The sequence below is a fragment of the Folsomia candida genome, unplaced genomic scaffold (assembly GCF_002217175.1).
Source record: "Folsomia candida strain VU population unplaced genomic scaffold, ASM221717v1 Fcan01_Sc013, whole genome shotgun sequence".
In the NCBI taxonomy this organism is placed as follows: domain Eukaryota; kingdom Metazoa; phylum Arthropoda; class Collembola; order Entomobryomorpha; family Isotomidae; genus Folsomia; species Folsomia candida.
This window is the reverse complement of record NW_019091205.1, coordinates 4358857-4421344: the sequence shown is the minus strand read 5'-3', so window position 1 is coordinate 4421344 and position 62488 is coordinate 4358857. Positions and strand designations below refer to the sequence as shown.

At 40.4% G+C, this 62488-nt stretch overlaps 2 protein-coding genes and 1 long non-coding RNA gene across 9 annotated transcripts; 1 reads left to right on the top strand and 2 right to left on the bottom strand.

The window, feature by feature from the left end:
• Nucleotides 1-12898: 12898 nt before the first annotated feature.
• Nucleotides 12899-13773, bottom strand: LOC118437316. Its single transcript, XM_035856258.1, has 3 exons — nucleotides 13480-13773; nucleotides 13250-13412; nucleotides 12899-13171 (listed from the first exon to the last, which is right to left on the bottom strand). Exons 1-3 carry the CDS (start codon nucleotides 13716-13718, stop codon nucleotides 12899-12901), a joined length of 675 nt encoding a protein of 224 aa, XP_035712151.1. The 5' UTR covers nucleotides 13719-13773.
• A 24634-nt stretch (nucleotides 13774-38407) lies between these two features.
• Nucleotides 38408-40453, top strand: LOC110855614 (proline-rich protein 36). Its single transcript, XM_022104023.1, has 3 exons — nucleotides 38408-39085; nucleotides 39168-39411; nucleotides 39495-40453. Exons 1-3 carry the CDS (start codon nucleotides 38408-38410, stop codon nucleotides 40451-40453), a joined length of 1881 nt encoding a protein of 626 aa, XP_021959715.1.
• Nucleotides 40454-50591: 10138 nt separating this feature from the next.
• Nucleotides 50592-52398, bottom strand: LOC110855766. Of its 7 annotated transcripts, none has more exons than XR_002548521.2 (6): nucleotides 51913-52249; nucleotides 51744-51841; nucleotides 51584-51653; nucleotides 51474-51501; nucleotides 51358-51413; nucleotides 50592-51267 (listed from the first exon to the last, which is right to left on the bottom strand). It is a non-coding gene; the product is annotated as an uncharacterized LOC110855766 (long non-coding RNA). The 7 variants fall into 7 exon arrangements; XR_004836137.1 differs by having other exon boundaries at nucleotides 51474-51493; XR_004836135.1 differs by having other exon boundaries at nucleotides 50593-50979; nucleotides 51043-51267; nucleotides 51358-51501.
• Between the last annotated feature and the right edge of the window lie 10090 nt (nucleotides 52399-62488).

Genomic DNA, 62488 nt, shown 5'->3' with positions numbered 1-62488 from the left:
CAGTTTAAAAATGGGAGATATGTAAATGTGCACTCATTATAAATTTATCAGAAATTGAAAAAAAATTGAATTTTGTATAAAATTCTGCATATTTAATGGATTTCTCAATATACCCCGTGTATTAAACCTAGAGTGAAAAATGAACAAGGAATAAAGTTGTTCGCTCATCCTCAGTTTTTATGAAATTGACTGACGAATATTGATGTAAATATTGTCCGTTAATTCATAATTATGAAAAAATACTAACTCAATATTCATGAATGAATAATCAATTCCTTCTCTATTGAATAAATGCGTGTAATCTGGTAAATATGTATGTTTGCATTACCCCATAAAGATCTCAGTTTGTTCGGATACCACCTTATGCTCGGGTTAAACAAGTAATACCAAAAATGTTCCACGTCCAATAAACCTTCTTCATCCGTTGGAAGTTTGATAGTTTGAAATAAAAAATTGAGGTAAAGTCTTTCAAAATTGTAGCTCGTAAGGTGAAACTTGCGCGCAGCAAATGGTTCGAATTCAGACAATACTGTGTAACAGAACCCTCCCAGAAGTTTTAGGGTAGGGTTGCCGATAAACTTGCCAATTTCCCAGTCGGAAGTAAGATTCATAAGTTCAGCCATATCCATTAGATCCACCTTGTCCCCCTCAACTTTAGGTTTGTCTTGGCAAGAAATCTTCTGATATGTGTCGAACTTTTCGCCGGGAAAAGGTGAGTTCAAATTTGTAATGAAGGTACTCAGGTAACAATTACTTAGCACAATTCCGACCAAGAGCCATGGAATACTTAAAGCCTTGAAAGAAAGGTAGCTGCTCAATTTTGCCGGGACTATGCTAACCTCGTCCATCAGAGTGCCGTAAAAGTGCAAGAAAATTTTTATGAGGTAATTTTTTCTTGTCAAAGCGTACACTCCGAGTGATAAGAGGAAAGTGGATAAGAGGAGCATGATAACCGCAGCAATCCACACCAAGGGTTGGAAGGGTTGTAAATACAGGGAAAACGTCAGCCTACCCGAGACCTCGTAACACGAGAAAAAATACATGTCGGGAGAAGTGGTGACAACCTTTTTGATTCCGTCCAGCAAATCGATCATATTTTCGCGCTCAAAGTGAGGGTAGAGACAAGGTTCATTAAGGATGTGAGTTTTACATTCACCGAAAGGTTCGATCCGACTGGTTGCATTCAGTTTATCTAATGCCATTTGGATTAAAATATTTGATAATTGTGTCGGTTCTTTCAGGGTTAAAGGTCGATCTACCCAATTAAATTCTGAATATGACGGGAAGATGGATGGGTTGAATAGCGGCGTGTTTTCAACAGAAGAGATAGAAGTGCAGGTCAATTGTTGTAAAATTGGGAGACTCAAAATACTTTTTTGATGACACAGGAACACTTTGTCTCTGGGGAGGAATAATAACACGGAAAATTTGACAGGTAGCAGTTTTTCGTAGATGTAGGGTTGGCAACCCTATACCCTAATTCATCCGTATACACGCAACCCTGGGTTGCGTGTATACGGATGAATTAGGGTTTAACAATAAAACGTCTGGGTTACTAGGAATTAAGAGGAAGTAAAAATTATCGGGATAAACGTTTAAACTACAGTCGTAATTTACTCTGAAGTAGTATCTGCTCTGTGTTTCGATCCAAAATCCTAACTGTATTTGGTCAGATTTCGTAAAATTTGAGGTGACGAATAGAATGACGATTTCGCAGAGCCATCCTTTATGGCGGAGGATGTCAAGTTGGAATGGATTCGCGGTTTGTACGGGGAACTGGCCCCCAAAAGATTCTGATAAGGTCCGTTTATGCAGTGTCAGGGGGACATTTCGGGTAGTTGGCAGGTCGGAGGAGGAAAGCTTGTTGAACACGAGGTTGTATCGACAAGAGGTGTGCGGTGTTAAAACGGAGGCTAAATTTATAGTCGATTCTGCCAAGGCAAATGTGCAACAAAACACGAGAAAAGTCGATGTATAGATAAATTTCGGCATTTTTCTGATGCACAAAAATTTACGGAGACCCGAGAGATGACTTGTTAATAACAAGTTGTTATGGGAGGCAGGCCCCGTTTTAGGTATAGGCGAGCTAGGCAACTGCCTGGGGCGCCAGATATTCGAGGGGCGCCGGCAGGCGCCCCTACACACTAGATAAAAACGACTATGCGGAATTTTTAAATTTGTTGTGGAAAATAACATAAAAACTGACTTTCACTGAAATTTGTGCTACAATATTTTATTTATTAGTTAATCACAAATTTTAAGTTGCGAAACTGTCAATTTTAGGAAAAAACTGCAATTTCTTCGTAAAACTTTACAATCCAGCAGTGTGAGGTGGTTACCTCAGATTTTCGCCGGACTGATTTTAAATTGTTCAATCGCAGAAATAAGCCAACATATGTATACTTGAATGCGATTTTTTCCCATATATATCGAATAATTTTTTAATAAATTGTCAGCCGCAATCGGGATTTGTGAAAACTTTCATCGCATTTATCAAATTTTAACCCGATCAAGAAAAATATGCACAACGTTTGCTATAAGCATAGCTTCTCGGAAATTATAAAATCCATTTTTGTTAATCTTTTAAATCAAACAAAAATAGAGTGTTATTCGCCTCTAAAGATTCAAAAAAACTTGTAGCATGCACTTGTAGCATCCACTCTTCAAAATTCAAAAAAATAATTACTATATCAGCAAAATTGTACTGAATTCTTAAAATGGTAAAATTGTAACATTTAAAAAAAACGGGTATTGGCTGTAATTTTATTTTGAAATTCTACCACATTCGTAATCCCGCGGATTCAGCAAAACGAAAAAGTATGTGCCCGCTAATTTTCTGAGCATGAGCAACTTGAAATTAGTCGCATCAAACTCGGGGATAACCAGCTTACGCCTCTCCATTGTTGTATGATTTAAATTTTGAATAAGCAAAGCCTCAAAAAGTTAGAAATCATAATGTGGCTTCTGTTCCTTAATAATATTCAATTATGTTTTCAGGAATTAAACATATTTAATCAAACTTATCTAAAATATGCTGATTTATGTAAATTCAATTAGTGTAAAATGCAAGTTTGTGTACGATTATATAGTTAAGTGTAGTACATTAAAGTGTTTTCGAGCGCCGACGGTGCGAGCACGTAGGGGCGCCATTATCGTTTTGCCTAGGGCGCCACATCGCCTAGAACGGGGCCTGATGGGAGGAAGGTTAAACTTAGTTTGGCAGGAAATGTGTTGGAGTGTTTTGTATGTATGTATGTACATAGGATTTTGGTGGGAAGGGGAGGGGCAATAATTTGGGGGGCAATAATTTTCTAGGAGTGGAAAATTTTACTTTCACTTCCACTCCCGACAAACATTCCCAGCTTATAAAAGATCATGACAAAGGTATTGGACCGGCGCAATAAAATGCTCAGAACTTTTTACACAGTTAATGCAATTTCAAAGAAATTGCATATGTTTACTACCAAAGGGTCTGGATTGCCATACAGTTCAAATTTTAACAATTCAATTCCGCTGTCTGCCACAGTTAGCATTTTATTCTTCAGATTTCGCATCAAATTCCGCCCATAGGCTGCACCTACTTTCAAGCTGATTTTCTTCAATCTGTTCTTAAATTTTCGTAAGGTGTCTGGCGTTTCTGAAAGCTTAGAATATTTGGATGTAGTCAGCGCTCAGAATTTCTCAATTGGTCACAGTTGAGGAAAATTTGGTGGGTTTCCATTTTTTGCCACAAATTCAATTTTTTTCAGATGTCGGCACTGAGTGACCTTTTTGGCGTCATGGGACCTTACGAGATCAGGCCAAAGCAAAACTTTATTTTTTTATGATCTTTGGTAATAAACGATTCCAATCCCCCTTTAATGCATGATTTAAGATAAACCCCCTGATTTACAGTACCCTCCAAAATGTCGGGATCGGAAACATGACCAATGCTAGACATGCATTGCCAAATTCTTCATTTTTTTCGGAATTGGTCTTTCTTTTGGACTTTGTCTTCATATTTTACTTCACAGGGGTTGGAACTATGGAAAAAATGCCTTCCTGGAAGATTTGAAGGGTCAGCTGTGACGTAGGGCTCATCGTCCATGATGACCACTTTTCCCCCAATTTTCTTCAATAATTTCTTGCAGAACGCATGAATCCTTTCCTGTTGTGTTGGTTTGTAATTTGGTGCTGGTGTTTTTGCCCTGGCTATAATCCCTAGTTTATGGACTTTGATTTTGCTCAAATAGCTTTTTGAAATCTTGACCTTCCTTGTCGTGCCAGCCGTTGCCGTTGATGAATGATTTTTTTAAATTTTTTTATCCGATTTTTGACTTTTGTCGTCGCTAGCTTTGTAGGTCGACCAGTAGGGACTTTGGATTTGACTTTATTGGATTCCTCGTACTTTTTTTATGTAAGAATTGACATTTGAATGAGGAATACCTTCTTGCTAGAAAAATTGCCAAGTGATTTTAGAATCATAGTTTGTTAGATTTTTATGAAACTCAATCACTCTTTTTCCCAACTCTTGCCTTTCAACCCAAGTTTTTCTAGTCTTAGCCATGACTCAATAATTGGTGACATATATCAATGGCAAGCTTATAACTTGGTCTATTCAAAAATAATTTTTTCGAAATTTAATTTCGCTGTGTTCCCGCCCGGCGCGCGTCTTAAGGGCGGTCCAATACCTTTGTCATGATCTTTTATGTTTGGCGCACCATTGGTATTGAACAAACCGAATCGAATTTTCTAGTAAATAAATAGCACAGTTGATATCTAATAATCGGTAACACAAAATGGTGCGAAATAATTGGGGGATAGGATGCAAAACGCACCAATAGTGCAGAATATCCGGGAGAAATGATCATACAATTTTGACAAAGTTTTCAAAATTATGTATCCCGGATGGTCGCTAATGCTGCACTAATGATGCAATGCCCAGCCGTTTTTGTTGCACCATAAACGGCATATATATAATAAATATATACTAGTTGTGATCTATTTTGTTATGATGGTATAAGTGGCCGAAAATTTGCATGTTTCTCAGGAAGTTTTTCTTTTTTTTTGTTTTTGAGGGAGAAAAATAGGAATTTTCGGCCACTTATACCATCATAACTTTGTTGAAACTGAGCATTATGAAAAATCCCAAAACATGTGTTCAATTATTTACCTAAGGCTACATAATTATCGTAGTTTCATCAAAACCGCTGGCGTCATCGCATTGTTAGTGGTCTGATGGTGGTTATCTAGGAGTGGAAAATTTGCTTTCACTTCCGCTCTCGACAAATATTCCCAGCTAATAATTTTCGGTCGCCCGGCGGGAAACGGGCTTGCACGCTAGTTTTGAATAACTATATTCTTAATTTGAAAAATAGTCTCAATCTATCCGGAATCCTTAGAAGAGTAATCCCCCAAACGGGGCGCCTTGCCTTAGTTTCAATACTGTAGCCCAAATTAATCCAACATTCATCCTCTCATGAATCCAATTGAATTTTAATTGTTCAACAATCGCCACACAAAAACATGCCGCCAAACACGTGACTAACATGATGAAAACTGTTTGAATACTGTCGCCAAGCTGGACCGCCTTAAAGGGCGTTGTATACAGAAATTTCTTATTTTCTCCTCTTCTTTTTGCCTCCCTTTCTCTAGAAAACGTCTCATTTCGTTTAACCTGGTCAGAAACTTGGCGATAAATCCCCGACTCCAAAAACAATTTGATATAGAGAACCATCCTAGATTCCCGCCAAACGTTGAAGGCAAATCCGCTCGGCATAAGAAGACCGGTTTTCTGGACGCGATACCATTTTTTGGCTGGATATTGTCTCCTCAGATATTCGTAGTAGGGATCGATCTCTCTCGAGGCTCAGAGATAGGCGGATCTGTCACACTGCAAAAGTTCCTCTTCGATAAGCGCGTTTACTTCAGGGGTAGTCAAATCCGAATCTGTTCAAAAATATTTCCTCATTAAAACCTCACTAGTTTTAAAAACGGGAGCAAAATGTTCATTCATTATAAATTTATCAGAAATTGAAGAATGAGTAAAATAATATTTATTGTGTTATTAATTTTGTATAAAATTCTTCGTATTCAATGGATTTCTCAATATACCCCTGTATTATATATCGTTAAGTAAGGAATAAAATTGTTCGCTCAGTTTTTATGAATAATATGAAATTGACTGACGAATATTTGTCCATTCATTCATAATTCTGAGAAAATAGTAACTCAATATTCGTGAATTTAACGAATACTGAATGAATAATTAATTCGTTCTCTGTTGAATAAATGAGTGTGATGAGGTAAATATGTTTACGTTACCCCATAAAGATCGCAGTTTGTTCGGATACCACCGTATTCTTGGGTTTAACAAGGCATTCGAAAAACCTTCTTTGCCCACAGGAAATTTGACTGTTTGAAATAAAAAATTGGGGTAAAGTCTTCTATAGTTGTAGCTGTTAAGGTAAAACTTGTCCGCAAGATATAGTTCGAATTCAGATAATACTGTGTAACAGAATCCTCCCAGAAGTTTTAGGGTAGGGCTAGCGGTAAAATTGCCAATGTTCCAGCCGTAAGTTAGGTGGATCAGGTCAAAGGTATCCATTAGGGCCGACTTGTCTAATTCAACTTTAGGTTTGTCTTGGCAAGAAATTTTCTGATATGTATCGAACCGTTCCCCGGGAAAAGGTGAGTTCAAATTTGTAATGAAGGTACTCAGGTAACAATTACTTAGCACCATTCCGATCAAAAGCCATGGAATACTTAAAGCTGTGAAAGAAAGGTATTTGCTCAATTTTGCCGGGACTATGCTAACCTCGTCGATCAGAGTGCCGTAAAAGTGCAAGAAAATTTGGATAAAGTAAATTTTTCTGGTCAAAACGCACACTCCGAGAGATAAGAGGAATGTGGATGATAGGAGCATGATAACCGTAGCAATCCACACCATGGGTTGGAAAGGTTGTAAATACAAGGAAAACGTAAGCCCACCCGGTACCTCGTAACACGAAAAGAAATACATGTCGAGAAAGGTTGTCATAACATTTTGATTCCCGCGCACTACAGCGATCTGACCTCCGTGTTCAAACTGCGGGTAGAGACAAGCTTTGGTAAGGATGAGAGTTCGGCAGTGACCGAAATGTTCGATCCGACTGGTAGCATTCAGTTTGTCCAATGCTATGCGAATTAAAATCTTTGATAATTGTGTCTTTTTTGTAAATTCGGAAGTTTGATCTATCCAATTAAATTCTGAAGATGACGGGAAGATGGATGGGTTGAATAGTGGCATGTCTTCAGCAGAAAAGGTAGAAGTGCAGGACAATCGTAGTAAAATTGGGAGACTCATGATACTTCTTTGATGACACAGGAGCATTTTATCGTTCGGGAGGAATAAGAGCAGAGAAAATTTGAAAGGTTGTAGTTTGTCGAGGGTGAAGTGTTGCCTATAAACGGATGAGGTAAGTTTTACCACGAAAATGACTGGTTTACTAGGAATAAAGAGGAAGTAAAAATTATCGGGATAAATGTTCAAATTTTCATCGTAATTTATTCTGAAATAATATCTGCTCTGCGTCGTGATCCAATATCGTACCTGTGTTTCGTCAGATTTCGTAAAATTTGATGCGACGAAAAGAATGACAATTTCGCAGAGCCACCCTTTATTGTGGAGGATGTCGAGTTGGAATGATTTCACGGATATTGTACCTGCTATGTAGAAGTATTTATCAAAACGTTCAGATAAGGAGCGTTTATGCAGTGTGAGGGGAGTATTGCGGGTAGTTGGGAGGTCGGAGGAGGAAAGATTGTTGAAGACGAGGTTGTATCGACAAGGTGTGTGTGGGGTTAGGACGTAGGCTAAATTTATGGTGGATTCTGCTACGACAAAAGTGCAGTAAAATACGAGGACTGCCAAGGTGTGGATTGGTTTATGCATTTTTCAGGGGCCCAAAAATTTATGGAGGCACAAGAGATGAATTGTAATTGGAGCAAAGTTAAAACTACACAGTCGAACAATGTTTTACAAGCAACTTTCCTACGTACATAGGATTTTGGTTGGGCAATAATTTTTAAACTACTTGGGTAAATAAGTTTACCTAAATAGGTCAAGTGGGTGCGCAAACTTCCATAAGCTCTGCTTGTTTAATTTTAATGGTAAGGTCACAGGCAACTTATTTGGTTGTTTCGTACGTATGTTCAAATGGTTTTATTTTACGAAAAATTAACAATATTAATATTACCGTAGCAGTATTATGAGGAAAGTGTTTTCTGATTGTTTTTAGTTTCGTGTTCGTACAAAGGGAAACAGGTAAATATACGACGATAGCTATCGTTGTTTTAATAGGTGTGCTGCTGTCACGCCTATCGATGGGCGTGAGATGCACGGGATGTTTTCGTAAGTATATTCTGTATTGAGTTTAAACTAATTAATTCAAGTATATACGTATGTATTTTGAATTATGAACAAAGGTGGATTCCGAGTTCTCCTATTTGGGACAAATATCGTGCAAAGGTATATTTATACATACTGCTAAACAGAATACACATGAATCCTTTTGTACATATGTCGTCTCACAAAAGTCAAAACCATCTTGTTTGTCATAATTATTTATTTATATGCGATACTCATGCGTCATTATGTGGATTTAACTTACATTAAAGATATTTATACGCTTTTACAGTTTACCAACGAAATACATAAACAGCTTATGTGCTTACATACCAACTGATTAATTATTCATAGAATGGTTTCCGAAACAAAAACACGCAACAAAGGAATATCATAAGGATAGAGCTTGTCCGAGTCAACACTTTAAAAATAAAGCTGAGAACATTTTCCCTGATACGCAGATTGTGTAAAGGTTACCTCCGTGAAGTAAATTTTACACAAAAATGAGAGGAAATCCTGTAATGTTGGATAAATTTTAACTTTCACCTGGCGGATTTGCATAACTAATTAATCGTGTTATCGCAAACTTTGGTACACGTGAGAAAATTTTAATTAATGTATTAGGGATGAAGCCAATATATCTATGTCATGTGTGTCATATTTGTCTATTTGACCGTACAGTTTTGCACACACAAATAAATATTTATGTATGACGACTAATTGAACATTTAAAAAAATATTTTGCCTTGATGGCCACAATCGGGTTGTTATGCCCTAAATTCGAGGGTGATTCAAAAACGAGTTACATGAAGAAATTTGTCCAACTAATTTAAGAAGTCCCCTAGTTTTTCGACCAGGAAGGGAGCCAATATCTACGTCCATTTTGTTTGGGGTCGTGATTGTCTAATATAGTTTTGTTGTTTCCGTAAACATTAAATAACTATTTTTACACTTATGTAGCTTTACAGAGTTTAGTTTAAAGCCTAGTATCCAAGTTAGAGATTTCACAGAAGTGAAATTCGGGTGAAATTTTTTCATTCATGCGAAATTCCACACGAGTTAAAAGACGGTGAAAGGGAAAATTCCACTGCATTTTCACCTCGGCGTATCTAAGTCAGAATGTGATTAAAATGTCTCAAAGTGGACTTACAGTCCGCGAAAATTATATTTATTATTCCAAAAATCAACAAGAAAAATTATTTAAATATTGATTTTGTTTTGTCTCAAAATCTATAACTTTTTTCAAATTACCAACTTCATCAAATAGTAATTACTATAAGTTCTATTAAACCAAGCGTGTGCAGTGGAATCTGAAATTGAGGAAGAAATTATTGCACTGGCAGCTGCATCAGTACTAATCAAGAGAACGAAACGACGGCGGAAGCGACCTAAATTTCACATAAATCCTTATCTTCAGCTTCGAAACATAAAAGGGCGGTTCGCATCGGATGTAAGTTAAAAATGAATATTCCTCACGCTCCCGTCTAAAATCAGTAATTTTAAAATTCCAGTTTCAAGACTTGAGACAGTACCCACCCAGCTTTCGGGAGAACTTTCACCTCAACCCATCTAACTTTGATTACTTGCTGACTTTAGTTGGTCCACAATTAGAACCCAAGACCCGAGCACGTGGGGATTCGCTATCTGCGGCTGAAAAATTGGCCATTACATTAGAGTGAGTGGACGTTACGAAATTATTTGTCACTTTACAACAGAATTTCGCAGAATTATTGTTCTTGTTTGAAATTGCAGATATTTGGCGTCAGGATCATATCAACGCCACGTCGCGTCGGTTTATCGAGTCAGCAAACAGGCAATTGGCAAAATCATGGACAGGACTTGTGAAGCTTTGTACAAGTCACTCAAACCGTTATACTTCAAGGTGGTACTAAATCATGATTTTAACAAAAATAGAAAATGTATAATGTTTAATAATTAATTTTACAGAATAACACCACAGACGATTGGTTAAATATTTCAAACCGATATCACGAACTTTGGAATTTACCGAATTGCGTAGGCGCAATTGACGGGAAACATGTCCAAATTGTAAATCCACCAAATATTGGAAGTTCTTTCTACAATTACAAGGTACAAACAAAAATAAATTATTCAAAAATGGACATCACAATAAATAAGTCATTTATATATAATTTGATTGATCGGCGTTGGAGGACATATTTTTGAAATTGAGTTTATTGACAAGCTTTCGGCACATACAGATACCTTCATCAGGTCATAAATTGGGGACAAATCATAAATGGCGAAGTACATACATATTTGTTTTTTGGGATTAATGAAGTGCAGTTTTGGTGATTATGGCGATTGATAATTTAAAAAAGTGACGAGTGCTGAGCACCATATAGGGTTGATATGCATTCCTTCAGAGTTATTCATTTTTTCTTCTGTGCTGCGTATGCATAATGCTTCCTTAAACTTCCGGAAATAGCGTCTTTTCTCCTTCATAATTAATTTGACAGAAGTTGTGTCTACTTGATGGTCATTTTCTGCCATGTGTAATGATACAGGAGAAGTTGTTACTGCTCTGCGTATGTCGGATTGATGTTCTGCAAATCTCTTCTCATAATCTCTTTGAGTTTCTCCAAAATATTTAGATGAGCAGTTTTTGCACTTGAAATTGTAGATTCCAGCTTTGGTGTTGGGAGGTTTTTCTTTTGTGTTACATATAAGAGAGCTTAGTTTAGTCCCAGGGTAATATCCAAGTTCTATTTCCAATTTTCTTCTCAAGAATTTAGCTATTTTCGTAGTTACATCTCTAGCATAAGGTAAAATGATTCTTTTTTCAAACTCCGGATCTTTTTTTGGAAAATTTAGTTCTGCTTTTCTTTTTACTATATCCAATCTATTCTTAATTAACTTGTTTGGATAATCGTTTTTTCTTAAAATGTCCATTGTTAATCCCAATTCTTCTTCAATGTGGGTTTCGTCCGACAGTCGATGAGCTCTTGTAAGTAAAGTGTCCACTACACTAATTTTATGAGCCAGTGGGTGGTGTGAATTGTAGTTCAGGTATTTATTGGTGTTGGTAGGTTTCCTGTATACATGATATCCAATTGATCGGTTAGATTTTTCATATAACATCAAGTCTAAGAACGGTAATTTCCCGTGGTCTTCTTCTTCCGTGGTAAACTTAATTGAGTTATGGAAATCGTTGATTTTGGCTAATATTGTTTTCTTCTTTCGATGTTTGATTAATGCGAAGATGTCATCTACATATCTGCGCCAAAAATAAGTCATTTATATTTGAAGGGTTTCTTCAGCATTGTCTTGATGGGTGTATGTGACGCTGACTACAGATTCACATACGTTGACATTGGCGCATACGGGAGCGAGAGCGACAGCAATATTTTCAGAAAATGCGATTTTGGAAAATCATTATCTCGTGATCAATTAAATCTACCACCGGATGCGAAGATTAATGGTCAACCCATTCCTTTCTATTTTGTAGCTGACGACGCCTTTCCCCTTCACCGAAGGATACTTAAGCCATACTCTCCTAGTGTGAAGTTCCGTTTATGGGGGGGGGGGGGGGGGGGTTCACTGCATTGATGGTGGTGGTGAGGCAGATGAGACGATCGTCGTCGTTGTTGTACATGGAAATAAATTGCGTCTTGGAGGCAAGGTGAGATTTGGTGAGACAAAGTCAGGACAGGTTTTATTGCACGTATCAAGATACAGGCAGTCGACTCGCTGTCGATGGTCACTCTTGTTCTTACTTATATACCATACGTATACCTATTTAGTCTACTTATATGTCTAACCGGTTATTGGGTGGTAAGAGTTGTAAGAACTATAAGAGTTGCCTTTTTGACATAGTGATCATTGATCACTAACACAACTACGAAAAGGAGATAGTGAGAGTTGCAGATCTAAAGAACCAGTTTTTCAATAAGGATTTGGCCAAGATCACCTCTTCACACTAGCAGGAATGCACAATTAACAAATAGTGAACGAATATTTAATTACCGGTATACAAATTACAAATCAAGGCATGCATCATCACATCGATATTTAACGAAACTTGTATTGTTATTTTGAAATTAACAGGCTTAGCCGGGCTCGACGGTGCATTGAAAATGCTTTCGGAATTTTATGCTCCCGTTGGCGTGTGCAAAATCTCTACAAATGAAGCCAGAAAGGGTACAGAAAATCGTAGCAGCTTGTTGTTTACTGCACAACTTTCTGATGAATGAAGTCAAATCTACTTATTGTCCGGACGGATACGCGGATCAATTAGATGACAATGGTGATATAATTGAAAGAGGTTGGAGACTAAACCTACCAGCAAATTCTTGCCAAAATTCACAATTTTCGCCCCATGTTGCTGGAAGAACAAGCGAAAACGCGAAACTTATACGAGATTGTGTTAAAGAGTATGTTAATGGTGACCGTGGTGCTTTAGCATGGCAGACAATGCGTGTACTAGGTCTAATTCTTAATGAATAGTCAATTGTTTATTACCGTTCTACATAAATTTTATTTCTTGTTAATTGATTCTGCATTAAAAAAAATTTAAGTGGTGTTAATGATATCGTGATGTTCGTACTTTTTTACTTCTCCATATGCCAGAGAAACAAATTGCATATTCAGATCTTCAACAACATTAGACGGCAATTTTGCCAACATCCGATCTAAATTTGCATACATAGACTCATACTTCAAAGGCTTGACTTGCGTGGTGGAAGCAGTGGCCTGCTTTCGAAGTTGCACCAATTCGGCGATACCAGTGGCGATAACTTTAGTGTCAGTATTATCTGTGTTTTCTTTATTTCTTTTGCAGCTCATCTATAATACATACATACAATAAATATTAACTGAGATTTGTTTAATTTTAATGGAATAATATGTAAAGTTTAATCTCACGTAGTCGTAGTTGCTTGCCGGGCGTTTGAACTTTTGTTCCGGAAGAGCTGGCGTAGTCGGGAGAGCTTCAAATTCTACGTCATCTGAACTTGGCGTATTATTACATACGTTTTCTTGATCCTTAGCGTCATCTTCGTCGTCAACTACTATGCTCGATATAGTTCTGTGGAATAGTGTTAATACTCAAAAATAGTTTGCCTATAAGACTTTTTTAAAGGTAAAAATATTACTTGCGAGTAGGTTTAGTATCAACAAGGAACTTTAATGACTCATAAAAAGTCCAGGCTTCGAGGCTCATTTGGGTATTAGCATCAGGATCATCGTCCTCCTCGTCTCCTTCAGGTCCCCCTTTCCCTGACTTTCCCGGCTTATGCCTCCTTCGATAGTTGATCGCATCTTTGAGCGACTTCCAGGCAGACTTGCACTCAGATACTGTTATAATTAGATGATTGAGTCTTAAGTACGTCATTTTTCAGTATTTATAACATGTAAAAATGTTGTGCTAAATGCTAATACCTGGCAATTCCATTTTTTCCGAAACGATTGTCCGTGTTAAAATTACATCTCGTTTCATGTATCCATCGTCTGTAATGTTCCATAGGGCCGGAAATTGTTGAACCTGCCGAGCTAAACACTTTTTCTGGTCATCTGTCAGATCGACCTTTTTTTTGCGAGGTTTTACCTCCTTATTGGACTTGCCACCCCTTGGCATTACGACTACTTTAATTGGCAGAAAATATGTATAGTAATTTAATAATATGAGCTTTATAATAATTATTATAAAAATTGATTTATAACAAACTCAATCAGCAGTAGAGAATTGGAAAAAATTTGAACCTCGCGGCATGACTTTTCACTGCAATTTCATTCCTGTGGAATAATACCCCTCCGTTTCATTACTTTTTCACTCACAAATCTGTGAAATTTTCACTCGCGTAAAATTCCACCACATTTTCATCGCTGACCTGGATACGTTCGAGTGAAATTTCAGTGGCATTTTCACAGATGTCGATTTCACGCGTGAAAAGCTCACTTGGATACTTAGCTTAAATGTGTATGATCAGGCAAATAAATGTGTATACATTACCCCATAAAGATCTCAGCTTGTCCGGATACCACCGTATCCTTGGGTTCGAGAAGACATACGGCAAAACTTTGTCGCCCACTGGAAATTTGATAGTTTGCAATAAAAAATTCGGGTAAAGGTTTAAAAAGTTGTAGCTCAAAAGTTGAAACTTATCTCCAATAATTGGTATGAATTCAGACAATACTGTGTAACAGAATCCTCCCAGAAGCTTTAGGCTAGGGTTAGCTTTAAAATGTCCAATTTCCCAGTCGTTGATTAGGTCATCCAGGTCAGAATGAACCATTAGGGCGGCCTGCTCTAATTCAACTTTAGGTTTATCTTGACAAGAAATTTTCTCGTAGGTGTCGAACTTTACCCCGGGAAAACGTGAGTTTAAATTCGTAATGAAAATACTCAGGTAACAATTACTTAGCACAATTCCGACCAAAAGCCATGGAATACTTAAAGCTTTGAAAGACAGGTATTTGCTCAATTTCGCCGGGACTATGCTAACCTCGTCGATCAGAGATCCGTAAAAGTGCAGGAAAATTTTTATGAGGTAATTTTTTCTTGTCAAAACGCACACTCCGAGAGATAAGAGGAATGTGGATGATAGGAGCATGATAACCGTACCAATCCACACCATGGGTTGGAAAGGTTGTAAATACAGGGAAAACGTAAGCCCACCCGGTACCTCGTAACACGAGAAGAAATACATGTCGAGAAAAGTTGTGATAACATGATGAATCTCGGTCCCCATTTCCGCACCAGCGGAAATGGGGACCGCTTTCATTTTTCAAATAATTTTGCATGTAAATAGCTTAGGTTAACACTTTAGATAGTTCTTGAGGATAGAAAATTCCTAACACTTTTTCCCCTGAATTATCCATTATGGAATATGTCATAGGTTTGCTGTTATGAGCTTCGCTAATTTTGTAGATCTCGTCTGTAAAAGTAGGGGAATAGCCTTTCCTGAAAAGCGCTTTATTTATTTTAATTCTAACAAAATCTCCTGATTTTAATTTCGGTTTTTGATGCTTCATCATAAGAACATCTTTATTACTCCGAAACCAAACATCCATCTGATTATACTTGTTGACAGACCTAGGCGAACATTCAATAATTCTGTGTTTGCTCTCATTATATGAATCTACTACTTCTTGTAAAATATCATAATACACATTTGTTTTTCTATATGTGAAAACTTTTTGTAATCTCGTCATCAGAGTTCTATTAAACCTTTCGACCATTGCTGCTTTAAGTGGCGAATGGTTATGAAATAATTTTATGTCTTGTTCCTTAAATAAATTATAAAATTGTTTGTTAAAAAATTCTTTTCCTTCGTCTGTTTGTATGAATTTTGGTTTCCGATTTGAGTTTAGGATTAATTCCTTGAAAGACTCTGTTACTGATTTTCCATTTTTTTTTCTTAGAGGTTTAATAAAAGCAAATCTACTTAGAGTATCTATTACCGTTAATAAATATTTTGTTCCCTTGTTTAATCTTGAATATTTTGATATATCTATTAAATCAGCTTGCCAACAATAATCAACTTCGTGGGAAGTCATTTTACGTCTAAAAAATTTATGCTTCACAGATTTGTTTGTTGTATATGTTTCATAATGCTGTAGAAAAGTTACAGCATCCTTCAGGGATACTCCCGTTGCTGCAGATAACCGATGTGGTCCACCAAAACTTCCAATATGTTTTGGATTAAAGTAGATTTCTCTCAAAAGTTTGTCTGTTTTCATGATTGAATTGTTTGAAATATCCGAACGCAATGTCTATTTTTCTGAATACAAATATCGCTGAGACTATTTGCACATTTTCCGCTACATTCGATTCCACATTTAGAACATTTTGGAAAGTAAAGGTTTGTTTTTACTAAGTTTGATACTATTTTATCATTCACAAGAGTATTTTCTGAGTTGAATTTATTTAAAATTTTATCGTAGGACAAGCCACGGTTTCGATTAATTAAAAAGTATAAGCAATACCTTCCACACAGATTGCTGGAATTTGACTGAAATTGAGATGATGACTGTCTAACCTTTTTCTCGTTTCTTAATGCAAAATCTTCAAATTCTTTTCCATAAAAACCTAAAGGCATTCCAAAGCTATCAAAAAATTCTAGAACAGACGATTCAGTTTCTTTGTAGAAAGCTAACCAGTGCATCCCTGCCTCGTTTGAAGATTGGTTATTACTAATAATTGCAAACGTTTTTGAATTAATACTATCTAACTGATCTTTGGCACAAACAGCTATGAAAAGGTTCATAGAGTTGATTAAGGCATATCGAAGTTGTAAAGAATTCATTATTGTACAGAAATTTGTCTAAATCTGTCAATCTCCAAGATTTTAAAATGTTCAGAATAAACTAAACAATTTACCGCTTCAGGCAGTGCCTTAGCAAAATTTAATTCGATTCTTACACATCCGTTTTTTTCCAACTGTAGTGCAGAATCTGACCCAGTAGACTGATTGATGTCAAATCCAAAAAATGTCTGACCACTACAAAATTCTTCTCTGTCAAAAGTCAAACCTTGATCTTGTCCTGCTGTTCCAAGAGAACAATACAGTAAATAATATGGTAATTACTTAATGTCACTGTCAAAATCAAGTTGTAAACCTTTAATAGGATAGGGAACATTGTTCACACTTAATGATATATAATTAAGATTGTAATGGGGGAATACATAAGGATTAACATAGTCCCCAACAAAACCCTTACTCGGAATTAGACAGATGACAATTCTAGTTGGGATTGTACCAAGGAAAACGTTTTCTTCGATAAAGGATTGTGACGATTTTGGAATTGAAAAAAATTTTACTTCTGATTTTTTGAAGGGGTATTGAGCACTATGCCCTCCTTCAAGTAACTTTTGGTGAGACAAGACAATACTAGGATATAAAACATGTTTTCTAACAAATAGACTCGCATCAAGGAATTTTACTTTGGGATTAATCGCGGGACTACCTGAAGCAAGTGCCCCGCACAAAAGGGAAAACGTTTCAACAGCTCTGGCTAGGCTAATGGTAACTGTTGTGTCATTCAAAATATATCAATGTTGATAATCAAGGTCAAATTTTAATTTATCAATTAATTCCACCGGTTTTGAGGCTTGAATCCATTGCTTTCTTTTTTTGTAGCCTGTGTTAGTATCTTTCAGCGATCCATTATCAGTGTCTTTGTAGAATAGTGGACAAGTCGCTTGGGAATTTATGTAATCAGTTCCGTATGTCAAAACTGTTTCTAAATAAGCTTTGTACATGTAACAGTTATTGCTGGTTGAAACAAGTTGATTATTTATACTAACATCACATTGCGAAAACAGGGAATGCATAAATAAGTTAGAAGTACTAACCTCTGCTGCTGCTGGTAAATCTTTTCCATCCGATGCAACAACTTTTACTCTAAGATAACAGAAATGGTCAAACAAGTCAAGATATTGCGATGCATTTCCAGTAATTCGAAAATCAATTTTTGCATCGTTATCTTGTATATTTACAACAGGTTTATATTCTGCGTAGAAACTGGATTCGACCGTTGTGTCTGTAGGTGGAAGACCAAATAACTCTACTTGTCCCCTAATAGACGGTTGAGAGAATTCGTTAATTAATGCCATTATCCAAATATATCCCGTTTACTAAAAATTGATCTTCTTTTCTTAGGTGCAGTTGGTGTTTTTCTCTTGCTGCCCGATTTTACGGATGAAGCTTTAGATTTCTTTGGGTTGGACGAGTGATGTGATTCGTGCAACACCTTTCACTCTTCTGACGTTGCACCTAGTAGAGCTTTTCGTCTTCTAGAACCTAATCCAGCTCCTGCTTGGGGTCTAAGAATAGATTTTCCAACCTTTTTAGCCATTTTAATAGCATTGGATTTTAGGGCTGTTTTAATTGATTGACCATTTGTAATATCAGATACTGTACTCATAATTGCAGGCGCTGCATGAGGTAGAATATATTTGGTAATGAGCGGTAATCCATATGGACCGATAAATCCCAGAATACTTCCTAGACCACCTCCTTTCTGTCTATAACCTCTAAACACGGGTATGCCTTTACCAATTTGATTCTCTAACACGCGGTGATAGTGTTCGTGGTGAAATACATGAACATGCTTCATTTTTTAGACTATTAGTAGTGCCCTGGAAAAAGGGTAAAAACTGTATGAAGCTTCGTACGCTAAGCAGTTGAATAATGGAAGTTATCACGACTACAGAAGTGGGCGTATTTAGTTAATTTATTTAATTAATTACGAAAAGAATTACTATTTTGGAATTTTGGAAATGTTATATTGTCGAACATATACTACTAAATAGTGACATTTGAAATTGTTAAACAACTTTGTTACAAAATATTGGACACGAGACTTATATTTTGGTGAGAAATTTATCCCATGAAAAGCTACGTTGAATATTTTTACATGAATCTTTGTAATTGTAATAGAACGTTATTGTTATAATTGTTGCATTGGGACAAATATTATTGTACGTTGTATTATGTCAATCTTCCCTGGCTGCCGTTCAACCAAACTGCAGTGAATTTTAGGGTGTGGCGGGGATAGGGACGCCTTGCCTTCCACACCTCGACCTAGAGGGGACGCCCAAAGGGTCATCCGTTGGGAACCATCGGGTCTCTGTGGACGCCCGGTCGCACCCATGGAACCTGACATGCATCATTTCTTTCGGTTGCTGGGGGTGGACCATCATCATGATTACTACATTGGGATTCTGACCTCACCATGCTTGGAATGTGAAACATGACACCGTCTGCACTTTTGCTCTTGTGCTCGTATGACGAATTACAAACGGCCGAACTGTTCTCGTATTGTGTATTAAGCACTGTATGTATTTAGCCTGTATTGGGATGCCGAGTGCTACTTGTGGATAATGCCCACAACTGGATACTTACTTTACTTGATTATGTATTTTTGCAAAACTTGATTTGTACTGACATTATGAGCAACTTCACACCACCACAAAACTTCGCTGAGAATATGAATTGCACTTTTGGTATTTTAAAGCACACGTCTCCGGTTACCATGTTAGATATTACGTTGTAATGTTATAACATATTAAGATCTGTAACTGTATGAAACTTGTCATGTAAACTGTAATGGTAATCTTGCTATGTAACTTGAAAAGAATATTGAAAATTGTCAAATTGGTTAGTTATTTTCATGAATCGAAGCTCGTAATATCTGTTGCTTTTGAAAAACTGAAGTATGATATGTAACCCGTTTTTACTGTTAAATGATGTAAAATTTTCTTGTCGTGCTCTATGGGCCGGTTGGCCCGAAAGAGTGGTGAAATAAAGCATACAAATAATGGAAGTTATCAAGAAAAGTCTTTACTTATAAACGAAAAATCATGTCATTTTACCTACACCTACTTTCTAATGTTAGCCCACGGTACTATCCTAATAACAGGATGTCGTTATATAAAACTAAACTACCAAAACGTTTGAATTTAATATCTAACGAATATGAAGTAGCTATTACAGAGTTTACTTACGTAAATTCTTTGAAAACGTTTCAGCAAGATGACGCAAGAAAAATACTATTTCCAAATGATCCAGAAAACAATATTGGTCATCGCATGGTTAAAAATAAACAATACCAAGATGTACAGTCACTTGTTGAAGAAATCAATCTCTGCTTAGTACTTAATGACGAAGTTTATGCAAGTTTTGCATATAACCCTGAAACAAATAGAGTACATTTTTTAAAGGGTTGTGGAACATTCTATATAAATGTGTGTTTAGCTAACATGTTGGGGTTTGACTTATATACCCTTGACGATACGTGTCGATTTGACGTTAGTAGGATAGCAACGAACACCCCAAACCTATTTAGGGGAATATATCATATTTTTATAGTGATATAATTAAAAGACAAATTGTAGGAGACTGTCTTTGTCCCCTACTAAGAATGGTTAGTGTAAGTTCAAAGAAAAATGAAGCCGTGACTCACGAATTTCGTCCTTATTATTTACCACTAAGTCAACCTGAATTTGACACAATTGAAATTCTTCTATGTGACGAATTTGGCGATGAACTTCAGTTTGAAAAAGGACAGTGCATAGTAACGTTGCATTTTCGAAAACAGCAGAATGGAAATTGAAGGTCATTCTCTAAAGCTTTTACATCCCTTCTCGTTAATTATTTCCGGAGTTTCTCAATCAGGAAAGTCAGAGTTTGTTAAAAAATTACTGACTCATGATGCACAACTAATTGAGCCCTGCCCAAGCCGGATAATTGTTTCTTACACAGAAAATCAACCTGCTTATGATGATATGGCTAAACATAACAATCGGATTGAATTTAGACAAGGATTGGATTTTGATATGTCCGAATTTAGTAACAAACACCCAACTTTGCTAATAATTGATGATCAAATGAAGGATGTGCTGACGAATGAAAAAATTCAAACGTTATTCACAAGAGGAATTTATCACAATTCAGTATCAGTAATTCTATTAACACAAAATCCATATCCTCAAGGAAAATTCGGACGCGATATACGACTAAATTGTCATTATATGGTAATTATGAGGTCTCCTACGTTCGCATCTCAAATACAATATTTAGGTAAACAGCTTTTTCCACATAATACGAATTTTCTATCTGATGCCTATAAAAGAGCAACTGAGCAACCATACTCGTACTTATTCCTCAATCTACACCCTTTGTGTAACGACAGAACCAGAGTGCTCCAGGGAATTTTTTCAGACGAGCCAAAATACGTGTACATACCAAAATGAAGTACGTTATTGAATTTGAAGGATTTTTACTTCCAAGAGGATTTGTGTTTAAAGAAATAACAATTTGTAATATTAAGTATACGGAAGACCCCACTTATTTTCAGAAACATTTCTTTATTAAACCCCCTGTCATTTCAACTCTCTTACTGTACATGAAAAGCGTATAGTGAAGTATTGTGAAAATAAACTTCATAAAATTTACTGGTTTGCTGGGCGGGACAAGTTTAATAGTGTTCTGGCGTATTTGTCTACTTTAAATGATGCTACAGTATACACTAAAGGACTACAAAAAACAAACGTTTTGAAGAATTTGGGATTTAACTGGACTGTTATTAACACAGAGGATTTATTGGTTGAAAATACAGAGGACTGTTCTGAAAATCTGCCTATACAAGATTCTATTGAATGTCCGCTCTCATTCCATATTGACAACGCGCAATGCTCACATGCTAAAGCATTAAAAATTCTCAACGATTTATCAAGCTCCATGAGAAGTGAGTCACTGCCTAAATCGGAACCTCTCGTTTCTGAAGAAACTTGTGACATGCAGGGGGTTGAAGAGGAAGAAGATCATTCAGGAAGCATCCCCGGACGAGATACGAGCACTAAGTGAAATTGCTGTAAATATATTAGAAGGTCGTTTTCAAGTAGACGAGGAAACAAGAAAGAAATTACACAAACACAAAGATCAAATCAGGGAATTATCAAAAAAGTCAAAATCACATAAAAGCAAGAAGGAACATTTAGTACAGAAAGGAGGTTTTCTTCCATTCTTAATAACACCCGTGCTTTCAGCTCTTGGTGCAATAGCAGGACGAGCGATTAGTTCACACTTAGGGTTTTAAAAACTAAATATTAAAATGTCGAAAAAAATGAGAGTTGTTAGTGAAGACGAGTATTCCCAGCTTCTAAAAAAGACCAACACAATGGAGCATGCTAAAACTCACTTTTTTACGGACAAGGATCAGGAAGCTACATCAGTTTTGGGATCCTTAATTCCGGAGGATATTAAAGTCCAATTGTACAGTAGTTTAATGAAACGTGTAAATAATGAGTTGAAAGACATTTTAGATAAACCTATTTTCCCGTTAGAATGGTTTCTGGTGAAGATAAATCATCCATAGGAAAAAGTAATACTATCTCCACTCATGAAACTCCTCCACCTGTAACTCCTTCTAGCACAGAGTCTACTCCAGTTGGTTCCCCTGAAAAATTCACGTTATCTGAATCAGATATAAAAATGCTGAAAGAATTTCCTACCACTCAAATGAATAAAGCTCAGAATTTGCTCGGGTTTTTAAAGTGTCATCCTGAAATGATAAAATGGGATAAATCAGGACGAGTAACTTTCTGGGGAAGTGAGTTTGAACCTGACTCTAACATTTCGGATTTAATGAGTTACTCCATTAGAGATTTGAAATGGACCACATCCCCAAACGGAATCAACAGATTCCTGAGAGTGTGTAAAATGTTAAATGTCCCTGCCGCTCTATTTTCAACTGTAGTGAGAAATGCTCTTATGGGTACCTTAGATTCTATTCCTCTAAAACAAACAGCTACGCTCAGTGCTCATAAGCTGTCGAGCTTCAGTGCATGGGAACCGTTAAACCAAAATAATGCTCTGAATAAAACCTTTGACCTATATCGTACTCCAACGGGAATTCCCCAAAGACCTCGCAACACTAAGGACGTTACATCAAGACAGAAGACTTCATATGGTTTCCCACATGATAGAATGGCTTTTGACTGAGGTATTCGTTTTTGAACAACAAGAACAACAAAAAAATTCCTTCTTAACTTTGAGGTCTGGTTTGTATAAAAAATTGTTTTAATAATTTAATAAACTATGCTAAAGTAGTACGACATATTAGTGATATGTTCATTGTAGTGTCAGAGCTCATGCGATTCAGTTCCAATCAGATAAGGTTTTAAGTATTTATTTTAAATACTAAACATGGTTCTCCAAGATGAAACTTTTCCAACTCTGGTCTATAAACCACACGATATTGATAACAAAGATATGTGTCTAAATAGTGATCGTTTAGCAACATTCAAAAACTGGACCGGAAAATGTAAGCAAAATCCCAAAAATTTTAGTGAAGCAGGATTTTACTCTACTGGATATGGAGATCGGCTTTCTTGTTATTATTGTGGAATAATAATCCATAATTGGCTGCCAAGTGATGATCCCTGGATTGAACACTATTCATTCAAGTGACTGTCCATTCCTCTCTTTGCACAAACCTAAATTGCAGACTATTTTATCGAAGGATTTAGACCAAAGTTATACTTACCAAAAATATAATGTAATTTTGTAATGCTTTTATATATTTTCAGTTTTATCAAGATAATTATTTTATTGTTTTATTATTTTTTTATTACAGAGTCTATGCAAACAAATAAATTCGTCAAAGGATGAGAATGGTGAAAATCAAGAAAATGCTACTCTTACACTCCTTCATAGCCTGATGGAAACATTTCTGTGTTCGGTGTGTAAACTCGAAGAAGCTAATTACATGTTCACTCCATGTTGTCACATTTGCTCCTGCTTTCCATGCTCTACTACCCAAGACCTATGTCCTATTTGTAGATGCCAAATTAAGGGAATAACAAAAGTTTTCAAACCTTAAACTGTACATATTTTATTTATTATTTATATATTTGTAATTGTAATCATTTTATTGTTATGTTTAAACTGTACAATAATTCACTAAATAAATAATTGGTACTTGTTAATTTTAAATATTTTACTTGTTGTACGTAGGAATCAAAAAATGATTGTGAGCAAGTGTACTAATTCCATCGGGTAAAATAAAACGTTTCGAATCAAAACTATGCAAACTACTTTTGTATAATTTGCAGTTGTTAGTTTATGATTCTTTGAACGAATCAAATTCATTCTGCACATATACTTTGTTTGCTCAAACAAAGTCTCCATAAAAGCTTTATGAGTTACATGTTTTCGTACTAAAGATTGTTTGACTCCTTTCATAGCAATCTTATGGATATTCTTCCCTGCAAAGGAATACATTTTTGGAGAAACACCCACAAAACTATACATGATTTTTCCGTTACTCTCGTCCTTCATTTTACCAATCACTTTTTTATTTTCTGTAGAATAAAGTGGATGAGTGTGGTCAAAATCACTAAAGTCAAAATCATTTTTCACCAGTCTTAAATCAGCATAAAGATCAGCGGTTTTAATTTGATAGGCTAAGCTGTCCGTATCTGTAAAAAGGAACCTGGCTTTAATTCCATACCATTTTTTTATCTTGTCATAATGCCAAACCTGCCTAAACAACTTGCTGAGATCTAAAACCGAAAACGCTGCATATATTGGCTTATCCAATACAATACTAGGTTTACTCATGAAAACAAGTACCAAGTTTGGAGAAAGAATCTCAAATTTTCTGAAGTTCGAAAGCCTGGAATAATATTTTGCTGTTTCAATACTATTAACTATATATACATTTTGCTGATTCCTAACATTCATCATGCTACGTCCAAAAATTGCGTTAACTATTAGCTTGAAAAAGTCTTGTTCAGATTTGTTTGAGCTTTTCGTCGTAAATCACAACAAAGGTTTACAAAATCTTTAAGCCAGGGCCTTTGAACAAATTTAATTATCTTATGAATCTTTGTTAATACCATTCCCTTCTCCAAATAATATTTGAGATTTCTATAATGCACTGGATACATTTTTCTAGGTCCTAAATGAGGAACTATTTTTTTCTGCTTTTCTGAATATTTAATGTTATAGGAAGTTAAAAGCTCCCGCTGATGCTTTGAGAGTTGATTCATGGAAATTGTAATTTTCTCCGGAGCTAGTGAATATTCGTTGTGTTCGCTCAACAGGTGGAGCTCACAGGGATATTCTAAATTGACAACCAAAATTCTACCGATTTCATCCTCATCACCCCATGCCATAATATCATCTACATTTAAATTATCAATGAACTCTTGACTTTCCCACTGAAAATCAGAAACAGGCAAAGGCTGCTGAAGCGCCTCACCGTACAAGTTGTTTTTATCAATATAAAGAAGAAAAGAGTCTTTCTTGACTCCTTCTTCATAATCTTCCATATACTTGTTGTAAGCTTCAGAATATCTATGAGATATCATAGATACTCCTCCTCTAATGCCAGATTCTATAGTATTGTACATGTCTTGATCAGTAACAAGTTCTAGCTTAACTTTTGTACTCAGAAGAGCAGCATCCCAGCTGAAGCCTGGGAGACTAAAATAGTAACAAGGGTCAAGCTTAAAGTTAGAAATTGCCATATCCCTGTAGCTTTCAAAAACGCATGCCAAGAGAAGTACATCTGTTGTTAAATATATGTCGTGGTACGAACCCAGGTCAGTGCATTCGGTTTCAAACACTGACTTACCAAAATCATAATCCTCTTGTGAAATCCCTTCACAAGTGAGGGTGTTATAAAACTCTGAAATATCGGGAAATTGGGTTTCCTTAAATTTATCCCAAGAACTGAAATAAGAATATGGATAGACACCTTTCCTTGAGAGTTTTACAGCCGGTTCTTTTGAAAAATGTTGTATCATTATACCAAACTTGTCGTCAAAGCCTTCGGGTTTTGCATGAAGGTTTGTTACAAGAGTATCTAAAGATTTGGGCAGATGCATGAAAGAATCTTGAAAAGCGCAGCTTTTAAGAATGCAACCCATCCCTCCTTCCTCTCATTAATCGTGACTGCCTCAGGACATTGATGGATTAATGTCGCGATCATCATCGCGAATCTTCTCTCTCAACCCACTTTCCATTCCTGTCTATCTGACCGACGGACCAATGACGATATAGCATATAGGTATACTCATTAGGTACCAGTTTACTATATAAACTGGCAGCAGCCACAGCACTGGGGTCGTTACTGGTAGAACGAGTCCTGACTGCTGCTGGCCTGATCCAACCTCTTTGCTATTGTGTGTGCAAGAAATAAAGAGAATAAAAGTTGATCTGCTGAATCTCAACCTGTCTCAAGTCGAGCCATTTATTTCCTCATCTCCTCATCTCATCTCATCTCCAAGTGACCCAGCTTCCTAGCCCCAGCGGGGTCATTGAAAGGGGCTAAATCATATTTAGCACATTTCATTGGTACCCACGGCGGCGTCGCCCTGACGGCCGCACCCCCCTGTCTTCCTCATCTTCTCGACTTCAGTGTGACACCGTGTCACAAAAGGTGAGTAAAATTTTCATGACTTCTTAAATTCCCCCACTCTCCCCATCTCCACCATTTGCCGTCCCACCATTGGTCCGCAACCGAATCTTCCACTCTTGCTGACCATACGTCCTTATTCGAACCCCCCTACGACGTACCGACAATTTCCAACAAAACCAGAACATTTGAAAAAGGACGGAGAATAGCACGCAGTAAGAACCAGACAGTAACAGATAGACGAGAAATAGTCTCACTTCACCTAGGGTCGCGCCCTCATTACATTGCTATTTTTGCCCCGACTGTACAGCGGGATGACTTTTAATAGGCCAGAGTAGCCCCCTTTTTTTTTGTCCGCCAGTGCGCCGACTGATTTTACAGAAACATTTTCCGCCGTAGAGCGAGGACATTTGAGCAGTAGTCTCAGTTTTACCCTGCCCTTATTTGGTATAAGTCGTACGCATCTTTTGTTGTCTCAGTTGACCCCACAAACTTTTCAGTGAATTTGTTGCCGAGTGCAACCCGTGCCATTAGTATAGTATTGAGATTCTTGTGAGCCATATGGATGGACCCACGGGATCCCTATGCGCTTAGGTCCTTAGGACCAGTGCCTGATCACATTAGTTTCCACGCCCAACAAGCTGCGGCTCGCGCCGAGCGCAGACTCCCCCCTCCCGCCGACATAATTTCCGCATCAATTTACCACCACCCTTCATCTAGCATCTTAACTGATCCCGCACCCCAATCCTTACCCCCCCTTGACCTCTCTCCGGTCGCAAACCGCCCTTTAGACCGCATAATTGACACCCCGGCGCACCCCGTAGGCCACCAAAATTATCAACGCACAATTCAACCTCGTCGCCTCGATTTCTTAGATTCCCCCGCACTGCCATTTTCCGACCCGGCTCCTCCATCGTCTTCATATCCAATTGCTCTTTGGCAACCCCAGCGTAACATCCCTCAGGCTATTTCATCTATCCGAAAACGTAAAACAGACGAACCTCTCTATCATCCAGGTTACCAGTTTACACGAGCCGAAACTTCACCAAACGGTACATTTGTTGAATCTCCTCCACGTTATTCTTTAGACCAGCTTTCTCACCAGCCGTGATCGCATCGTTGAGGAGGCTTTACCAATTCGTTGCAAATATTACGAGTCTCAGGCCACTGACCCTTGCATTCTTCTCCCAGATCCACGTTCTCCTTCCACTTATCGTCGACCTATCACGACATACGATCCACTTTTCCATCCGGCACGCCCAGTTGACCCTTTTATCTCGGCAGACGCATCAGCTTTTTCATCTCATATTACCCCGGCAGTGGCCCAAAACCCTGTCTCGCATAATTTTGGTCCCACGGCCCTTGAGCAATTTCTTCAACCAGTCATCAACTTTCCACTTTCAACATCGGCACCCCGCCAAAACGAGGTTGTTGCGCCACATCCCCTTCCCCAACCGGTTACCAACTTTCCAATTCCAACCTCTTCCCACCTGAGCGAAATTGTTGCACCACCACCTCAGAAGAACGAGGTCGTTGCTACACCTTCTAACGATATCACGTTGGGCCAAAGACGTTCACCCCAAAAAGAGTCTCCTACCTCATCTAACTCACCTCTCTCTTCTGACTCCGATAGCCCAAATCCGGTTACAGGTACAGTGCCCCCAATTCAAGCTTTCGCACCTCAACCACCTACGGCTCCAATCTCTGCTAATTTTTTTATCAAACCCAGTATTTTGAACCCTGCTCCTTTTCAACCAACGCCCATACCCAACGCGTTTCATCAACCACCATCTTCTGCTCCGCCCCACGTCTCGGCCATCGAGATAGACCAAACCTTTGAGCACCACGAGAACTTGCCTCCCAACCCCTCAACTTGCATCGGGGCCACCACTTCTTTAGCCCCTGCTCCCACTGCCTCGGCAGTGGTTGCACCTGCTCTTCCCCCTTCTATTCCTCCTCCACCCCCGTGGCCTGTACCTCTTGTGCCATTTTCACAACCAGTGTATCGTTCTCAATCTCTAACATCGGTTAAATCCTCTCTTACCTCTAGCATCACCCACAGTTCGTCTGATTGGCCGTTCTCTTCGGCCTATAATCCACTTTTTTCTACATACGACACGGATGATCCCAATTTTTACGTCATTCAGGCATCCCACCCCGCTAACAACCACCGTACCTCTTCCTACCCAGCTCCACCACCAAGTGGTTCTGTCCCCCAACGTTTCACACGTATAACTACAGCCATCACAACCATTCCGCCACCCTCCCCCTCTGCCGACAACTATACTCCTTATGCAAACACCTTCGACCCCTCTCCCTCTGAATTAAACGGTGACGGTGGTGTCATTGTACCATCTGAATCCGAACTTCTCCCTCTTTTTCCTTCCCCTGTCATGCCTTGGGACACCGACAAATTTATTTGGGCCTTCGATTCTAACTTCAACCGCTGGGAACCTACTACCACTGATAGCCATCTTTATATCGACGCCTTTGCTCCAACCCTCAACCCCTTTACTCATCACTTGGGACCCAAAAAACGCGTTCACATTCCTACTGATATTGCCCATAAACTTCCACTCGTTAGTTTTGACGCCACCCGTTATCTTTTACACGCAACCAGGCTCCCTCAGTGGGAGGGCAACGTCGTCAACGTCCAAGCTAACACCCCCCCAAGGGGTCAGCCTCTGCCACTTTCCCCGAAAAATTTGGTATTCCTCTTTATCCCGGCGCAGCTCCACCCGTCTCTTATACATCTAATCTTGCCACTAGTGGCCGACCCCAACTTTATCCATCTCTCCCGGCCCTCTCGCGCTCCTGTTCACTTTCTGCCTCCACCCTGAGCCGCTCTCGCTCTCTTTCCCCTCAGACTCCACTGCAATTCCCGTTCCCCGACAGCAACCGCTTTTCCCTTTCCTCCAATCAATCCGGCTCCCATCATCACCCCTGCGGTCGGGATGATGGGCACTCTCCCACCCACGGGTGGCGCACCACCCCCTTATTCTCAAACGACAGGTGGAGGTGGTCCTACACACCCCCCACCTTCCGGAGGTTCCAATCCTCCACCCAGCGGTTCTCATCCTCCCCCAGGGGGTCCTCACCATCACCCCGGAGTGTCTCATCCCCCTCCTGGAGGCTCACATCCTTCTCCGGGTGGTAGAGCACCTCCTCCCCCTGGTCCTACTCATATCCCCCACGCTGGGGGAACCGGTGGCGGTGGCTCCGCACCACCTCCTCCTCCACCACCGTTCCCTCCTCCTCCTGGCGGCGCTGCAGCTGTTCCTGGTTCCCCATACTTTCTTCCGGTTATGACTTTTAATCCACCCCCTGAAGCTTCTCGATATGATGGCACCACTTCAGTCAAAGAATTCCTCGAATATTACTATATTGTTGGTCTCAGCCAAGGTTGGGCTGGAGACAAATATAGTCTTAGTTTGCCCCTTTATATAAAAGAACCTGTGCTTGACTGGTACCGTACGTATAAGGCCCAACAGGCTCAACTTCATGGCATTCCGGTTGATTATTATATATGCCCCTGGCATACTTTAGACGCCGCTTTGCGAACTGCATTCCATTCTCGGGAGGTTCCGGAATTACAGGAAGCTCAGTTAGCTAGACACAAACTCACCCCTGATATGACACCGGAGGCATACTTTTATAAGACAATGCGTCTCATCGACAAACTCGACAAACACATGAATGTCACACGCAAAATTCGATACCTCATTGCAGGTCTCCCATCAGAAATGGCAAGGGAAATTTATATTCGCCAACCACAAACCTGCGAATCCGTTCTAGATTACCTAATCCAGGCTAGAAAATTTGAGAGCATCAAAGAATGTAATCAACACTCACATATAGTGAATCTTATGTCGGCGGAGGACCCCACTTTCGTTTCCCTGCTCGCTAAACAGTTGTCCAGCCAGTTGCAGTTGGGAGGAGGTGCCTCAGACATGGGCCCACTTTCGGCATCCGCTGGTACGGATTCCGTATATTTGTTAGATGCACCTCACCCTCGCTCCTCTGGTAGGCATGTAACTTTCCTGGATAATCGCTCGACGGGGCGATATCCTCCCAATGAATCAAGGCACGTAGGGCAGGGTATCTTATCAAATGGTAGGACACCATACAATAATAATTTTGGTGGACGTTCTCCTCCACGACAGGGCCAGAATGCCCAACGATACAATATTAATGCACAGCCTTCAGGATGGCGCCGAAACAATAATGACAATAGGAGATATCCGGATGGTGGATCACGAACTAATGGTGGAGATGGGCGTGCAAATAACCGTCCCCCTCAACGATATAACGACAACCGGTCATACAATAACTCCCCGAACTCCCGATTTAATAATAATTCTCAATCCCGACCATCCTCCGGATTCTCGCATAACCGTTCCAATAACAGGTCTAACAATAATAGTCCCAATTGGCGCTCCCCTAATTCCTCCCGACCTAATAGCCCTTTCCGACCAAATACTGGCACGACTTCACGGAACTCCTCCCCACATAGACATTTTTCCAGGCCACAAACTCCACCAGCACCAACTCAGGACAGACGACCCTCCCCACCAGCCCCCCTACGTGACCCTACGACCAACGAATTTTTATGCCACATTTGCTACAAGCCAGGTTATTTCGCCGCATCCTGCCCTACCAAGCAATCAACCCGACAATAGATCACGATGCCTCCAACTGATTACACGGCTCTCCTAACGGATAAACCCGTCCTCCTTTATATTCTTATTCACATTGGTGACACTCTTTGTGTGGTGTACATAGACACCTGCGCCTCCACATCTTTGACCTCAATCCAATCCGCTCCCCTCATTAAACTTCCTTTTCCTATTCCCATTCGAGGTGTGGGTGGTTCCATCCAAATTCATGAAAAATCCACCCTTGTTCTCAATTTTGGCTCCGAAACACATACTTTGGAGGTAAATTATTTACCGACTTTCGATAAAACTCTTCTTCTTTTTAACGATTACCTACTTACGAAATTCAAACCCATCATTGATTACCATTCCGAGACAATTCGCATGTGCGCCGTAGATTTCCCATTTTTTACCAACGAACGTGACGCTCAGCACGCTCTCTACTTGAGCTCCACAATCCCAGGTGTCATCCACCCAACCCCCGAGCAGCACCAAATCAAGGTTGTTGTCAAAGCAACGACTTTCGTTCCTGCGCATATCGAATCCTCGCTTGAGGTCGAGCTTCTCACCAAGCTCACCGATCTTCCTCCACTCTTGTTCGAATTTGATCAACGCTTCTCAGACCAGCACATGCTATTGGCACACGATCTGTTTGTCCAACCCTCTCTCCTCTCTTCTATCCTCGTTACCAATGTTGCATCACGCCCCAGACGTATCCCCGTTGGCACTACGGTGGGATACCTACACCCCTCTCAACAAGTATATGAAGTTATAGAAACCAATACTGAAGAATCCACCCCCGATGCTCTCTTCCCCCCACTACGCGATCCCATCATGACTCCTGAGCAACTCAGCCAAATTAACATAAACCCAGATCTCACCGATGATCAACGTGAACGCCTATCCAAACTCCTTATGGGATATAGTGATGTCTTCTCTTGGGATGACTCTCACCGAGCATACCAAGGTCCTATGCCTGTGGGCTTGAAACTTGCTGACGTAGGTGATGCCGCACCTATCGCTGTCAAACCCTACCCACGTAGCTTCGCTGAACAACAATTTATAGACGAACAAGTCCAAATTCTCCTCGACAAAAAAATCATACGACCAAGCTGTTCACCTTGGGCCGCTCCTGTTGTGTTAGTCAAGAAGCCAGACGGCTCCTGGCGATTCTGTGTTGCCTACATGAAAATTAATGCACTCGTCAAACCGGATCGCTTTCCCATGAGCTCCATGGGTGATTTGTTTCAAACCCTACACGGGGCGAGATGGTTCTCCACAGTTGACATACGTGATGGCTTCTTCTCCATTCCCCTCCCAGAAGATCAGAAAGAATACACTAGCTTCTGTACTGCATCGGGCCAATATGAGTTTGAATTTGTTCCAATGGGCGCAAAAAATAGCCCCAGCCTCTTCCTACGTGTCCTCAATTTCGTCTTCAAAGATATGGCCTTCGGGAAACTACGCCACCTTTTCATTTATGTCGACGACCTCTTTTGCTACTCGGGAAATTTCGAAGATCACCTCATTCATATTCTTAAGATTCTCCTCCGCCTTCGGCGCACGAATCTCCCCCTAAAAACCCTCAAAATCTTTCTTTTGTTACCAACAAATTCGGACCTTGGGTTACGTATGCTCTCCCGATGGCTTTAAACCCGACCCTGCAAAAATTGCCGTCATAAAAGACTTCCCGCGACCCAACACACCAAAATCCGTACGATCTTTCATCGGCTTATGTAGCTTTTATAGACGCTGGATCCCGGGGTTTGCTGATATTTGTCGTCCTCTTCACGCCCTTACGGGCGCAAATATTCCTTTCGTATGGACAGAGGACTGTCAGCAAAGCTTCGAACGGCTTCGTCATCTCCTTTGCACGGCCCCTATTTTGGCCCCTTTCAACCCCCAAGCCCCTATCGAACTTATGACCGACGCTAGTAATTATGGGGTCGGCGCTGTATTATCCCAACGGAACGAGCATAATGTCCCCCAAGTCATCGCATATGCCTCGGCACTCATGAATGCCGCCCAGCGTAATTATGGAACTACACACAAAGAACTCTTGGCCATTATTTTCGCCTTAGAGCATTTTCGTATTTATTGCTTTCATGCAAAAATACGTGTTATCACTGATCATCATTCTCTCTGTCATCTCCAACGTTTCAAACGCCCAAGGGGACGTTTAGCTAGATGGTTGCTCGCCTTGTCAGAATATGACATTGAAGTTGTTTACACCAAAGGTACCAATCACGCGCCTGACTGCTTAAGCCGAGGTTTCACGGCCACAGCCGAAACAATGGACGATAGCCATGAGGTTTGGTACAATGACCATGAAGATTTTAGATCCCAACTTGTCAGGGACCAATCCACCGACCCCCGATACAGCACAATAATTGCGCAGCTAAAAGACTCGACATCTCACAATCCCACTCTCACCAACTCTTATCTTCTCCAAAACGACATTCTTTATTATTATAATTCCAATCACGCACGCAAACTTCTTGCTGTCCCACGTTCATGCATTCCCTACCTCTTGCACGTTTTTCATACAGACATACATGGTGGCCACCTGGGCGCCGCCAAGGTGATCCACAAATTACAACTTCACTGGCATTGGCCTGGTCTTCGTCAAGACGTACGTCAGTACGTAAACAGCTGCATAATTTGTGGCCAATTAAAAAGTAGAAATGGCCCAGGTGTAGGCCCATTACATAGTTTAGATGTCTCACCTCGTCCCTGGCATACGATAGCCTTCGATTTAATTGGGCCCATTCACCCTGCTAGCACCCCTGGGAATTTCCAATATATTTGCACGGCTGTAGATTACCTCACCCGTTTCGTCGTGACTGCCCCAATGCGTATTGCTGATTCAGAAACGCTAGCCCGTTTCTTAATCAACCATATCTACTTTATCCATGGGGCCCCTTCAGTAATAATATGTGATAATGCCTCCATAAACCGTTCTAAACTGAAGCCCTCACCAAGGGTCTGGGCACAACTCTCCGTTTTACGGCTCCTTATCAGAGCCAAAGCAATGGCATAGTCGAAAAAATGAATAGAAGCGTCTCCTCCGTTCTAAGCACCCTAATCCAACAATTCCCTAACTCATGGCATGTTTTCTTAGTCCCAGCTACATATACCATTAACACGACAGTTAGTAATGCTACTTCATTCACCCCATTCTACTTAAACAGGGGTTATGAACCTGTTTCCCCCCTTGAAAGTCAATTTGATTTACCCGATTTAATGGGGACTTATATTGAACGAGTACAAAGTGCTCGGGAAATCGCTAAACTCAAAATTTTGGAAGCCCAAGAAATATACAAAGAACGATGGGATAAAACCCATCGTCCAATTAAATACGAGGTGGGCGACCTCGTCTTCATTGAATACCCTAACTTGCATACCACTCCTCTCTCTCAAAAGTTACAACCCAAATTCGCTGGTCCATATCAAATCACCAAAGTTCTCTCGGATCTTAACTGTGAGGTCCGCCCCTTAAACTCCAAAGCAGGCACTAAAGTTATGAACATACGAAAATTTAAACGCTACACGCCTCGACCACCCGACCTCGACTTCACTCCCTCCTTCCACCCTTCTCTCATCCCGACGGCCGTTCCCCATACGACCATTGAGGATCTCCCTGACGACACCGCCCCTATTGACTCCATTACTCCCAACCAAGCCCCACAAGACATTGCATCTTCTGGCTACAAGACTCGTTTTGGACGCCATGTAAAGCCTCCGGCGCGTTTTCAGTGAACCATACCTTCCTTACAGATTACCAAAATGAATCTCGCCCTCCTCTTTGCCACTGGATCCATTTTCTTGGCCCACGCCCTTGCTGTCTACATTCCTCCCACCATACGCGTTACCCCTGGTCTGTACTTTCGTCCCGTCCCGGACAACGTTGTCATCTTCAGCCAAACAACCCCCATCTTCTTTACGGCCAACCTCACCATCCTGCGGACCCACACGTATGACCACTCCATCATGAACAAAAATTGTTCAGGCTTTACCCCCACCCAGGACATGATTCCGCTTTGTTTATTCTCCAACGATATAATTAAAAATCTGAACTTTCTCACGGAACGGAATAACCTTCTCACCCACGCGTTCCTCGACGTCGATTCGCATCAACATACACCAATCCAGCCGACAGATTTCGCTTCCCCAGGCTTCATCACTAAAAATACAGCAGATCAGGTAAATAATCATATCACCCGCCTCCTCGTGGGAGGTGACCTGGACGATCAACCCCATCCGGACACCCAGGACACCGTCGTGACCCGCGTCCGCCGCCAAATTGTTATGGCTGCCGCCGCTATCGCTGGCCTTGTTGGATATGTCTCGTCTTCTCTCTTCTCTTCTTCCTCCTCAGATGGACGGCTGATGTATAACAGCCTCCAGTCCAATGCGCATATCGATCATCAAAATATTATCCGGATCACCGACGACGTCCAAGCGCTACGCAACGACACTTTCGATGGCCTTCGCGACTCGGCCATCAAGTTCACCCAGGCAATGAATTACCAGCGGACCAAAATCAACACATTATACGATTCGTTCAAAACCGGCGAAGTCCGGTCGGCCATGATCCAGGCTCAAACCATCCAGGAATTGACGCGACTTGCGGACCTTGTCGCCTACCACGACGTCATCACCGCTTGTCAAAATAAACGCCTCCCCCTATCCCTTATAGATGCCGGACTCCTACGGGATGAACTCGACATCCTTTCTACCCACCTCAACCCTCTCGACCAGGAATTGGTCATCCCCATCAAAACTATCTCACCTTACTACCAACTACCACTTGTCAATTGCCACCTACTCTCTGACAACGGTACTGCCACCATAATTCTACATGTTCCGATTCAACCACTCAACCGGAAGATCATCCTCCACGAGGTAATCTCCATCCCATTCAAACACCACGACGAGATCTGCCAATATAACATGCCGTCCACCTACGTACTTCTTACAAATAACAAACCTCTCGCTATTGAAAGCACACATGCCCACGCTTGTCAACCGGACAATGGGTACTGCCACTTCCGGGAATACTCGGGAACCTCCAAAATATTATTTTGCCTCACTCGCCTTGTTAGAGGAGCCACAAACGACGTCATCCGTGACTCCTGCCCCTTTTCCTGTCGGCCCTCCATGGGCTCCAGCGATATACACATCACGGAACTCGGGTATCAAAACTTCGCCCTCACCAACCCGCCTCATAATTCCAGCATTGAGTGCACTTTTCCGGATGGGCGCATGACACAAGAATTTGTCAAACCTGAACACACAGTTGGATCCCAAATCATTCATCTCCCGTGCTCCTGTCGGATCAACATCCCGAGCTTTTCCCCGGTTTTCAACCCTCTTCCGTGCATGAAATCCAACTCACTTCTACCCGAAGTTTCCCTCGTCATTCCTACCTTATGGGCCAACCTCTCATACGACCAGGTCACCAAGATCATCATGGTAAAACCTGCCCTTCTTCCAAAAACATCCTACGAAAACATGTCCTCTATCTTCAAGCTCGAATGGGCCGATGGCAAAATCCAACACCCAGCACAAATCACCGAACTGCCTGATCTTCCAGCCTCTTACCATTTTTTTAATCATCTCAAAGACGAATCGCACCTATACCAGGACTTCCTCGCCTTCCTATGGCAAGTCGCCATCTCCTTCGCGGTACTTTACCTATGGGCCCGCCATACCCCCTCCGTGCTACCCTGGGTTGCCACCACCGCGGCCTATACCCCTGTCGTCAAGGCTGCCTCGCTATTGGAATCAGCCATTCCCCTCTCCCCACCAGCCGACTGTGGCACAGAACAGAAAATCGCTCATCGCATCTTGATAGCCCTGATAACGACCTCCGTCCTCATCACCTTGGTTTTCGTCATATGTATGTTTGGATGTTTTTACATCTGTAAAAAACAAAAACTTCGCCAAGATTTCACCCGTATGGACAAGGACCGCCAACTTCGCTCGGCCGAACGACACAGACGTCGCGAACGGGAAATCCAGATGCAACCTCTCCAGGACCGGAACTCCGCCGCCAACTTTCCTCCTCCTCCTCCCCCACTTCCTGGTGCACAGGCTTATTATCCACTTCCCCCACCACCTCCTAATACCCCCCGTTAAAATTTCCGCGCCACTTCCTCCCCTCGGTTAACAACCCCGATCACCCGGATCACCTTGCTGTACACCAATCTCATCCTCGATTTTAAATACATATTCCGAACTTCATATTCGACCATCTTTTCGAGCACGGGGCCCGCACTTAAACGATCAACCACTCCTCATTTTTTTTAAAGTACTACTAACCCAAAAAAATATTACATAAACCATTAAATGCATAAAAAAAACACTTTTGTTTAGTTAGTCCATATTACACCTTATACATTTTTTAGTTTTAAATTCCGTAGATATACTCCATGGTGGATCCATGTTTCCCATACGCTAGGGTATCACACCCGATGCATCTTAGGTACATACATACACTTTTAACTCATTTCATATTCCCCCACCCAAAAAATTTGCTCTTGCATCAGAGACTCGCCTCCACTGCACGACAATTTTTGGGGAATCGTACCAGTAAGTATTACATTATAGCGGGAACCTGATGGTCCTCTCGACTCATCACCGCATTTTTTTTAGGAGAACCAAAGACGGGTAAAATCGAAGAAAAACAAACAGGAGAATTTATTCTCCTGTGTCCTTTCTTCACATGTATATAGAATAGGTTAGCCATATAGCATAGCCATAGATTTAACAATCCACCACAGAATTCTTTCTGCAGTGTATTATATGCACATAGATTTTTTTTAGATAATTTAGAGAATTTTGATATCTCACATAGGGTACCCATAGTACATAATACAACTCATCACGCCCTACGCTGTGATAGCTACTTTGTACCTTCTCGACATTTCATGCACCGTGTACACGGCCCAGAAATACGCTTGGTACAAAGTTGTATATATATCCCTAGCAATAATACTAGCCCCCGACACATTTTCGCCTACACCAACTCTCCCCCTCCTCATACGGATTCTTCATCTCAACACGTAAGCCCCGTGCTCGCCCCCGTACATCAATTTTCCCATCCAGAGACATACCCATAACTACGTGCCAACCAGCCTTCCCCCGATGAATCTCACAAAACCTGTTTTCAACGTGGACAATATTTTATGCCTACGTGCCAACTCACCCATCCCCAACTCTCTTTCAACTACAAATCACCTTCAAAAACCAGTTTACAACGAGGACATTTCCACTCTCCCAATCAAACCATCCTACAAGATAACGCCTCCTCCACTTGCCTGACGTCGCGCCCCAACATACATCACTACAAACATTCGTACTTCTCCTCAATCAGTCTGCTCTCACCTTCCACAGTGCACACATCTCTCTCCACCCAACCAGCTTACACCTAACCAACAATATTCGTTTACCTTACACAACCACGAAATCTGCTGACTTCTCCAACACGGGCTACATGCCTCGCTATACACACGGGGGCTACACCTACCCCGACCCTGTGCCCCAAAGTGTATTAGGACGTCGTATCCCTTCCCCTAGTCTCCTCGCCCCTCCCGCCCCCTCCGGTACTTGGGTACAAGAGTGGAATTCACGTCTCAACCAACTCGTTCCCGCGCTTCTTCCACCACCTTCGCCCCCACCAGTATACACTCTTGACGACGAAGAAGTGCTCCAACCAGTCCCACCGCCCACAAACCACACCATCTCTCCCCCAGTTTACGACATTTCCGACAGTTCAGTGTCTTCGCATCGTGATTCCTCTCGTGATAGTGATTCTACATACTTTTCTTCGGCCCCAGCATCTCCCACTCCGTCAGAAGAGGACATCTCCTTTATTGGAGCTTTTCATCGCGCCTCACCCCCAACCGTTGACATTACCACCCCACCTTTTTCTCCCCTAGGGAACCTCGAATTTAGTGACATTTCTTCTTCATCTCTTAGTGACTCCGTGTTGGCCACCTCCACAAGTGATTCGTTTAGTACAGACTCATCTAGCAATTCGTCCCATTCGAACTCGTCCAACGAAATCACCTTCCTTGGCTACTTCGCACGAAGTACCCCAACCGGTAGCAACACTCCGAACACTTCCTGTCCGCTCCCTTGCCTCCTCCCAGGAGACAGTGAATGTAGTGCGGTGCTCCAGTCCCACGCTCAGCCGTATGGAGACGAATTCCAAATTCCGGTAATCCGATTTTATTCTTCCCTACTTCTTGCAGGCCCAACAAAGGGATGCAGCTACCCCCTCACTTAGACTCACCTTCTCCCAAACCCTCATGCCTCAATACCGCCCTCACCGTCCGGTAGAGGAAAACGCCCGTCGCCTTTACAAGGCCTTAACCACCCGGGGCCGCCCACAAGATCAGACCATCGTCGACTTCATCCAAGCCAAACACAGTTCTTACAAGAATCTTATCATGCTGATTCCGTACGACGAGCCCACAGTGGTGCGCCGTGTCCTTGGTCTTCTCCCACAGGAATTCGTGCTCCGGTTACCCGGCCATACTACACCAACCTTTGACCAACTTATTCGTGATATTACTCAGCATTTAGCGCAGCATGGTCCTCATCTCTCCCCTCAGCCACGTTTATCAACTCCATCAAGATGTCCTCCCCTAAACCCCTGAAGGCCATTCTCTTTAAAGAAGAATTAATCCACCTCAATAACCACGAGGGCCACGAATTGAGGAAGGCCTTAATCCACAACACCCCTCCCCTTCTTACAACACCTTCCCTCTCGTCCCACCGGACCTTCGCCAGTTTGTACAGGGGATTGGATGACATCAAGCTGAAAATCCAAGCATTTGAGGCGACCACCGTCTTCAACGCCCTTCTCCTCAGCCCCAACGAAGACTTCTTCGACAAGTTCCAACATCACCTATCCTTTTCCTCCCTATACAAGCATATGCGCGACACGGAATTCCGAAAAAATAAACCAACTCGCCCTTCATCTCCGCCACAGGATTCTTGGCCTAACCTTCCATATTCGCCCAGTTCGTCCCCTTCTCATACACCGGGATCTAAAACGCCGACTTATGCACCTCCTTTATCCCCGTGGAGTCCAAGCCCGCCACCCAACTCCCCTAGAACGCCATCTCCCTCTCCCTTTGACCCCCGGCAATTAAGACGTCGACAACCTCCACCCTCTAACGGTGGAGCAAGTTCTGACACCACCGGCAGCCCCGACCCTGCCAACCCCACATTTCCACCTACCTCATCCACCGGGGAGCCCACACCTCCGTCCAATCACCCCAACACTACAGTGCCTCCGCCCACCTCTTTTGACCTGCAATACTCTCGACGCCCATTTCACGATGTCACTCCCTTACGGGATCCCCGGCAGACACCCCTCATACTCCTGACCAAGCTCAAGATCCAAGAAACAACCAGGCTCAGGATCCAGGAAACACCCCACCTGCCACTCCCAACCCTCCTCGGACTTCCACCAACGACCTTTCAACATCTTCAACCCTACCAGGGGATCAAGTGGAAAAACTCCCCTTGACACCCATCCTTCCCTCCGCCCCGTCTTCCCATCCTCCGCCGGCCTCAACATTTCCCAACCTCCCATTTGCATACCCCTTCACCCCTCCTTTTCCACTTCCTCTTCCACCTTTTCCTTATCACCCGTACCCACCTCCCTGGTTCGTCCACCCACCAGGCGGGCCCCAGCCCACCTGGCGGCTTCCTCCGCTCCACCCTATAAGACCCCGCCGACGGGCTCGACAGCAAAAATCCCCCCCAGTTCTACGCGACCCCGGTTTTCATCGGATCACATCCAACCAACACCCCCACCCATATCTTCTTTCTCCCCAAATTAACCCCCCCCCCGCTAAGGTGTGCGGGGGTGGGAATCACAAGATTGCTCCCAAACCTACACTTTTCCTCCTTTTCTTTTTCTCATCTTTATTCAGGCTGTACCTGACCATAAACTAAGTCCTCCACGTGACTCCGGGGTGTTCGATGGGGTTGGTATTCAAATTTAAAAAAAAAAAAAAAAATTCGAGGGTAGATTTGAGGAAGGGGCGGTCGTGGAGGTGATAACTGAAATTTGAGTCCATCTCCCAAGCTTTCCCCACGACTTGTTGTCCTCAAGTCTTGTCGCAGCTGCTTACCTAAGAATTCCAATATATGGGCCACAACATGTATCAGTCCCTTCAATCAATCAATTAATCAAGCAATCGGTGACATATTGTGTCCAGCTCCCCCACGACTTCCAAACACAGATGAAATGTTCCAACCCGCCCTCGTTCTTATTTCATAAGATTAGGCTCTCGTCGACTTGCACGGACCGTTCCGAAAAGTGCGCCCATTTCCTCGCACTAGTTCACGCAGGACAACGTGATGAAACGCTATACCGTATCCCTCCGCCCTTGAATTATGGACCCCTTCTCCAGGCTCTCGCCGAGTTTGTATAGCTCCACCCTTTCTTCATCTCTTCGGCAATCTACACTGAAAAGGTTCGCCAATCATTAATTTTCGAAGACCCGATCGAGAACACATATCTTCGCTTCTATTCCCGGACCATGGAACCCCACTTTTCCAAGCCAACCCATTCACCTTTCTTGTCGCAGCAATTTCGTCCGTACAATCAAATCCTTATGCTCACAGACACGGAGGAAATGCAACTCGCCACAGAACTTCTCCGGCTTCTTAGTGCTGGTCTTCACTTCACCCGGGAACACATCCTCGAAATGTGCGGAACATTTACGTCCAATCTTTCACCTCCACGCCCATTCAATTTCGCCGACTCTACGGCTGTGGATCCAAAATGGTATAACGAATTCACAGCCAGACACCCGGCATTTTTCTCCCACCCCAATATCCTCACTTATTATGGCGCTTACGGATTCTGCACACGACACAATGAAAAACTAACGATTTTTCCCCCTTCAACACTCCTAACGGCCCCAGCAAATCTCCGCTTACTACCTCCACGCCCTCCCAAAAGGGGCCTCCTGTCATACCCGTACCAACTTTGTTCATCTTCTCACCCCCCACGCTATCTCCCGCGTCTTAAACCACTCCACACCACGTATCATGACCAAGCCGATCCACCCATCCAATCGGTGGAAACCTCTCGCATCGAACCACTCTACCCGAACACACCCGCCGTCGACTCCAAACCATCTCCAGTACTCCCATCCACTTCCTCCAGTCCTGTGCCACCTACCAGCCAACCGGAACCCCCCCAAACTTCTCCGCCATGCTCTTCTCCCCTGCAATATCAGTCAGCCGATCCGCCTCAACCATGCAAGCACTTATAGACTCTTCGCGTCGTTCATCGTCATATGTCGCCGCGCCATCATATGCCGCTCACATTGGCTTCCAACAAGGACACAAACAACAATACAAAATGAACAGAACAACCTCGCATTTTTTTTCCATCACATTTTATTCCCTCCACACATTTCCCCACACAATACAAAACCCAACCACAAAGAAATGAAAATTATATCCAATATTCCACCCAGAATTCCTATTTCCTACCTCTGGGATTTCCCCAACAGCCCATCAAATGGCACATTCCATATGCACATTGATAGTCTCCACGACAATTCCGCTGATGATGTCTCAACCTCTCCCTCGAACGAAATCTGTGTCCACAGGGACACGTTGCTGGATGTTCACTCCCCTAGAACACAAATACAACATGTAGCTCACACTCAATCTTCACTCAACTACCCACTCATTTTCTGACAGCTACACAATATTAACTCTCCGGTTACCTGGTACGGAATTATCCTCCTACGTCGTCTTCTCGGTACTACGGACCGCACTGGAACAACGGGCACACACTCCAAACCCTCATCTGACGAATTTTCAGTCGCCTCATCGGACGACCCCTACAAATTCACAAAACCATCATGATCTTCAAATTTGGTATCATTCCCTTCACCTCGACTCTCAACACGCCCTCCTCCATCCACATTTTTTTTTGAAAACAAAAAAACAAAAAAGAGACACTAATTTTCTTACCGCCATATACTCCCGCGGTCGACTTGGACCCGCCGCTTCCTGCGCCCGGCTCGGCACAACCGCTCGTACACCCATGTCCACGCTCACCTTCTAGATCACAAAAACAACCATTTTGCAAACGTCACATCTCCATTCACCCACCATATCCTCAGGACTTGCTCTCTCTCATTCTCCCACTTCTCACCATTGACATCCTCGCGCGTGCGACAGCCTGAGGTACTACTCTGACCTTCGTCCTGATCGGTCCTACCACACCCCCGGCTGCCCGCGATACAGGGGCATAACCTGCCCCCGACCCCGTTCGCCTCGTCGTCTCTGCGGTGAGGTCCCCCTGCAAACCATATGCCCCTTACATGTCACATCATTCCAACTGTTATCACACCGTGCCAAACAAATAAGGATGCGTACCACAGCTGGATCACACCCTGTCTCCAAGTCTTCCTCCTCCGTAGTAGAATCCCGCTCCGAATCCACTTCCATCGAACCCCCCTCCCCAATCCCAACGGCCGTGGCGTCATCATCTATCACCACGGATGAACGAACCAAACAATAACTACAATTTCACAACTTCTCCACAAACACCCAATCTCGCCTTACCTGACGTCAAATCAATGACCTCGCTGGCCGAGGCCACGCCGCCTCCAGCCGCCGCGTCACCATCTGGCCAACAAAATACAAATGAGCATCAACAACGTACTCCCACATACCCCTTCACCAATCCAAAATCACTACTCACCCTCTGACGTCAAATCCACAACCTCGACTTCTGGCTCCAGAACTCTACCCGGTACTCCCTCGGAACAAGGAAGGCGAGCAAGAACGACCCGACACTCCGGAAAATTGGAAGCATGCCCCAACACATACCCATGACCCACGTCTCTGCGATGAGGAAGTGGGCGTAGATTTCTACGCGCTTCTTCAGGGTTCACCTCCATCAAGGAATCAGGAGGCTGGTAGTCCTCGTCCTCGTCCTCATCGTCATCATCTTCCGAAGAGGTCCTTAGCACCTCCTCTCGCGCAAACTCCTCCAGGATCCCGTTCCACACGGTATCTGGAACCATCCTCGCCGTCACACTATTCAGTAAATCCGTCATGTACGGCATTCCCCCTACCCCGGGGGGGACGCCCGCCTAAACAACAGGAGCAAACTTCACATCAAATTCCCCCCTTCCTTCTTCCCGCCAGCCAACTTACCAGAATCGTTGCCCTATAGTCCATTATGAACTGTAGGGTCACCACGTCCACATATTGCGGCCCGAAAATCCACCCGTATGGATCCTCTCGAACCGCCCTCCTCAGCCGGACGCGAAACTGTAAACATATCAATAAATCCCACGACAACGACCAACAACTCCTAAGCTCTCTCACCCTCTCGGCTTCCTGTCCTCCGTCGGTTTTGGAGGCCGATACCCCGATCCACCCATAGGCAGCGGCTTCATGTCAGACGTCCTGAGAGGAAGGATGACATCCCACCTTGGGTATCCTTGCAGCTGGACGACCCCGTGCGAAGCACCCTCATCTATGGGGAGACGCGTGGACAGAAACTCCAGCTTCGTCCACGAAGGGTCTGGTACCAATGGAGCGCAAGACACCTACACCGCCACCAGGGCCTCGGGCTCATTGATTCCCACCGCCCACTTTGGAACGACCAGATGTCCATAGTCCCCCCAGACCAAACGAAGAAGATAGTTGTCAGCCGATACCAACCTTGATTACAACCCAACCTCCATCATTCCAGGAACAAAATCCCGCCCTTCCAACAAAGACTGTCTTACCTCCAACCGGCTATCTCTTCTCGTCCTGGCACCCTTCCCAGCCTTTGTTCCGTAAAAAACGACGCCGCGGGAATACGGACCCTTACGCCCCGATAACTTCCCACGGTGGATTCCATCGTATTCACGGCCAGACGCCTCCCATCCTCCACCGGGTCAGAGTCACGCGCAAACTCCCCCAACTCGAATGAAAGTTTCGGAATCCATCGAGTTTGATAGATGCCCTCCCTATCCTGGCGAGCCGTCACCAGGAACCTCATATGAGGTCCTACCACAACCCTGTAAAAACAAACAAATGATTCCTCGTACATCCCCGCACCCACCTACTCCAACAGCTTTTTCTAAACCCCCTCCCCGAACGAATAAAAAAAAAAAAAAAAAAAAAAAAACCTCTCGGCTTACTCAAACTCCGGGTCCCTAGGCGACTGGCCCACCTTCATCTCCTCCGGTAGATACTCCCGGTAAAGATTCAAGTTATCCCGGGGTGGAAACAAGGCTATTTCTCCCGACCAACTAGGATGACGGAGGATGACCCCGCATCCATCCTTCAGACACAGCTCCCCGGGATTATGTTCCTCCGAGGGCCCATATTCCGAAATCCAGCACGCGAACCGGACACCACGAATCCTCTCAGTCAAGAAAAACAGCCGCCCCCTTCCCCACGACACACTACAAAACCATACAACCCTACTTAGGACTACCCCCCATAATTGGCTCTCGTAATAAAAGATACACGAGTACATAAATACATAAACACATCCAAAACGTACATTTTTCCACTGGTGGATCCGCCCCCCACACCTCCAGGCCGACCAGACATGACTCCCCGCCCTTCCGACCCCAAGCACGAATCCTCGACTTCCATCATCATCTTACAGGCTTAAAAAAACAATATCTTCTAATTTTACTAATTAAAAACCTTTTTCCACGTTGCATTGTTTTCAACCAACATTTAATATATATTTATCCTCCTTTGTTATTTTTAGATTTACCTCGCCTACGAATTTTTTTTAAGTATAAGTTACTGTAGTGTATGTTTAAATGTACGTAATTGTAAGTTTAAAGATAAGCTTAAGTATACGTATTAGTTAGAATCCACAGATTTCACTGTGGCATATTCTTTATATAATAGCACACCTAAGTTAAGCTAATTTTTTTGTTACTTTTGATTTTCTTAGAAGTATACCCCACGTCAATTTTATTAATTATTTTCCTAATTTGATCTATTGTTGGTCCAACCTTTGTTAAGTTTTACTTCAAATTCATATTTCCCTGTTTAACGCTATTTTAATTTTTTTCCTCACCTAAGGGCTGGTATTTTTCCAATCATCAATAATTGTTAATTCTATTTATTTTAAGTTTCCCTCACTTCAGTCCGCTGTTTTTATTGTTGTGCATTTGTTATATTATTCTTCTACTACCTCACCTAAGTTTAAACTGCCATTAGCTAAGATTATTCTAATTCGCCAATCATTGTTAACTCTAAATTTTTCTTCTCAGGCCTTTCCTCGCCTGAGTTTAACTTTTCGATAATTATTAATTTTATTTTGACCTCACCTAGGTTCATAGATTTTATCATTGTTGATTTAAATTTTAATTTTCACCGCCCCTATATTTAGGCCTTTTTTCATGCTAATTTTTAATTCGTGCTCACCTACGATAAGCAATAGTTCACGATATTAATAATTATATTCCACCTAAACATAATTAGGTTTACCAATATTTGTTACTTTTCCCTTTTTATTGTTTTTTTTCCCTAGCCTAAGATTAGCTATTTTTATTTAAAAAAAAAAAAATTTTTTTTAATTATTTTTTTTGCCTAAGATTAGCTATTTTAAGATTCATTTTCAATTTAATTTTAATTATTTTTTTCTAGCCTAAGATTCACTATTTTTATTTTTAAATTTAGCTTTAATTTTCCTCACCTAAGTTTCCATGACAGTTTGTAATCTACACTTTTAATAATTTTTCCAACCTAAGCTATCAATTTTTGACAATCATTAATTTTATCTTTCCGCATTAAGGCCTCACCTAAGTTTATCGATTTTTGATTTTGATTAATTTCCACCAATTGTTATGTAATTTTGTCATACATACTTCCCAGAATTGTCTAACCATTTTCCAGCCCTATGCACTTTGTATATTTTAAACATTTTACCATGTCATTTAGTGCCCCTCGGCATGGCACAACTCTGTTTCATGCACTTGCACTAATACGTACGGAATTTTCTTACCTTACGTTACGATTGCGGGATCCACCACTGAAAAAAAAACAACTGGACAGTTGGAAACTTGCAGAAACCACGCACAAGCACTGCCACCACTGAAATTTGGACAACTGCAAAATCGACGCACGATCACTCACACCACTGACAATTGGAAACTTGCAGGAACAACGCACAAGTTCTTCCTCCACTGAAAATTGGCAAATTACAGAACCAAGACGCTCGACCACTCTCACACAGGAACGGGTGCAGTCGAATCTTTCATTTATATCCCTATTTTTCCCATCGTTTAACTTCCTGGACGAAGGCCCTCGTCCTAGATCGCATGGAGTTGAAAAGCGCAGCTTTTAAGAATGCAACCCATCCCTCCTTCCTCTCATTAATCGTGACTGCCTCAGGACATTGATGGATTAATGTCGCGATCATCATCGCGAATCTTCTCTCTCAACCCACTTTCCATTCCTGTCTATCTGACCGACGGACCAATGACGATATAGCATATAGGTATACTCATTAGGTACCAGTTTACTATATAAACTGGCAGCAGCCACAGCACTGGGGTCGTTACTGGTAGAACGAGTCCTGACTGCTGCTGGCCTGATCCAACCTCTTTGCTATTGTGTGTGCAAGAAATAAAGAGAATAAAAGTTGATCTGCTGAATCTCAACCTGTCTCAAGTCGAGCCATTTATTTCCTCATCTCCTCATCTCATCTCATCTCCAAGTGACCCAGCTTCCTAGCCCCAGCGGGGTCATTGAAAGGGGCTAAATCATATTTAGCACATTTCAATCTATGAACATGAACTTATCACAAATAATGCCTATAAATTTTTCAGAGTTTTGAGGGATAACGAACGTATTCCCAGAACCAAATTTCGTTGCTGAACTTAACAGCAGGTGAGAGTCATAATTTCTAAAATTATGCATAAGTACAGGGATTTTGACTTTTTGAATATACGAAGCATTGCATTCTCTATGAGCAGCTCCTCTAAATAATCCAGTATTGTGATCATGATCTCGAACTTTTATAGATTGGTGATCAAAATCACGCTCACAAATGTGGCAGGAATCTGCTATAGAAAAATCATATTCTTCCTCTAGAGAAAGTTGTTTCATAGCGATATGGATTTTGTTCCTTTGTATGCAAAAGCTAGCTTGTAGATTCACTTCATCTATAAATTTGTCAATGCTATTTGGACCACGATATTTCGATATATGAACCAGTTTCTTATTTGGGCCAATTACTGCAAGATTATATCCTGAAATTTCGTGTTTATCTATTGAGGTCGTACTGGTATTATCGTCTGTGAGTATTGCTTCAAAATCTCCATACATCACAAAGTTACACTTTAGTTTATTACTAAGTTTTTTACTCTCGAAAGAGCAGAATGGAATTTTTCCATCAACGACTGAAGGAACCGAAACCTTTTGAGTTTTAAACTCAAAACACAACTGCTGATGTGAATCAAGACGCTTTTCATCTCCAAAAGTATTCAAACAATTGTAGCAAACAAATTTTCGATGATGTCCCTGTCTGTTGATTAAGCGAGAAAAATTCAGGATGGACATGTAATGCCCATGTTGCTTAAAAGCATCCTGAATGTATAGAATGTTTACGATTTTATGCGTTCTGCTATTTGCATGAGGTGTTAAGCGTAAAACGTTAAGCTGCTCTTCTTGATCAATACCAAACACATTTATACCAATTTTAATATGTTGGTGGCGCTTTTCGAATGCTATGATATCTTTCAACGATGCTGGAAACTTTAACGAAGAGAAATCGTAGTGAGTTTTAAATTTTTCATATTGAGATATTCTTCCACGATGCCTGTTATCTACTGAATCTCCGTGCATGCAGATCAGAAAAGCTGAAACAAAGCAATCATTTTCCTTATTATCGGGATTCACAATGGCATTCTTATTTTTCAGATGGCTGGGAATGATGCACGAACATCCACCCTTTAATATTTCAAATTGAGCTGTTCGTATATCACAGCCTTTCACTTCATCTAATATCCAACCACTGCCATTTCGTTCGAAGATTTCCACATTATTATCGATTTCATTGACCATGTCACAAAAGATTCTATTAATGTAGAGGGGACTGAGGAGAATTTTATGAGAAGAATTAAAATATTGTTCTGTTGTTTCCATGAATTCTACCTCTTCTTCATCCACGCTTGGATGCATACGTTTAAATTTACACAAAATCGTTATTTGAAACTTAATGCTACCATAAATTGAAACATTGTGAAATAGAATCTGATTAATTTTAAACTTAAATCTATTAAAAAAATCTCTAACAGAAATAATATTATTATCCTCATGTGTATTTCTAAATCTGTAAGTTTTCATAAAGCCTCTAAAGGCTTCAATTTCAGAGAAAGGGAAAGCATTCAGTCGTAGCCCTCTTCCTCTTTGATCAAATTTCATGGATTTTATAACTCCTCTTTTATGAGCTTCATTGTGCTCTATAAGATCAAAAATGCTGGCTGAGAAGTCACAATATTCACATCTATGATAAGTATTCATATGTACTTCTAACAATTTAGACGACCTGAATGACATGGTACAATATTGACATAATTTTCTCTTGTTTTCATCTCGGTGCCTTAGTAAATGTGACGCAAAATGCTGACGATTTAAGAATCTCCTAAAACATTTCAAGCATTGGAATGTTGTCGCCTTAATACGAGGAGCCTGCCAAAATAAAACAACAATCTCAGTAACTATCAACAGTTTATACACATTCTTGTCTAATCATTCTTGTCATTCTTGTCATTCTCGTGATCTCACCATTTTCTTTGTGATTTTCTTTGTGAAGCACTGAGAAAAAAAAACAAATTTTGAGAATTAATTGTATAAATTTAAACTTGGAAATTTAAAAATAATAAATAAATAAAAACTAACTTACCAAAATTTCCAAAATCAAAGTCAAGAAGTGTGTATTCTAAAAATGCTTGTGAGAAAATATGTATAACAACATCTTTTTTTATATCTCGGCGTGACGTTATTATCTTAATACCAGGAATGTGTTTACATATAATAAAACATACCATCACTTCAACTCCAATACTGTAAAAAATATTAATTACCACTTACCACTATTAACCGTATTTTGTAAATAATTGAATTAGTAACCCCTAGGGAGTTATTACATTTTTACGGTATGTACTTATTTTGGAATTTTTTTTTTGTAAATTACTAAGACTATAAAAACAATTGACAAAGTAATGAGCAAGTTAGTCAATGTTTCAACATTGCAAAAGATTCTGAGAGAGAGTCTGAGGACGCACGAGCTTTTCTTCTTTCTCACCGTCGACAACCTGAAGTCTTTGACGCTGGATTCGTCGTAGACGATGATGAGGAGGAACCAAGCGGACCTTTCACTGATGAGGAGGAGGATGAAGACGAAGAGGACGAGGATTCTCCGTCTTAGCCAGAGGAGGATCCCGATTTTGTTCCTGCAAATGAACATTCGCAAAAACGTAAGATATTTTATTTGATTTATTAGGTCATATACTTATTGTCCATTTTTAATTTAATTGTAAATTGTTTCTACTATCAGGGCTGAACCCCGTGGATGATTTGTATGCAGTGCCTAAGTCAAAGCGCAAGGAACCTGCAACCAAATCAAAGAAACTGGAGCCAGTTGTTAAACTGAAAAAAGTTGATATATATACGGAACAGAAACGACGACGGGAAGCAAGGGAGAATGCAGCTGATGCGAAGAAGGTTGACGCTGCTTCCAAGAAGGAGCTAGATGCCGCTCGTCGAAACCCGTTAAGCCTGTTCTACACTGGTCCTGAAGAGAAGACAGTCAAGGCTGCTGCCGCCGCTAACAAGAGGAAGATGGCTGAAAAGGGTAAGATGTTAATAATTATTTTAAAATGTGAATAGGGAAATTTGTTGTAATCATAAGCTTTAAATTTTTATTTCTATTAATTGCAGAAAAGTCCCCAGCGGAGAAGAGAGGTCGAGTCAAGAGTGTTCCGCCTTCTGCTGTTCCTGTTCCTTCATCGGCGCTTGTTCCTGTTGCTCGTACTACGATTCCTCCTGCAAGCTCATCATCATCAGCTCCGGAGCACATATGAAGCATAAGTGCCTTCATCATCTTACAAAGGTCCTATTTCGCTTAATTTTGCTCCCGAAGGGGAAAGGAGTGACGATCATAGTGGACAAAATATTGTCCATTGGGAGGGCCAGCTAGGTCAGGGGTTTTGGCTAAAACTCCAAACTTGGAGAAAAAATGGGCAGGCTTATGTCTGCATCAGAAAGAATCAAACCACAGGGGCAAACCTGTCGTTTAAATATTTTCAATCGTTGGTTGCAGCGTGCAATACCCTGCAAGCAAAGATTGACACTGACCCTGATTATACTACCTGGATCCCATAAATCCTTTCAAAATTAAACTGAAATCTATTTTTTCTTTACCTCTCTTAAGCTGAACAAGTTGGTTGGTCAGAGGAAGTAGATTCTAATCAGGGCGTCTATAAAAATTCGGAAGATCTTATAATTATTTCAAATAACGATTATATAATGGGACATACACAGTTTTTTCACTTCTTGCCTATAACACTCCAAAGAAAATTAAAATTTGTTAAATCATGTAACGTAGCTATGGCTTCGATTTTCCAAGCAAAAGAAAGCTTTCTTTTACCTGACAATTTTTGGTATCCCGTTTTGATGGTATCTCGTCATTATATGGATTGAATGTAGTAGCTGATTTCCTACATATTTCAAATATATAAAAATAAGTCGATAATTATAATAGTTTGACTAACAATTGAAGTTTAAATAAAAAATGTATAAATATTAACCTTCTAGATGACTATAGAACGGTCCACTTTATTAGGAAGACCTTTGAAAGTAAATTTCCAACAAAGTTGCACCCTCAATCTGCTGGTTATGATTTGTACTGTCAATCCGGAGCGTTACTTAAAGCAGGGGAAATGATATTGATGGATATTGGGATTCAAGTTAAATTACCGTTGGGCCATGTTGGTTTGATTAAACCAAGGTCTGGGTTAGCGTTGCGGCATAAAATTGACGTCATGGGGGGCGTGGTCGATGAAGATTTTGAAGGAACTTTGGGGGTTATGCTAATCAACCATGGGAAACTTCCATATCAAGTTGAACTTGGGGATCGTGTTGCTCAGTTCTTGATTATAAAACTCCATAATTTACCGTTGAAGAAGTCTACGTATGATGAAATTATTACCACCACAGCACCTGTTGCTTCTCGGCGTGGAGCCAAAGGATATGGCTCCTCTGGAAAATAAAAACGAGCAATTTTTACTATATTCAATATAAACTAAGTAAAATTTACTTAACTTAAATCTCTTTCACCATCCTTCCTGCACGACCCTTGATTTAATAAATAAAACACACGCACAAACTTAATCCAAATATTTAATTTAATAACTGAAATAACTGCACCTGAAGAACATGCTTGCATTAGTTGGTGGGCGAGCTTCTTGTTGGAGCTACTAGTGGAAGAAACTTTTCTCTCTTGGTCGAGTTACTTTCACTTTCCGCTGTAAGACACAATGTTGCAGTAAGACGAAATATTTAACTTGAAAAGAAAGAAATAATAATAATGAAAATCATAACCAAAATCTAAAATAATTAATGAACTAAGCATACCAAGCTTAATTTTGTAAATATTTTGCAATGAAACATGCGTATTTTCATATGTACATATATTTCATGTAACCTACACACTTACCAGAAAATAAAACCTTCATTTATCATCCTATCTTTGGTGCTGTTGTTACAATTTATTGATATCAATCTCCATCCTGTATGACCCTTCATCACACAAACACACACACACACACACACACACACACACACTTTTGCAAGTATTTATTGCAATATTGAAAATATCTCCTCTCAAATGTTAATTTTTTGCTTTGCAAATTGCACGTTGCATTTAAGTTGATATTAGTAGTAGTGAATAACGTGTATGGCTTACATTAGTTAATGAGCAAGCTCCTTGTAGCAGCAGCTGCTCGGAGAGAAAACTTTATCTCCTGGCTATATTTTGCTTACTTTTAATTACATATAATATATAATATATTATATATATATATAATAATAATTTATTCAATGAATAATTCTTACAAGGCTCATGGCCCATAGAATTACAAGTTAATTCTCAGCATGTTTAACAATATAACAGGTTACATTGTATCAACTACAAATTTCAAACGAGCAATTTACGACATAACATCATAACCGCAGAATAACAAGTTGCATTTTGTCAATTACAAATTTCCAACTACTCATGTAAAAGTCGAAGCGTTATCTCAGAAATTGTATTAATCATGTATCTTCAAACTTGGTACTGGTAAAAAGCTCTACTTTAACTACGTAATAATACAAATCACTTCACAGCAAATAACTTTTTCGAGCCGCCGTACCTGTCGTAAGTTAGCATGCTAAATAGTACAAAATTCTGTATTACAAGGTGTTACAATTCGCTTCAAATCTGACCAAAGTTCAACATAACAATGTGACAAAACATCATACCAATACAATAACAGCGTACAGTTACAAGATCGTAATAAGTTATAACATTACAACGTAATATGTATAACACCGTAACCGGAGACGTGTGCTTTAATAATAACCAATGCGAATTTCGAATGTTCAAGTAAATTAGGTATACAATTGAGGGCCTAAGTCCAGGCGGTGTCAGCACATTCCAGACATGGTGAGAGCAGAATCCCAATATAATGATGACAGCAAGAATGTTCCACCCCCAGCTCCCTACAGCAATGATGAATGCCAGGTTGCATGGGTGCGACCGGGCGTCCCCAGAGACCCCATGGTTCCCAGCGGGTGACCCTTTGGGCGTCCCCTCAAGGTCGACGAGATGTGGTAGGCAGGGCGTCCCCATCCCCACCACACCAAAAAAATTCCTCCGCAGTTGTGTAGGACGGCAGCCAGGGTAGATTAGAGTGACACAACGTATTTGTATTACACAATTTTCACAATACAATAAATTCCATTACAAATACAAACAACGTATGTACAGTATCCCACTTAATTGTGGATGCAGAGCATGCATGCATTATATAAATCACAAATTCTCCAAAATGGGTCAATACTTCAAATTGATTTTTACACCAACTATCAGCAATATTTCATACTACAATCGTGCAAAATTTCAAATGAATTCGTCCAAAACTGATAAAATTATAGATATTCTAATATCAAAAAATTGCAAATTGCACGCCACAAAATTGTTGATACCGCCGAGTTTAATTATGATAACCGCCCAGTCTTTCACTGTAGATACAAATTTTGTTCGGGATTGCTTATTTTGCATAAGAACAGTTGTTTGAGTTGTCAATAAAAAATATTTTGTGGAAATTTTGTTTCAAAATAGTACATACATAACCACAGGTCAATCTAGAAATTCGAACAGAAAATCTTGCGGGTCATGAAAATGGGTGAAGTTATGGAAAAATTAGCGAAAAATTTGAAATTTCAAGACAACGTGTACAATATATTTCCAAAAAAGAAGAATTAAATGCCAAATCATTTTATCCATCACGACCATGGTCTAAATAGCCGTACATCGCCATGTCATGACTTATAAGAACAGTGTGGGTAGTCCTCGTCTACTCACACCAAAACTTGCGAGCGAGTCTCAAAATGACCTTTTTACTAATGTCCACTTATAAAAGAGTAGACACAGGCCGATATTCACTGAATTATCGGGAGATTTCCCAAAATAAACACCATAGATCTCAGTGGGACACCACAAGAAATCCTTAGCGTTAATAGGCCAAAACACTGAAGGTCCGCTTATGACAGGAAATATTTTTTCTTCCTGGATGAAATCAAAATTCAACTTCCTGGTTCAGATGGAGTTATCAGAATGTCGCGGAGGCAAAACCAAAGTGCAAACAATTGATTTCTGTGGGCAATTGTTAAAAATAGATATGTCAAGGAAATCTTGGCTGCGGGTTCATTTAGTATATGGTGTGAAACTTTCGAATTCTTGCCGGAATGTAATGGTTTGAGGCAGTTTCCGTTAGTGCGGGGTAGGAACCTTAAAATGTGTTGCAGACATGCTGCCAAATGAGGCTTATCTTGATTTGGTAAAAATAAATCTTTGTCGATTTGCAAAAAAATTGGACGTTGGTCACAGATTTATCTTCCAACATTACGAGTTTTAGATAAATATTACAAAAATCGTCTCAAAATGCTTCAAGGGTATTGCAATAAAGGTGTTGGGTTCGGGTTTTCAATCCCCCGACCTCAGCCCGATCGAGCATTGATGGGTACCCTGAACGTGTCATGCGGCATAACGGAAACCTATAAATCCAGCTAATCTGAAAACAATAATCACAGAAGGGTGGATGAAGATCGACCAAAGCGCCACTAAAAGATTGGTGTCGATGTTCAGACGAATTCAAGCCGGTATTGCAGCTAAAAGTAGGCACATAAAATATTGAATGGGCTATTTAGCTGCATCTACAATTTTGTGGCGTGCAATTTGCAATTTTTTGACATTAGAATATCTATAATTTTATCAGTTTCGGACGAATTCATTTGAAATTTTGCACGATTGTAGTATGAAATATTGTTGATAGTTGGTGTAAAAATCAATTTGAAGTATTGACTCGTTTTGGAGAATTTGTGATTTATATAATGCATGCATGCACTGCATCTACAATTAAGTGGGATACTGTACATACTCAACTTGAGATGGGATAAATTTCTCACCAACTTAAATGTAATATTTCGAGTCAAAATTTTTGATACAATGGTTAAAACAAACCGGTTGAAACGTTCAGATATCACAAGCAGTAATTTCTTAATACGTAATTGATAAGACAAGATTATCAGTTTCAAGTAATTAATTATTTCGTAATTAATTAAGGTACCACAAGAGGTTGAATATTTCAATTTTTTCTGGACTTAGCAACATGATTTTTTAGAGAAAATGAGTCAAGACATGAAGTACGGCTCCGCATAACAACAAGGGCATTGGGGCATTTTTAGGAGCTCCCCGAGATGGAGGGGATGGACTTTAAGGTCATAATGGTTGTTATTTGGAATCATTATATATTTCTGCAGGGTGTATAATCGGTTTGTGGGCTCATTTGTGTCTGGTAAAGAGATGTGAACCATTTTTGACCTCAGAAACATAAAATAATATGGAGGGGCAAGTATAGAAATGCTATTTCGAAAAGTATGGAAGACAATATGGAAATGAGACCCATTATGCTCCCCAAGTAAAACTATTTCGCACGATGTGGGAGTCGTCCCACGTTTGTGCTCCGTATGGTTTTGACGCTAGGACGTTTTAAAAAAAATTCATCATGGTCGACTATTTTGGATATAAATACGTAAGTATAAGTAACAGCAGAAGGGGACATTTACCAAAATTTAGAGTAGTAATTTTTTTACAAAATTTGTATTTGAACCAAATTTCTACCTACTATAATTTCTGAGAAAATTACAATCAAACTGAGTGGTATAATTCCTTGCCAACTCTCTTGTGGTACCTTAAATACGCCCACTTATGAGTGTAGTCTAAGAGAGTCTCGGAGAGAGCAACCTCACACCACCACGTGTCGCACACGTCGACTTTTAATTACATTTGTATCATATTATATTAAATTTTATAATTTTACACATTGTTATACCGCCACATGTACAAAGTCGGAGATATGAAATGTTTCTGATTTACAAATCAGAAAAACGTTGATTTCAAATTGCAAAAAAAATATATCGAAGTTGCAATAAGTTCGTAATTAGCATTTAATTATCTGGATATAATTACTCGACTAATTTTTTGGCGAACACTTAAAATTGACCACCTATGCGCGCGTGCTAGCTTTTCCCTCTTGGAGGAGAATTCCCAATTTGTTGGTAACTCGATTCGAGGGATGGGCGCGCTCACTACGAGGGATGGGCATTTCCGTCTGCTTAGGGATGGGAGTGCCCATAAAACTACTGGGTCCCCTCCGTCGAAGACTAGACTGCCCGTTGTAACCCTTCCCTGGAATATAGTAGTGACTCTTTAATTTAAATCAGAAACAAGATTAAATTTGCCAAGTGAGTGTAAAGTTTCACGGTAATTTGATAATGCATGTCAAATTGATAACCAATTTTATGTAGCTGCCGTAGGTGTTGCCAATACTTCTTGGATTGACTGTATATTAGCATGAAAAGCATTTGCGACTAAAGCAAAGAATTCCACGTACACCTTATATACTAATAAGTGTGCTTGTCAGTGTGTGATCGTGCAAACGCAGAGCGAAATAGATGCAACGATAAAGGAATGGCGCAGTGATTGATTTCATATATTCTTGATCGCGTTTAAAGTGAAGAATTTACATAAATGGAATTATGTGAAACGTTTGATTCGAAATTTTGCTAATGCTCTGCTTGGGAAAAATATGTATCTTGCAACTGTATAAATTGCTGTACATCCTGTTTGTCCATCATCAGAAAACACAAAACCAATTTATTTGTAATAACTATACTCGGCCTGTATACTATGTATGTATGTACTTTCATGTATTATGCGCATTCGTCACTACATATTCAACCAACTCATCTACTCCCTTGGTAATAATTAAGATGAAAGCGAATCCAATTATTTATGTATATTCTAACGAGATACTCATTTTCCTTAATGCTTTTGTTTCGAAAACAAGTTAAATGTTTTATGCATAATTTATTGCCGGATGTTAGGATGGAGCTTCCGGCATGTGCTTTACTCTGATGACAAATCTTACTGAAGTGTTATTGTCTTGTTTTTGGATTAATGGTATACACACTTTTATAGTCTACTTGCGAAATATATTTAATGAATGATGCAATTATCTACACTACAACCGGTTACGAAATTATGTATACGGATTTAGAATAGTTTCCAAAACTAAGGATTTCTGAAAACTGAGTATTTTTTCAAGATACGACGTATGTAGCTGGTCCGTATCAAACCCCTAAACAAAGTTGACTAAAATTTGGGATGACACAACTCGTTGTTTCAAACTTACCTTAGAAAGTAAAATTTATCTCTTAGTTGAGCGAGCATAATTTTTAGATACAAATAGAATTCTAGATAGATTTTTTTAACTGTCATGTGGCAAATTTTACACAACTATTTTTGGCATCGCAAATTTCACTTCACTTTTAGTAAATTTCAATCAGATCGATTTACATTCAAGCTGAAACTCGTATTTGTCATATTTATACTTAAGTATGCACATATGTATGTATATATCAGCATTTTTCATGTTGTCAAATAAATATGTGCTTTATTAGTTCAATTATGTATGTGTTTAAGAATTATCAATTTTATACGTGTCCTCATTTTTGGCGGCAGAAAACCGAAACAGGTCTATTGTATACTAAAACAAAATGTTGTTTGTGAAGAATTGCCCTTTGAATCTACATCCATCATTATCGCAAAATAATATGGGTTGAACATGGTTTGCGTCCGCATTGTTTTTTGGCTTGAACAGACTCACCAAAGAGTGTGTAAATAGTCCACTCAATCTCACCTCATGCCAAACCTTGATTTCAACCTATTCTTAAGCCTTGCCCAAGTAAATGAAATCTTCCGCGCCATGTCTCCCCTATAGTATTTCACGTGTTCAAAAAGCTCTACACAAAAACATACAGCCAGACACGTGAGTAACAGGATAAAAACTGTTTGAATACTGTCGCCCAGCTGGACCGCCTTAAAGGGCGTTGTATACCAAAATTTCTCATATTTCCCTTTCATCTTGGAATTTCTTTCTCTAGCAGGCGTCGCATTTCGGTTAACCAGATGAGTAACGTGGCGATAAATCCCCGCCTCCAAAAACAATTTGATATAGACATGGATCTAAAGGAAGGGATAAATCGGCTTCAGTACTTTGTTGCCAGAGCAACATGTCGGATTTGGCCTGTATTCGGGGCTGAATTCAGTAAACGAGTTGAAAATCACTTAGTTAAGACCAGCTTACGACAAATTCAGTACGAGGTGCAATAAAATCATCATATAATTAACTTGATTAATTTTGGAACTTATTTAATAATATTTCTTAAAAAAAATTAACATTAATTAAATAAATACGCAGAAATTTTTGCAACTTCGCTAATCTCATGTACAAACGATTAGTACACAAGCTTTTAAAAGCTGAAGTTGCGTTATAACGCTTGGAGTGGCAAATAGATGCGTAGCACCAAACCCTCGCCATCTCTCGGAGGTGCAATGGAATTGCCTGGAGGGCAACTCGCTATTCCCGCTCCGTCAGGACCTGTACACAAAAATTTCATTAATAACAATCTATTATGCATTATGATTTACATGTAATTTGTAATTTTGACGCACGACGTAATCGATCAGTTTATGATCGAACAATCGAAAAATTGCCTCCGCAATTTCCAAATCGCCGGGATGCAAAGGCATGGTGACCTGTGAGAATAAAACATTATGCATTCTATTTAATATTTTTTATGTGCAAATAGTGAAGTTATATAATCAGAATCCACAGTCCAACAATGAAACAGCATTTATTTATTGATTAACAATTTTTACTGAGATACAAGTCTCTTAAGGCATCTTAACGTGAATCAGTCACGTAGAACAATTTAAAAATAATCAGTAAATTATTCTAATATAATGTTTACACAATTTTTAACTATTGTAACTCTAACATAATTCTAAAGACAACTTCAATTAAATTTAGGTAATCCCAAATAATGCTAAATACAACTTAAAATACATTTAAATAATTCCAAATAGTTCTAAACACTTAAAATATATTCTTAAAAATTCTAAGGAGCATCTGTAAGATAATTCTAAACCTATTCTAATGCGCTTCGGTAAATATTGTTAATTTGCCTAATTTGTGCCGTACAGAAGTTGAAATTTCTCGCATCTTTTGAAACCTATTTCCATGATCAAATAAGCGAATTTTCAAAAAATGCATCGAAATTCGAGAAATGAGATCAGACAAATGACTAGTTTCAGTTAATGGATCAAAATCAATTACGTGATGCGTCAGATGTGGGAAAATTGTGGTTTCTAAGCATCGTGCAGTAACCATCATAGAAATCCTACGGTCTAGATTAGATACCTTCATTAAACCACCAGAAGTTTTGCAAATTTGCCGATAACATGCATCAGTCAGCTCAACTATACGGAAAACGGAATGACCAGGGGTGAATAAGCCTCCGCGATCCTTAGCCTCAATTAGCTTAGCAAAGTGAGAAGGAAGAAGATCATCGTCTGTGTTAAGAAGTGATTCGGCACAAATCTCACACTTCAACTTCGTCCCAACTACTCTGACCACATTCCCGCTAATATAAGCTAGACAATTCCTATAAAAATCTGAATAATGTGGATCAGAGAGGGCGCTAAGATCTATAATGTCCAACGCATCAATGTCATCCATATCGAGCACCTTCAATTTCCGAACACGTTTGAGAGGCAACATACCACCAGGAACTTCACCTTCGTCAATCTGCGCAATCCAGTTACCCGTGTTGGTGGACTTGAGGAGATTTTGGTGCCAGATGGATTTCATAATGTTCCTAAACTCGACCACAGTTGGATTGTTGTTATTACCTAATCTTCCCCTCACGGTATTAAAAAAAGTTCTAAAGGATCTTGGCAAAACCGATACGCCAGCACGAATTTGAAAGGATTAAACTCTCTGATCAGAAGAGCTTTGCTAATAGCAATGACTGACTTGATGGATATCATCATTCCTAATGCAGCCCGTCTTGAATCACTATCTATCAGCCTTTTCTCGTACACCGCACGTTTACCTGACCTCTTATACTCTCGTACACCGCACGTTTACCTGACCTCTTATACTCTCTAATTCCCACGTATTTCATTCTGTACACAGGCCATTGTTCACGTTGGACCTATGATTTAGGCGTTTAAGATTTATGAAACTTATTTGTTTATTCAACTACATTCGCGTAAAATTAGAGATTGTATCCTACTTTGGTCTAAAAAGACTTCGGAATTTTAATTACAATTCGATCTTATTTTTCCAAAATGGGTGATAATGCTTACTTTCGGTGTCAATGAATTTGTAGCGTAAAATAATAGAAATGGCTTCATGAAATTAAATTCCAGTTGAAACGTAGGTAAAATTAGTCTTAGCTGGGCTTAAAGTCAATATGCACCTTGGTAACCATGGTAACCTAGCACTGAATTCGGTCCCTGCTCCGTAAGACCGGCCGTATCCTAGCTCGCTTGCGAGGCCATCCATCCATTACGGTGTACAGAAAAGACTCTAGTTTTTACTCATTGAAAACTGTTTTAAACTAAATTTTAAAAACGTAAAATCGCACCGTACTGAATGGACAACCTCGACTTTCCTTCCACTTACAAATGCACACCATCAAATAATAAATGTTCAAATAAATGTACGCAATGAATCAATTCAATATGAAAAAAATATAAAAAATTACCTATGTACTTAATGTGTACTGCTGCGATGGCCAGATACACTTTTTTCAGTATTTCAAAATATAATTTGCAATTATTTGCGAGACTTTTATATTGTAAACAAGTGATGATGATGATGGATTTGATGATGATGATATGAGAGGAGCTACTACTTATGGCCTGTCTCCGCGAGAGGCCTCACCTTCATTCACTTCCAAATTGACTATGGTGTTACGAGGCATTGGATATAGAGCACCATCCTTGATTCCCGCCAAACGTTAAAGGCAAATCCGATCGGCCTATCAAGCATAGTTTTCTGGACGCGATACCATTTTTTGGTGGGGTAATGTCTCTTCAGATACTCGTAGTAGGAATCGATCTCCCTCGATCTTCCGATATAGGCGGATCTATCACACCGTAAAATTTCCTCTTCGATAAGCTCGTTTACTTCAGAGGCAGTTACTTTACCCCGCAAAAATCTCAGCTTCTCCGGATACCACCGTATCCTTTGGTTAAATAGGTCATACCGCAAATTTTCTTTGCCCGTAGAAAATTTCACGGTTTGAAATAAAAAATTAGGGTAAAGTTTTCCAAATTTGTAACGTTGAAGGTAAAACTTTTCCTCATAAAATGGAACGAATTCAGACAATACTGTGTAACAGAATCCTCCCACAAATTTTAGGGTAGGGTTAGCTGTAAAATTGCCAAAGTTCCAATCGATAGTAAGTTTCGGCAGGTCTGAAATTAGGGCCGCCTTCTCTAATTCAACTTTAGGTTTGTCTTGGCAAGAAGTTTTCTGATACGTATCGAACTTTTCTCCGGGGAAAGGAGAGTTTAAATTTTTAATGCAAATACTCAGGTAACAATTGCTTAGCACAATTCCTACCAAAAGCCAGGGAATACTTAAAAATTTGAATGAAATCAAAGAGCTCAATTTTGTCGGGACCGTGCTCACTTCGTCGACCAGACTTGCGTAAAAGTAGAAGAAAATCGTAATCGGGTGGATTTTTCTCGTTACTGCGTAAAATCCTAGTGATAAGAGGAACGTCGATAAGAGAAGCAGGATAACCGCAGCAATCCAAACCATGGTTTGGAAGGGTTGTAAATACAAGGAGAACGTAACCCCACCCGAGACTT

Coding starts and splice junctions, on each gene's coding strand:
- LOC118437316 (XM_035856258.1), bottom strand. CDS start 13,718: ATGACGTACTTAAGACTCAATCATCTAATTATAACAGTATCTGAGTGC. Junction 13,413..13,479: donor GATACTAAACCTACTCGCAA/GTAATATTTTTA, acceptor ACTATTCCACAG/AACTATATCGAGCATAGTAG. Junction 13,172..13,249: donor CGGCAAGCAACTACGACTAC/GTGAGATTAAAC, acceptor TATGTATTATAG/ATGAGCTGCAAAAGAAATAA.
- LOC110855614 (XM_022104023.1), top strand. CDS start 38,408: ATGCCTCGCTATACACACGGGGGCTACACCTACCCCGACCCTGTGCCC. Junction 39,086..39,167: donor GAGACAGTGAATGTAGTGCG/GTGCTCCAGTCC, acceptor TACTTCTTGCAG/GCCCAACAAAGGGATGCAGC. Junction 39,412..39,494: donor AGTGGTGCGCCGTGTCCTTG/GTCTTCTCCCAC, acceptor GATATTACTCAG/CATTTAGCGCAGCATGGTCC.